Raw genomic sequence first — 72,089 nt, 5'->3', positions numbered from 1 at the left:
ATTGTTCCTATAAGACACGTCTGAACGTTATAGAACGTGTTGCAGTACAGTATGATAATTCTGCTGATATTCACCGTCATCGCGTCGATCTGCAGAGGCGATCTCTTCCTGGATATCGTTAAGAACAACATCCAGCCAGTCGGAGAAAGTCCTGAATTCACGAATATCGCCAAGTACGACTTCATCGTCGTAGGAGCTGGATCGGCAGGCTCCGCGATAGCTAATCGCCTGTCGGAGAACAAGAAATGGAGGGTCCTGCTATTGGAAGCGGGATACCCGCAAAACCTACTCAACAAAGTCCCCATATTGGTCGGCTATTACCAATTAACCGATTTTAACTGGGGATACAAGGTAGAGCCGCAGAATAACGCTTGTCTAGGGATGATCGATCATCAGTGCTCCTGGCCGCGTGGCAGAGCGTTGGGCGGTACGAGCACCTTGAACTACATGATCCACACGCGCGGGAGCAAACAAGATTACGATAACTGGGCTAGTTTGGGCAACGTGGGCTGGTCCTACGCGGACGTTTTTCCGTACTTCAAGAAAAGCGAAAGATTCAACATACCAAGTAGGTTCCTCTTTTTACCACGACAGCATATACACGGTCAACAGTGTGCATATTGCGTGTACTGTACTATTCCTTAGACGGAGAGTTACATAATTTTCAGTCTGATGCACAACATATAAGGTCGAAAATCGCAGGAGTAACTCTACAATTACAATGGCTCTTATTTCAGTAGTTTCGACCTTATGTGTACACATGAGAGATTAAAAATCGCGCAATAATAAAAAGTTTCAATCCAGGGAATGATACAGCATACATGACGCCGATTGCACCAAACGATTGCTCCTTCTAGATTTTCCTCTTCCTCGATAAGGCGAAAAATTGCACGCGCGAAAATGAGGCTCGTGACGATATATAATTCGAGTTCTCGTGCGATCAGGCATCAAGACAACAAGGCATCAAGGCAACTCCTCGTACCACGGTGAAAACGGCTACGTGTGCGTGGAATACGTGCCCTGCCATACGAAGCTGGCGGACGCGTACCTGGAAGCTGGCCGAGAACTCGGCTACGACGTCGTGGACTACAATGGCCAGAATCAGATAGGTTTCTCATACCTTCAGGTAAATATGGACCGAGGAGCGCGTTGCAGCGCGGCCAGGGCTTATCTCGATACGATCAATCGCGCGAACTTGAACATCGTCACCGGTGCTAGAGTGACGAAAGTGTTGATCGACGGCGACAAGCGCGCGTATGGTGTCGAATATATCAAGGACGGTACGCTGAAGAAAGTGCTGTGCACGAAGGAAGTCATCCTCTCGGCCGGTACGATCGATTCGGCCAAATTGCTGATGCTCTCCGGGATCGGGCCTAGGGATCACCTGGAGGAACTGGGTATCCCGGTGATACAGGACTCCAAGGTCGGCTATAACATGTACGAGCACATCGGCTTCCTCGGGCTGACTTTCCTGGTGAACCAGAGCGTCTCTCTGACACAGAGCAGGATAACTCCCAGCGTGATGCTGGAATATTTGCTATTCAGGGACGGTTTCATGACGATACCGGGTGGCGCCGAGGCACTGGCATTTGTGAGGACCAAATATGCCGTCGACGAGAAGCCGGACGTCGAGCTCCTGTTCGTGTCCGGCTCCATACACTCGGATAACGGTATGGTCATGAAGGAAGTCTTGAGAATCACGGATGAACTGTACGACGCGGTATTCAAGCCTATCGAGAATCAAGACGCCTGGTCGATCTGGCCCATCGTTCAACAACCCAGAAGCATCGGCCGGCTCACGTTGCGATCGAAGGACCCGCTCAAGCCGCCCAAGATGGACCCGAACTTCTTCAGCCATCCAGCCGATCTCGAGATCATCCTCGAGGGAGTGAAGCACGCCATCAACATATCCAAGACCGAGGCCTTCCAGGCTTACGGCAGCCGATTGCACGACCTTAAAATACCAGGTTGCCGGCAATTCGAGTTCGCTTCCGACGATTATTGGCGATGCGCCATCAAGCATCTGCCATCTATGATGAACCATGAAATAGGGACCGTGAAAATGGGGCCGCAGACGGACGCTCACGCAGTTGTGGACCCGCAACTGAGGGTGTACGGCATTCAGAGGCTGCGAGTAGCGGACGCCTCGATCATGCCCGTGATGCCCACCGGTCATGTGAACGCAGGTATTTTTATGATCGGTGAGAAAGCCGCGGATATGATCAAGGAAACTTGGTACAGTGCGGAATGACTCTGTGACCGCGCCATCTCTAAAGGAGAATTCGCACCTCGACGGAAAAGCAGAAAGAGGAAAAGCAGCGGTCGATCAGAACTCCCTCTGGTAGTAAGATAGATAAAGTAGTAGATGAAGCAAAAAGTGTCGATTACCAGCACGAGTCCTGATTGCCTGCTGCTTTTCTGCTTTTCTGTCAAGGTGTGAATTCTCCTTAACACAGAGAGAGAGAGAGAGAGAGAGAGAGAGAAAGAGTGAGAAACTTAGAGTATTTGATTGAGAATAAGTCAGAAGATGGTACAGCAATTGTGAACTGAAAATATGTCGTTCTGTTAGGAATCTCGGAATTCCGACGATTCCAGCAAACGACTTCACACCATCCTTTCGGCGCCTGGAATATATAACAGCGACGAACCATGATCGTTAATTTCCTCTTCACTGGTCATTGAAAAAAAAGGCGTGCCTAGGCGCGATATACGTCTGTCCTTATAGAACAAGTGTACCCCACCCAACATATAAAACTACTAACTTATATAATTGCCAATAAATAACCGGATAACCCTGGAATTCAGAATGTAAAAGTTTAAAGTGTTATCGAATGTCGAGCAACTTATAAGCGCGAATCACTGTTAAGCCGGAGTAATTCTTGTGCGAATTTTACTCCTGATATCATCAATGCAAGTCATTTCTGCTTAATCGCGTGGAGTTTTTCTCGTAGAAACATAATATCTTTCGTAGTATGAGTGCATCGAGTGCATCATATCGATACATATACTTATCTCTTTTTTCCTCCTTTTTTGAAACTAATATTTTCTCGTTTTCCCAAATGTACCGACAACTACGAATTAATGTCAACGCATTATAACCGCAGTCAGCAATAGGCGTTGATGCAATTAATAATGACTAATATTCAAGTTCATATTCATTATGTTTTTACACGAACGAGACCACATCGATCGTCTCGACGCTACTGACACAATTTTCTAATCGCTACAAGAATCGTACGCGTTTTCATATTATATTCTGTGTTCCGTACGACGCAATTTATAAAACGCTCGCGAATATATTGAGAATAAGAGAAGCGATTAGGAGCGGAAAAAACACGATGAATATTGTCCAATAATAGGCGACTGTTGCCTGCCAACGGTACGTTTAAGTTGTGACGTAAAAGGGGAGATGAGTCATAGCCTCTTCCCGCGTATTTTCCAGCCAAACTAGCACAAGGCGAATATTACGCTCGAGATTCTATGGAAATAATTTTATACTGCGTTTACCAAGGTTTCCTAAAAAATCGAAGAGCTCGTTTCACAAAAATCTCACGTCACCAACGACGCTGTACGATATTGTACAAAAAAAAATAGCATATACATATCTTTTATATAAATATTATTATTTCTTTTAAATCATCTTGAATACACATACGTAAAAAGTAGAGATTTTTACGCGTACTACATTCCATTATTACGTTAAAAGTTAATCATAAATTATTAGTGGGGAGAAAAGTTACAGAATATGCATTCCAAGTATATTAGCAGTATATTAGCTAAATCTAACACGATCGGTCAAATAAACGGTTTCTGTAATTTTTTCTGATAAAAATTGTTTCAACTTCTAGTGGCGCATTTCTTGAGATTTCCCGTAATTCTTGTCGCAATATGTAAGCGAATAAATATTTTTTCCTCTGCATTACATATTTCTTTCAAAAATCTTATTTAAACTGCTGCGGTGGAAAGGTATGCGTTAATCATCGATAGTTTCAGTGTTAATTTTATTTTAATGGCGGTTAACAAAACATAACTTAATCATCAATTAGTTAAAAGAAGTGTTGCATGTATAATACTTTCGTAATGTTATATTGACTATTTTTACCAACCTGTATATAATGTTATATAATTTTTAACTTTAATATACATATTTGGCAGATTTTTAAACTTGTAACATATTATTTCCGTCCATAAATAAATTATTTTTATATAATGTATTAAGAAACCCACATGGCAAACTCATGAGATTTACTCGTGAGTGCTGCGATCCAGCCAAGGGAAAAAATGAAATAATGACTGCTTCTTGGGAGGAAGTGACAATGGATAATCTCTTTGACATCAAAATAGTGATCAAAAGTGACATTTTTTATTCAACTTTGAGAGTAAGAAAGGCCATTTTGGCAAAGTAATACTCTTAAATTCCGAAGTTTATCTTTGAATAATTTAATATATAGCGAGTTCTTTTCATAGTGCAGTTTGAGACAGTACATTTTTGGAGTTTTATATGTAGTTTTATTTAGGAAAACAGAAAAAAAATATATAGAACGCCTATATTTTACAAATTTAGGGGCAACTCAGAAAAAAAAAGTCATTATAATAACCTATTTCGGATGATAGTAAATTTCTTGACGATTTGTCAGAAAAAAATAATAAGAAATGACTAAAGTGATTGGATGGCAGTGGTGGATTTATGATATGTTAAATCCTAATAAAATTGCAACCAGCGTTAGATGCACATGATGCAGTGAATGAAGATAGCACACAAATCTACAGTGTGTTATCTGAAAATGACGTCATAATTTAATTTGAATAACCAGCTCGATGTCAGCTTGTTAGCTTAATAAGCAGCTGCGATACGACAGCTATATCCTTTCGCAAGACATCTACAACTTCTAATTATTAAAATTCAATAGAAAATAATCTAACCGTATGTTCTCACATACGTAAAATATAATTTCAAGATAGCAACGATCAACAAACAAACAAACGGACGCACCCAGGTTTTATCGTTTTCCGCAAAGCTCTTATCATCACTTTCTGGAATTATGAAGTTCCAGTGAACAATTTAACGATGATTAACGATCTCTTCAGCGCTCAGCTCAATGAGTTGTTTAAATCGGAAAAGTACCAGATGCAAAAAAGCAACGAAACATCTTTCCACCTTCTTCTTTCTCATTAAATATCCGTATCTCATTGGTAGTAATTGACAGTAATTTCCTGATGGCACCAATATCACTCTCCCACCTTTCTATAGCCCTCCTTTTTCCTAAATGAAGTTTACGAATAACTCACAAACGAGCTCTCCGTTTGCGTATGCGAGAGCCCGGATTATTTACTAGGCGTCAGAAACTCTCAACCAATCAATCGATCAACCAATCAATCAAATTCGTCACTGGACAGCGAGACGATGACAGCCCGAGCGATATCTCCGATGCGTCAAGCAAAGCAGCTCCGAAATCACATGTCGCAATGCTTGAGACAGTGCGTGTGTTAATTGACGAGCGCTCGAAAATTCGGAGCACATACCTGAGACAACGAGAGCCTCGTTCGGGCCGCAGGTGTGGACGTTTCCCATCGCCGGAATTAACCTTCCTCTTCCTAACCAAAGTTGATGCGCGAACGACGAGACGGCGACAACGACGTTGACGACGACGACGGCAACGACGACGACAACTATGAGGAACCGGCGCGATCGAAAAAAACAGCGATACGGCGCGACTATTGATAACACTGAGCGTACACGAACACAGCGCGCGATGACGTAATAATATGGTAATTGTTTTAAAACGCCCGGTTAATCATTAATAACATACAACGAGCCGCGTTAATCGTCGGTCGCAAGGTTACGGTGTCAACGAAAGCCACTACCCGAAATCACTCACGACCACTGTCGAAAGTCCCTAGTCGGACATTTTTGTTCGTCGAACTAGATATCGGCTCGTGCGGCATGCTCGTGTAAAAAAAAGTCTCGCTATTCAACAGGTGCGATAACTGCAATGCTTAAATCAGTTAATAAATGCTTGTGCTAATAAGCATGTATATGTCTGTATTCTTGAGTAATACAAAAAATGTTACATTTCTTATAGTTACTAGACTATCCTAGCTTCGGCCTATCATCGTCTTGTACTGCAAAAAAAGAATGAGTCCCAGTTGAACATCATGTATGTCTTAAATGTGATCTACAATGAGCAGTAGGAATATGCTTGTATGAAGGAAAAGTAAAAAATTAACCAATCATAGTCGATTATTCTCCTTACATTCGATTGGTTAATTTCTTGTTCTTACTTCTTATGAACTCTATACTCCTACTGCTCATTGTAGACTACGCTTTAAGGTCGTCTTCAATAGCCGCAAAGCATGCAGTAAGACGTAAGCTAATGGACCAATTGAATTTATATATTTCAAAAATAAATCGACCGTGGTTAGTCAATTAGATTACTGCTTACGTCTCACTACACATTTTACGGCTATTGTAGACAGTCCTTTAATCTTGAATCTAAGAACATATAGAGAAAATTTAGGAAGCACTAGAAATTTCTCTATTCGACAGCCAATCGGCACGTCCAACAATGCTCATCATATGGCATATGTAGTTACAGCCTGAATCCCTATTAGGCTAGCATTAAGGGGTAAATTCTTGGTAACGTCAAGCATTGCATTGCTTCTGTAGTATAATCTTAGTAACATAAATTTATATCTTTTATTTAGCTCGGGAGATGAGAGGTCAAGTAACTCAAAACCGCAATTGTCTTTCTCTTTGAATTTGGGAAGCAACATCGCAAGCCTGCGTAAACAGCGAAATCAAGTAAACCCATTATTGCTGGAAAGTAGAATGAAGAGTTGAGAAAAACAAACAAGAGGTATCGATAGTAAATTGTTACTTCAGATATATCACAAAAAAAGAGTCTATTATTTATTAATATATTCTGTTGAAGTGGTACAGTAATAAATGCTAATATTCTTCATTTAGATGGGATTTGAACTTGGTAAAGGTTTGGGCAAACAATTGCAAGGAATAACGGAACCAGTGGAAGCACATGTCAAAAAGGGAAGAGGTGGAATTGATGTTTATGATCCCGAGGAAACACCTAAAATTCCAAATGTAAAGAAGGATGATGATGGAGTAGAGGCAAAAGAATCTAAGTCTGAAGCATCCCGATGGTGAAAGAGTAATAGTAACAATAAGAAGAAGACGAGAGCATATTTACAAAGTATAGGTCAGGTTTTAGAGTATGAAAGATTGAAACCAAATAGAAGGCTTCCAGTATCCAGTAAAATGAGCAAGGTCAAAGTGATCGATATGACAGGGCCAGAGCTGAGAATTCTTAGTGGGTATCATGCGATTGCCAGTAGTCAGCAGTGTCCCGACGAAACTGTTGTCCGATAAGAAGACTAAAGTAAATTTTGCCCTGTCAGAACCGCAGCATAATTTAAACTTACCAGTGAGCATGTGCAAGCAAGATATTCAAAATGTTGAGCGGATGACGTATTTATACGACAGAGTGATCGTTCTGGAGACAGAAAAGAAGAACCTGCCAAAAGTCATCGATCAAAATAGCCAATCAATCGACACGATGGAGAATATGCTAGTGATGGACAGATTAATGAATGAAATGAACGAACTGATGCTGCAAGAGACTGCGGAGGTTTACAAAAATTTTAAAGACAATTATTACGAAAAGTATAAAATGAGGTTGGTGGATTAGCTAATAGTTTCGTGGCTCCAAAAATTAAAGATTGTCTGCAGAGTTGGAACCCACTGATGGATTCGGAGAATCCACTTAAATTGTTTGAAGAATGGAAAGAAATTTTGGAAAATTGAGCCAGTACATTACAAGCACAAACTATGCATCCATACGATCAACTAATATATGGATGCCATCGATCAGAGGAGCCATACAGTAAGTAATATAGTATATGCTTCTTTTATTGGCGCTACAGCCTGTTGTAGAAACCTGAGGTTTACTTCCTTCCCACACATGTGCATGTAGTGCATGCAGATTATACACATGCATACGGGTTGTATGTTAAACCTACAATTTAACGCCGATTCCGAAAAGCAATTGGAGAAAGGTTTTCATGGCATGAATAATGCTCTCAGTGGTTCGCCAGATCACTGAAGAGGAGCCACGAAGTGCATGAAAATTTTTCTGGCTCTGCCGGGAATCGAACCTGGGACCTCTAAACATGGCAGACCGATATGCCGTCTACCATGCGACGCCCTATGCAATATAGCATACTATTAGGTGGTAAACTTAGTTCCTGCGGTTTTTTTTTTTTTAAACTCATTTCGACATCAAAAGCAAAAAATACATTAATCGAAGTATTTTCCCTCGCTAGCTATACATTTTTCCCATCTTTCGGGCAACGCGTAGATTCCGCGACGATAGAACGATTGGTCTTTTGATGCAATCCATTCGTCGATCCATTTTCGCACATCCTCGTAATTTCTGAAGTGTGTATCCACCAAGCCGTGCTGCATCGACCGGAACAAGTAATAGTCCGAAGGAGCTAAGTCTGGTGAATACGCTGTGTGCGGGAGAACTTCCCACTAGAGCTGCATCATGTTTCTTTGACGGCTTTGGCAACGTGTGATCGAGCGTTGTCGTGCAAAAGCATGACTTTACGTCGATTGCTGGCTACTGCTGGCCTTTTTTCCAACAATGCTTCATTCAGACGGTTTAATTGTGATTGATATCGATCCCCCGTGATACTTTCGTTCGGTCTCAATAGCTCATAATAAACGACGCCGTGCATATCCCACCAAATGCAAAGCATTGCTTTGTGGCCATGAATATTTCTCTTTGGTGTGGATGTCGATGGTTGGCCAGGGTCTACCCATGATTTTCTTCGTTTAGGATTATCGAAGTATATCCATTTTTCATCGCCAGTCACTATGCGCCACAAAAAACTCTTCTTTTTCTGCCTGGCGAGCAGAGAAATAGAGATGTTTAAGCGATTCGCAATGGCATTTGCGGTTAATTCGTGTGGTACCCATTTTCCCTCCTTTTGAATTTTTCCCATTGCATGTAGACGTTTGGAAACAGCCATCGGAGTAACATTTAATGCTGCAGACAATTCTTGGAGCGTTTGAATAGAGTTTTCGTCCAATAATGCCTGCAAATCGGTGTCTTCAAACTTTTTCGGTTGGCCTGAGCGTTCTTTATCATTGACATCAAAATCACCAATCTTAAATCGCTAAAACCATACTTGGCATGTTCTTTCCGATGGAGCATAATTGCCATAAGCTTCGAAAAGCAATTTATAAGCTGCAGCTGCAGTTTTTTTCAAGTCAAAGTAATAAAGCAGCACATGTCGAAAAAACAACTTATCGCGTTCCATATTCAATCAAAAGAAAAAATAGCACTGCTCGCTTAAATGAATCTCTTCGCACTGAATTTTATTGAGAAATGTCTAACCTCTAAAATGCAGCCAGTTTCAGATGTCAAAATAAATTACACCTACAACTAACGTCATCTAACTATGAGCCGCAGGAACTAAGTTTACCACCTAATATAACACTAATATATAGTACTAATATAGCATACTAGTTTACACAATAATTCCGAAGAGTGAATTTTTAATTACAACATAATCTCATATATAATTTTTAATTACAACATCATAATCTCATAATTTTTTTTTTAATTATGTGCAGGCAATGGACATGTAGGCAGCCGAAACCCCTGATCGAATTAATTGAGCACTGAATGCCTCTGTTGCCTAACTGGATTTTGGAAAATATATTGGACTTATTAGTGTTACCGAAATTAACATCGGAGGTGGAAGAATGGAATCCTCTTACTGACACTGTGCCTATACATGGATTCTTCCATCCTTGGTTGCCATTATTGCGTGAGTATACATATGCAACACGTATTAATCAGTGTGCACACGTTCGATTATAAACGAGCTAGTATTAATTGCGCATTATTTCCTTCAGAAAATCGTTTGGACACCCGAATTTATCCTATAATACGCAGAAAACTTGGATCTACTTTAGCAGGCTGAAATCCGTCGGTTAGATCCGCTAGATTATTGCTGCAACCGTGGACGCAGATATTCGCCGAGAGACATATGCAAGTATTTTTNGGAGTGCTCTGGAAAGAGTTGCGCTCTAAGCAGCCGATGCCAGATCGACCGCGCGGACCAAATACGCGAGTCGTTCCGAACGCAGTGTGTATATAATATTTGACTATGTAAAAAAAACCTTTGCACAAGAAGCGTATGCTGCTAGCACGTCAAAAACAACTTAATGGACATTAATGGCAGTTGTTGATAACAAACGAACAGCGCCTTCGTACGAAGAGAGCGGCTCCGGATGGGCGCCATCTGGCGCTGTTCGTTCACCGCGGGTAAATTTGCCTGAGCGCCGAACGGCGCTGTTCGCTGAGAATGAGCATCTATAGCTGAGCGCCTAAAGGCGCTGTTCGCCGCGAAAGGGTTAATGAAGATTATAATTCCAAAGTTGAAAATGGCCGTGTCCAAATTCGTAATAAATCCACATCGACAATGTTTGGAACAGTGAAACTGGGTCTACGCATGGGAGGATTACTCAACAAGTTCTTTCTAAAATGGCTGCAGGCCCTGGCGCTTTGGCTCAAATTTTCGCCCAATTACGACGAAGTTGCAACCTGGTATATAGGTTGGAAGGGGATGCTGAGTGACAGGTTACTAGCGGGACCGGCGGTGAAAAGTATGCTTTTGTATCACGCTATAATCTACAGACATAAATTCTCTGTTTGCCCCCTCACAACTTTATTCATTGAAATATATAACGAAATATAAATATGATTTACCAGAGCACTTCAAGAAAGCGTTAAATATGATGAACAGAGCCGTCACCGAGCCACAAAGTCATCAACCTGACGCGGTGGAACAAGTTTCGTATCTAACGAGTTTAGAGAGAACCCAACCGACGATGTCACAGATGGTACCGATTGTGCAGCCGCTAATAGAGGTATAATATTGTCAAGCGTTAAGTGTCAAACTTAAAATACACGATGTTATAATTGGTTACATATTGAATATATCGTGTTGTTCGCAGGGATTCGCGGGGGCAGTGCGAACCGCTTTGCAGATCCCGCAGAGCTTCAAGGATCTCGTGCAAAAGAAGTGCGAGGAACGTGGTATATTGTTTATACCGATCCCGAATAGATATAAAGAAGCCAAACGAGTACAAAGTGGGAAACGTCCAGGCATACATCCATAGCAACGTGTTGATTGTGTGCCACAATAGTACAAATTAGATGCCAATTGGATGCATATCTAACAACGCATTTAAATGCCTTGTTAGATATATCTGAACCGATTCTGTATGAAATTAACTGCAATTGTTCAAATTGTATAGTCACTTTGTTGTATTCATACCGTAAATATGCTGTAAGATTTCTGAATGTACATATATGTGTGTGTGTGTGTGTGTGTGTGTGTGTGTGTGCACACTGATTAATACGTGTTGCATATGTATATTCACGCAATAATAGCAACCAAGGATGAATCCATGTATAGACACAGTGTCAGTAAGAGGATTCCATTCTTCCACCTCCAATGTTAATTTCGGTAACATTAATAAGTCCAATATATTTTCCAAAATCCAGTTAAGCAACAGTGGCATTCAGTGCTCTATTAATTCGATCAGGGGTTTCGGCTGCCTACATGTCCATTGCCTGCACATAATAAAAAAAAAAAAAAAAAAAAAATATATATATATATACATACGATCGGTTCATAATGTTCTACGACGTTTTCCGATACCCAATCGCCATTTTTCCCTATCAGCCCATAGGTCTTCCTCAAATTCTCTCTCTCTCATTTCCTTTGTTATTTGCTCTCGCCAGCTTTTCCTTTGCCGTCCTCGTCTTCTCTTTCCTGGTGGAGTCCAGTTCAATACCTGCTTAGATAGTCTATCTTCGGTCATGCGTTACATATGGCCGTACCATATATCAATTGTTTTGTTCTAATATCGTCTACCATCGTTTACCATACGGTTGACGTTCATCATTTCACGGATTCTTGCATTTGTTGTATATTCTCTTCTGGATTTTCCTGTCGTCCTTCTCAAAAAGTCCATCTCAGTGGCCAGTTGTATTTTTTCTGTGTTATCTTTCAATTATTACATTTTACTGTCGTATGTTATGATGCTTCTCACGATGGTATATTATTTTTTTGTTCACCTTGGATATGCTCTGGTCCCACAGTATTCCGTTTAACATGGAAATGGCTCTTCTTCCTTGTATATTTCGTTTCCTTATTGCTACATCTAATGTTCCCTCTTGTGTGAGCTTCATTCCTAGATATTTATACCCTTTACAATGTCTGATTCGATGTCCATCCTCCAGTTTTATGTCTTGTGGTGTACCACTGATATACATGTTTTCGGAATCCACGTCACATATAGTTCTAAGCGCGCCGAAGATATCGTCACTTTTGCACCGTTGAAAAACGTTCTATATAATAGATCGATATTATTTTGCCACGTGCGCATCTTTCATTGTTATCTTATGTCAGCGTGAATACAGACACACGTCTGCATTCTTTTAACGAAATCTATATGGTAAACACAATTCCGACGAGGTAAATGTATTCGCAGCTCAAAAATGACATTATCGTGTAACGATATTCTGCATCGTTTTTCTGTTTTTTTTTTCTTTCTTTCCAAAAAGATGATTAAAACGACTGTTAAACTTACGGCGCCCAAGTTATCAGAATCTCTCTCCTATTTTGGAAACAAGAGTGAATCAAATATAGACGAAACGGCATATATGAAATTATATCGTGCATGCACTTCTGATATCGAACCTCGCCGAGTAAATCTCTTTCACGTATGCACTATCGACTTCTGTTCAAAGAGTCGCACGCGTGTAGGCGTTCCTGCTTATCCCACTACCAAAGCGTAGCTTTAAAACTTCTCGATATGGAAAGTTGCGAGCGACTCCCGCGGAGTCGTGCGTATACAGGGTGGGCCGGAAAGGAGAACGGATCGTACGCTTGATTAAATTTAGACACGAAATGCGGGACCAAATTTTCAATAGATAGATTAATAGAAAGGTAATATTCAACAGATATATAGAACAGAAAATAGATCGAGCTTGAAACAAACTAATGCACTTATTTAGACAAATATTTCAACTTCCTAATTAAAGTGCAAATCATACCGGGGATTTTAAGACGTTTTAAGATGATCTTCGATCTGGAGAATCTCTCGAATAACATTTGTCACCGTGAAGCGATGTTGCATCTATTCCTCGCCTACTTGCATCGAACTGTTTGAACGACAATGAGACAACAAGCTCGCGACGCCAATGGCAGGAGGACACCGACGCGAGCTCTTAGAAGCTCCGGAGTGGTCCTGCGAGAAAGGATGGACGTCTCTCGCCTACACGTCTAGCAGAGATCCCGTCGGGTGTCGAGAACGCATTTGCATCGGATCGGAGTGTCTCTGCCTAGTAACCGTGCGGCTGCAACTGCGTCCCGACGGTCCTTGCACTCTCTCGCGACACCGCCGGTGTGCACGCGAGTAGGCTCGCCGAAGGCGTCGCGCGATACACGCGTCCGTCGAGACGCCGATGCTCGCGTAGAAAAAAAATCCAAATATTACTTGCAGAAATGCATATGTGGCACTCGAGATATTCCGTTGCGCGTAAAATACACGATGCGCACAAAGTCACGCCAACTCCCTCTCCTCGCTACGAACTCTACGGCTGGTGATATCTGAAGTCAATGTTTTTCCTCGATAAGAGGTACCTCGGGGGGGGAATCTTGAAATTTTCGCTCAACGATTGACGCTGGTTTGTCCCTGGCGGATGGTTTTCAATGGAAAATTTTTGGACATGGAACGCGTCGTCCTCGCACTGTTGCCCGTTCGCTGCTTGAAATCTGTGCGAAGAATTCGCGTGATAAAGTAGAACGTACGCGGCGGCGCATTTATGCGACGCAACACAGCGCGCGGTCATAATTTCTTTAAATAGATCGTGGTTGCACCGGTTTATCCTTCGCATTAATGGCGCTCGACAACTTGTTTGCAATTTTTAGCGACTTCCACCGACGACGGGACAGTTCGTTTAATTATCACACGAGATAATCGCTATCCTTCCTGCACACAGGCATGCTGCTCGTGCCAAATAACGAGCTGTTCGAGCTGCATCACGATGTTAATTCCGACGGGCTGCAAATTAAATCGCGCGGGATGATACGTTCAGGATCGTAACGTCGATTTCCTTTCTCTCTCTCTCTCTCTCTCTCTCTCTCGTGGTGGCGCTTTAATTGCAAAAACTCGGGCCTAGCGAAGGAAAGTCACGGGCTAAGTAGCGCGTGTGTCATCGTGATTTGCGTAAATTATTTTTAGAGAATCGATGACGCGAAGATACCACACGCAAGGCGCGAGCATAAAACGCGATCGGGCCCCGCATACATTCCAATCCCACGCAAATCTCGCCGTCTCTCTAAGTCCGCGCGTAAAACGCCAAGTGCGCGCGAACGCATGACTCGGGCCGGCGATTCGATCACCTTTTACGACCTTCTGCCGAAATTCCTGCGGCCTAAGCATCTTCGTTCTCGTGATCTCCGACATTGTGTCACTCTCCCTTGAATACCGACGCGATAGTTTAAGATTGTTCATTGATTGGCGAATCACGATATCATATTTCGACGTGAAATATCCAAGAATTTGTCCATCGAATCGTACACTTCGTCGATTCCACAAGCACGCTCGGCGGCGCTAGATATTCGAGTTTCCAAGCAAGCCGGTATCGGTTCAATTTGCACCACTTACGCAATTTACAACTTCCATATTCCTCCGAGCAAAATGACCGATTAGGCTTGCGCAAGGCTCGACGATAAATTCGACGTGTGATTTACAGGATTAGGTATTCCAAAGAACACAGGCGTTCCTATGACTTAACCCATTGCCGGCGCGCACGTGGGCGTCGAATGGAAATTCGAGGCGCGAGACATTTACATTTGCGCCGGTATTGTGGGGAGATATAAAAGAATGTTAATGCGGCTACAGTACCGCTACGCGACGGTTTGAACAAACGATCGGTCGCGCGATACGTCATTTTTACAAACTCGCGAGTTATATCCGTCCGTTCTCTCGCTCTTGACGCGAAACGAGTTCGGGAAATCCTTCTCGTGGGAGATCGCGACGAAAAGAGTCCGAGTGAGAACGGCCAGACTCCGGGAGGATCCGAGATCGTTATCCTCGTTGGTTATCGTCACAGAGAAAACAATGGACGCGCCCCCTCGCGTGTTATTTATTCTCTACGTTCCAGCGAGAAATCCAACGCTCCAACGGCTAAAACGCGACGCACCCGGGGGCGCGATATCGAACCGCCAGGTTGCCTCCGCCGCCGATCGGTGTTACCCCGGTTCTCGTTTCGCATTATCCTCCGGGCCTCCCAGGTTGCAAATGCGGCCGTAATGCGTGGAACTATATCGCACGAGCGAGCGCGCGCGCTTACACCCGGGTCGCTCGAAATGGCTCGTCGTTTGTATCCATGGCAAAGATACGGACGTAAGTGTCCCGTGTCACGCAACTAAGAACGTTGGAGAATTAGAAATTATTAGAAATAGATTATATATATATATATATATATATATATATGTAATGATTTTCGTTCTTTATTTTCTTATATTCTTATTCTCTTATTATGTCATTCTCTTATTATTTTATACTCTTATTTTATTCTCTTATTATATTATAATATTTAGATGTAAACTCATACACTAACAGAAAAATATTCGGTATTTATAGCTGACATAGTGAAAGAAATGTAACCAGGACAACTATTTTTCTAGTAAGTGTTATTATAATAATAGTGATAATAACCTTACATGTATATTGCTACTACTACTTTTGTGGTTATCCCACACAGCACAAGTAGATTCTAAGAATGTCCCACGAATATCGTAAAAGTGTATCACGTGTATTTTTAGAATATTCGAGACACGTACCGAATATAATGAGAACATACTGAGAATATACGTAATATGCTGAGAATATCGTATTCTAAATTCCTATACCCTGAATAGGGGAGCAGATGTATAATGTGTGATAATGTGTGGCAGTTTTAGAACACATTTCTATTTTAAGCTGTCTCTCGACGTAAAACTGATACTAGTAGAATTCGTTTTCTCTTGCAAAAATTAGCCAAGATTTTACGCTACAAGAATACATAGTTATATAAACATAAAATATGTGCTGCTCAAAATAAAATAGTGAATTTAAAATCACAGTAATTGGCATTTATGTCATAATGATTGGTATACTTGTCACAGTGATTGACTCTCGTTAGAAATATGTTAATTAAAGAAATATATTACAATTTAGAGCTAGTTAATGACCGAAACTCATATCAACGCAATATTTAAGTTGCGCTGCTGAACGATTTATCAGATAAATGTCTATCCACGCACAGCAGTGTATTGGCGGCCTCTCATTGCAACCTAATGAGTTAATAAATATTATAACTTGACCGATTGCTCTTCGATAGACCACTTTCTCCCTTATCATCTACAGCTACACATTCAACGATAGTAGTTAGTTTCGCGTTTAAATATGTCGATATGGTAATCACTACACCTCTTTCCCTGTATACCATCAATATACGAGATATGATATTACACGAAAGATATTGCAGATATTCTCAATATGTTTCTCAATATATCCACAGTATATTCAGTATAAGAATAGTTCATACAAATAATCTTATGCGCTATCTAAGTATTAAAATCATTTTAAAAAATCATGAAAAAGTTGTAGTTAAGGCCGAAAATAATTATAATTTCTCTCAATATAAGTTCGTTCTGATTCGACTGTGTTTCCACACACAGAAAAAATATCGTTCTGTCGCTAAGAAAAGCAATTACTCGGTTTACTCTCTTTCCTTCTTTCAAGTAATAGTTATCTTCAACAAAGAATACTTGCTTGGTAAAAATCTTAAAAATCACAAATTTGAGAGAAGCTCATTATCATGTACCCAACAGAAGAATTGATTTTCCCTTCAAAGATATTATATGAACTTTATCGAAGAAAAATTAAATTCGGTTAAGTTTTGAATAAACAAACCGAAGTTTGTTTCAATTTAATATTCTTGATTGATATACTAAGCTCACTACATAGAAAAAAAAATGCTAGATTCAAGTGAATAATAATTCCAATAATTAATAAATTTTTATTTGAATCAAGCAACGTTTATTTGATCCAAATAAAATATTTTCCAAGTAAATTATCCAGATAAAATTCACTTAACCCAAGTAAAAATTTGCTACGATGTATTGGACTAATTATTCACTTGAATGAAATGTAACTTTTCCCTGTGTAGAATTCAGAATATATTTGGAATAAATTTGATGCTTATGATAAACTTACGAGGGTTGCTACTTATATTTCTGGCCTAATAATGAAAAAACAAATATTTATGATCAAAATTGGTTTTATTGTTTTTCAAAATATTCTCCATGATGATCAATACACTTTTGCATGCGTTTGAACCAATTTTCGAAGCACTTTTTCCACTCCGATTGAGGTAACTGCAAAACATGCGTTTTGAATGCATCAACCGCTTCTTCGGGTGTGGAAAATCGTTGACCACGTAATTTATTTTTGATGTGCGGGAACAAAAAAAGTCTTTGGGTGCCAAATCAGGGCTGTACGTCGGATGACCCATCAATTCGATGTTTTGGCCGGTCAAAAATTCCTTTGTTTGACCCGATGTGTGAGAGCTCGCATTGTCATGATGAAGAATGATTCGCCTCTTCTTCTGCTTTTCTCGAATTTCTCCGACTTCTGGCAAACAAATGGTCGTGTACCATTCAGAATTGACCGTCCTACGGTGCTCTAACGCTACTGTCGCCACGTGACCGATAATACCGAAAAAACCAGGCAACCATTTGCTTCGATGTGCTTCTTCCGCGAACAACTTTTGTTGGATTTGACTCGTCTTGGAAGACCCATACAGTCGATTGCTGTTTTGTTTCGGGCTCATATGCATAGATCCATGATTCGTCACCTGTGTAGATGTTATACACAGCCTTTAATGCACCTTGAACGTATTTTTTCAACATTTCCTTGCACCAATCCACACGAGTCTTCTTTTGAGCGTTTGTCAGATTATGCGGGATCCAACGCGAACAAATTTTTTTTACGGACAAATGTTCGTGCAATATCTTATTGATGCTTGTCATACTAATGCCCAAAGATGCCTCAATCTCATGGTATGTCACATGATGATCTTGCTTTATCAGTTCACGCAGACCATCGATATTTTCTGGCAGAACAACCGATTTTGGACGACCTTCACGGAATTCGTCCTGGAGCGAACGTCGGCCACGATTGAATTCGTTATACCAGTTTTTTACAGTGCTGTAGGATGGTGCTTTCTCGCTATATAAAGAATTAAGTTCATCGATGCACTCTTGTCTTGGTAATCAACGTCGAAAGTTACGAAAAATAATCGCACGAAAATGTTCACGAATTAATTCCATTTTTTGCCCGACGTGAATTTTTCAATTCACTGTAAACAACACAAACCGCGCTCAAATGACAATGTGTTTTTATGTTCTTATGTTCAACAATGTCAAGTTTCCAATGACAACGTCAGATGGCACCTGGCAACACTTACTGCTACCAAGGCTAGAAATATAAATAGCTACCTACGTATGATACATTTGCGGCTATATAAACCTACGAGATACTCGAAACAAGTAACATTTACATATGAATGCGGTATGTATTTTTCTGTATGCGGCGAGAAACACGCGGAGGATAGATGTTCTTTGAAAAACTCGACCGTCAACAAGCCGCGCGCGGAAAATTGTCCGAGCATGCGCTCTTGAGAAAAGCAACTTTACGGAAGTTATCCCCGTTCTCAGTGCTCGGTCGCGCAGTTCTCTTCGCGGTTGCTTCTCGAATACGTTTCCGTCGCTTTCTCTGGATCCTCTTAAGCGCCGTCAAATCATCGAACGACCGGGCGAAACGAGCTCTTCGCCCACGCCTTGCATTCTAAACCGACACGGCGTCCGTTCCAGCCGCCTTGCCGTTCGCGCGACATTCGCCCTTTTCTTTTCCCCGACGCGAATGCTGCGAGAGTAGCAGCCCTCTCGCGATCTCGGCCCGACCAGGTCGATCTTCTTGCTTCGGACGCGTGACTGCGAGAGAGGGGAAAAAGTGGCCGAAGAGTCGCTCGCTCGGCCGACGCGGACGCTCGTAGAGCGCGCAGCCGGTGCATTGGAGCGCGCAACAGGTGTGACTCGTGTACCTGCGGTACTTGTTCGAATAATCTGGCCCGCTCTCCGGCCGACAGGTGCCTGTGCACGGACGTGCGTCAGAGTGCGCGCGTTACTGCCGCTCTCGCAGCGTTATTATTTCGTTATGTGCTGCGCGCGTTCTCGATCGGCCTGCATAAACTGCGTGAACTTTCATAGATTTCACCGGGAGATATCGCGCAGCGCGCGTTTAAATGCGGAAAACCACTCGTTGCCTCGATCTCGGGCCGAAGGAAACACGCGATACGACGATACGTACCGCCTACTAAGCAATCGCTTACTTACTGTCGAGTGACGTCAGTGGGATCGATTCTCGCAGTGGATACACCTAGGATGGTATTTATAGTCGGATCTTATCTTTAAGATCGTTTTAAGTTCATCTACTGATGCTTTGCGGATCGTTTCCATTGATTACGAAGTATCTGAAGAACTCTGGTAGAAATTTCATACAATTTTTCAGCAATTACTGGACAGTTTGTTAACTTTTGTCTAGTAACTGAGGAGTAAAATCATTTCCCGATCAAGATGTAACGCTTTTCCCGCGGCGGTTACTGCGCGCAAAAGATGCACGAAATCTGAATCCATTTATTGAATAAAGACAGAACATTAAATGGACAAAATCTAATCAATTAATTAATAAGCAAGCCTGCTGCTCGTGAAATGAGCAATTTTGGTCTGGAAGTAACTTTGATTAAAACTCTATCAAGTTTTTGCCCATTTTCTACATAGTATTGTTACAACTAATGAGAATGCATTAATACCAGACAATAACTGGACCTGTTTAGGAAAACTGTTACATTTCTTATCAGGTAACTTGAAACGATCTTAAATGTAAATAAGATCTAACCATAAATACCTACTTCAAAGTTCCTTAAATAAGAGTCTGGACATCTCCGACTTTTTTTTTTATCAGAAATAGTATCTGATTTGTCACTAGAACATCTCTATCTATAAAGGGTATCTGCAATACATCGAATTTCGGTCGTATTTTTATGAGAATATGTATATATATATAGCTAACTCGCTGATGTTTATATTATATGAAAATAATATTCGTAACGCGAGAGTCCCTCTGAGAAGCTATCTTTTAAATCATTTTCAGAGACGGTAAAAAAATCATCGTTCAGTCGCGACGTCAAAGTCGTCGGAATCACGCTGTTACTTATCACGCTTCAGTCAAATGTTCGGACCTTTCTAAGTAAGAATTCACTTTCGACCGAGGACATTCCGTTATTTCCATAATTTTCTCTCAAAGTATTCTGAAAGAGAGAGTGAGAGAGAGAGAGGGGAAGAGAGAAAGAGAGAGAGAGAGAGAGAGAGGGAAAAAGAAGGGAGTGGGGAGAAATAGAGAGAATCTAGAATCAAATGCACAAACCAACTCCATCAAGTCCAAAGTTACATTCGCTTTTCTATTTCAACATTTCAACAACGGTCGGTATTTTCAGCAAGTCGGCCGGAGTTAGACGAGTTCGTTCGTTTCTTTTTTAAGCGTTCCCTCGTATCACGGTGCAGTGAAAAATCGCCATCCTGCCGGAGAAGAGGAGGGCGAGGGGGGGAGGGAGGGAAGAGGGAGGAATGCGAGATCCGGAGTCGTACGGCCGCGAACGATTTTCTACGGCCCTTTAATCGAGAAGGAGGAACGCATAACGACGCAACGGCGCAACGTAATGAATAATGACATCTAGCCGGCAAAGGGCGGAGCCAACAACAGGTCCCACGCCGTCTCCCGCGTGGTTGTGCGTGCTCGGCTGCACCGGACTGCACGCACAAGTCGCTCTCCGACCGCGGACTATCGGCTCGTTTCTGCACGCTTAAGCATGCACGTACACCCGATTTAAATGATCAGCTAGCCGAGCTTTGCTTCTTGCGAGCGAGCCCCGATGTCTCGGCGATTCATGAATATTCGCATACTGAAAACGGCGATGCCGTGCGCACGAGGATACGCGCACAGGACGTCGCTCCTCCGGACGAGAGCCTCTTCTCCTCCGAGAGCGCAGAAACGCACGATGGCAGTCGTCGGGGATCGATTGCGCAACGCGACGAAAGAGCTGGCGTGGGGAAAAAAGTGGACCGTGTAATAAACTAAAATTGAGTGATTAAATCATAACGTAGCCCGTTCGTCGCGGTTACGGACGATACGCGATCGCATCGCGCCGAATATGGCATAAGCGTGTCTCACAATCATAGCGAGCGAGCGCGCGTTTTGTCATTGACGTCTGGATCGTAATTACACACGAAATGTTATGGCATGCGCGATTTCCTCGGGCGAAAGTGCGCCTTTCGGGGTGGGAGGGGACTGATAGATATTCCATCCCGCATTAGGATGTCCAACATCGTTTGCCCGCTGAAATGAAACCGTTGCGTAACGTGGTTTAACAGCGGTTCCCGAATCGCACTTCGCGAACGGCGAATGAAGGAGCACACACGGCCGAGCCGACTCACCGCGGTGATTTGAAAGTGTAAATTTCTAGCCGAAACTCGGAGTCGCGGTGAGAATTATATTTTACATGCGGAAAATGTCTTTGAAGAAGAAGAATGACTATCTTGTGATTCAATATTTTTATCTTACTTTTTTTTTTGGGGGGGGGGGTAATACAAAGCAACTTCACTTCCTTATGAATAGTATTTTTTTTCCGAAGGGAGCGACGTTTCTTCTTTTACGATATTCCTGAATAACACAGGAATTCGCATCGTTTCGGGAAGGATTTTACACATCACTTAGAGGAATATTTTTATTTTTTGTTTGAAAGATCATGTAGGATCCGACAGAACACGATATACGGATTTAAAACTTGGTCTACAATGTACTCTTTACATCTTGTATCTTGCTCTCTATCCTTCTTCTGTAAGAACTTCTGTTTACTTGTGGAAAGGACATAGAGAGAGAATAATACGCAAAGAGCACATTGTAGACCAAGCTTTAAGAAGGTCAATTATTTTCAAAAGGCGCAAAAAAACGCAAAACGAATATAATAGGTTTCTGTAGTGTTGACGATTATTACACGATTGTAGTTTTTCTTCCAAAATTTGTTCAGTAACTCTTGAAACATTTCCTGAATTATTGGCAATGAAACACTTTCTCATTACGAGGTTACGCTTATTTCAACCATAAATCTAGTTATCTCATTTCAAAAATAAAAGAAACCGCAACAAAATGTGAAATTACTTCGTAATATGTTCTTTTACTATATTAAATATATAGAATGTTACCATCACACACACTATTTAAAATATGTAGCACAATTTTGAGTGCGACAGATATGAGTATAAAAGTTAGCTTTGAGATAACAATATATTTAGTATCATATTTACCAATATGATAAAAGCGATAAAAGAATCATAAATGATAACAATTAATGTTTATTTGACTATAGGACATCATGAAACTGCAGTTATATCGACTTGAAACTTTAGAAAATGTGTTTTGGCCAAGAAATATCTATCTTAGACCGGCGGTGGGCAGAAAGGCACTTTTTGTCAAAAATATCAAAATTTGCGACGATAATTATTCTCATTGTATTTCCGATTATCAATCTGTCATTTCAAATTTTAAAGATCTCATCGTAAATTCGCTATTCAGCGATTCCAAGAATCTATAGTACATACATACTTTAATAGCAAATACATTCAATATCGTAGAATTCCAATATTTTTGATAACCATATTACCGTATACCCGTGATTTTGAATGTCAGCTTTATCTTAAAGATCTTCATAAGTTGTTTTATATTTCTATGCTGTTGGAAAATTGATAACGAGTGAATAAAAAAAAAATAGAGACTGGCTAAATATTAGACAGGCGGCTGACTTTTGTCCAAAAATAGTGCCTTGCTTTTCACTGTGTGAAACAGTCAGCACGATCGAAATCGTTTCTTAATTCTCGCGGTTTCTTAAATCTCTCTCGATTGCTGTCGCGTGACCATCTCCTATGCGGGAAAGATTGCAAATTGCACTGTACGAATATCGGCTGTTACAACGTACGTATGTACGTACCTCGGAGCGACTCGCGGTCGGACTTCGCTTGTCTTTGTTTCCGCGTTAACTGTTCGCGCATAAGGTATTCCATATCGCGACTGCGCGATTAGTTGCAGTATCCGTTTGTTTTACAATTTCCCCCGCCGGGTATTAAACACCCGAGGAGCTCTAATGTTTCGCACGCGCGAGCACTGGACAAATCTGTGCTTCGTGGTCGTGGCCTTCTTTGGCGCGACGACGTGGGCGCATTTACTTCGAGCGGAATTGCAGTCCGCACTTACTCTATCTTACGTTGATCGTTTCGACGTAAACGACCGCTGTCGTGAACCGTGACCGCCGGCCAGGCCATCTGGTTTACGTAATTACGCGCACGTCGACTCATCCCAAGGCCCGATGTAACGCGCCCGGAAGTGCTCCGAAGGTTACTCCAACACCGGACGAGCCTGCAATCGAGAACACGCGGAATTGCTGTTCCCCAGAGTATCATCCGAAACGGCGATTCACGATGTACGAAGTCGACGATCTGTATTTCCGGTCGACTTTTCGAGTCAAACCGTGCCTGACGAATCTTACAACTTCCCAACTGAACGCGGCCACAAAATATATTGTAAACATACATAATAAAACTTCCCAACTAATCACGGCCTGGTCTCGCGCGCACTTCATTCTCTTGAATTGAGTCAGCCAGTTGCTAGAAAAAGTTTCCTTAATTATAATTCCTTTTACTACGCTGAGACAAAGATTTCCTCAAATTTAATAAATTTTATTGCATTCAAACAAATCTCGTCATTGGCATGCCCCAAAGAAACTAATTAATTCAATTAATAAGTACAATTGTTGGACTTTTCAACGAATATGTATATTTATCTTAAATAAAAAATTCGTTTGAAAAGAAAAATAATTTTCTTATAAAGAAATAATTAGTTTCATTTTAAATATTTATTGTAACCAAATCATATTTTATTTGGTTAAAAGATATTATTTCAGGTAACAGCGTTCTTTATGTTAAATAATCGAGTTTTCTTGAATGAGACGATAAAATTTTTATTCAAACAAATAATATTTCGCATATGTTATTTCTATGAAACGAAATTTTAGTCAAATAAATAGAAATACTAAAACTAAAGAAAACTTTCTCTCTATGTATGGTGTGTATAGTTACGGCATTATAGTTACAAATATCAAATATTTTTTCTCGGTATAATTTCTCATAAGCCTCACCGTTTTTTTTATCATCTTTCCTTCATTCTTAAACGCTAATAACGCGGGACAGCGGTGTGGGGCGAAGAACGGGTGAATAGTTTCGCGACTGGAGTAGACGCGGTGCAGTAACATTTTCGCAATCAATCATACATTTGACTATATTATCCATAAATCGAAAGTAGGCTGTACGCGTCTCAGGAAGCCGCGGTGTTCAACCGTTGTACTCGAGCGGATAATCGCAGCTTTGCTACGATATGTCGCACGTAGAGCGACCCATGGGCGACCGGTGACAACCAGCGCACGTCGATTAACTCATTATCGACCAGCTCTGCGAAACGAGTCCACAGAACCGGACGAATGCAGCGGCCGCTAATGGCCCGCAAGGTTGCGCAAAGTGTATGCGCTACTGTTTATGATCTTACTACTCAAATCTACATTTAGCGGATCTTCGTCCCGATTTATTTGAGAAACAATTAACCCTACTATATAGGAATAGTCACCAGGGGGTCATTTCATACACCAGCGATCAGAAAATGAAGCTCATGTCGCGGTGGATTTTTCTTACCGATTGGGTATCAATATGTACCTTTCATTTGGACATTTAGAGACCTAACCTGTGCAATAAGAATAGTCTGTGATCCATTTTATCTATAGTATAAGTTTGTAAAAACACTTGGAGGTACAAAAGTTGGGGTACAAAACGACCCCAGGTAATCGTTTACGTTATAAAATTAGTCAAGTATAGTAAGAGTTCGTATTATGAAGACTAGATGATAACAAGTTTGAATGAAGTTATATGTATCCATATATTTAGTAAACATTAAGCAATATTTATATTACATCTGATACTGACCGATAAAAATGTCCGGATAATAGCGGTTTTTAATAGAGTACATCTAAATGACCCCGAGTGGTCGTATACAAAAAAAATATAAGGTGACTATTCCCGGATTAACCCTTTGAGTAGTGAATTATTTTAAGATTTTTATGCCCATGGGACGGATTTAATTTGTCGCTATATGGATTAATATGTAAAAGTAATACATTTTATGCTCAAGTAAACAGATGACGAGTCTCACTCGTCAAATGTATCGAAAGAGTTAAGGGACTTATTTCTCCCTTGTGCGCAAACTCAGTTCTACAGCAGATTATCCTCGGAGTGTCCGTTAAATTAGAAGCAAGCTTCCAATAAGCTGAGCCCGAAGTCGTTCCGTGAAACGTTCCGCTAAATATCGAGAGTACCATCGATACCCGGCAATAACGATAGCCGGCCGGCTGTGAATGGCCGGGAGTATCGTTCGCGTCCGGCGGCTAACGAGCGTCATAGACGCGCGCCAAGGTGCAGGATCGAATGCATAGAGCGTCAATTGTGTGTCGCGCGCTGCACAGAAAGAGAGAGAGAAAGAAAGACGGGCTCTCTCGGTGCGAGAACGCCTACCCCCCATCCGAGGTTGAGCGCGTCCGCCCGCGCACTGGACCGAGCGAGATGCGGCGCGCCGAGCGGGCCCGAAAGCCGGCGGAGGCGCACGAGTAGTCGGCTCGTACCGCGCTCGCGCGACGCATCGGCCGCGCGCGCTCAACCGTTCTCCCGGTGCTCGTGCACGCGCACCGAGATTACGCCTCTCCTCGCCGTCGACGTTCCCGTCGAATTTCACGCCGCCGCCGCCGCGTCGCCGAGCGCGTCCTCGGATCGCAAATACGCGTCTGCGTGATCGCCGTCGTCGTTCCGGTCGCGACGACGCGCAGTCGAGAGCGAGTTTTCAAAAATACGCGCCCGACGCGCCGGGAAGCCGCGAGATCAAGAGGGCGCGTTTTTAAAAATACGCGCGCTGTCGCGCCCGTCGCAGTGAGAATCGCCGGGGAATATCGTGCCGAGAGGAGAGACACCGCTCGCGAAGGGGGCCCGGAGATGTTTGCGCGAGAGTCACGCGAGAACAAGTGCGAGGTGTATGCAGTTTGAAGGGCCATCGGATCGACGTCGACATCCGGCGGAAGCCGGCGGCCGAATACGCGACCCGTCGTCCGTTCGAGAAGAGACACGGATCCTCGTTGAGCGGAGCTCGTCGCGGATGGACCGAACGCGAGGAAGCGCGCACCATCCCTCGGAAGAGCGCGCGTCGCGAGTTCGCGCGACGCGGCGCGCCGTCGAGCCTTCCACGCGTTGAGAACGACGAGACGGAGGAGCGGCCTCCGTTCGCGCACGACAGGTACCTTGACGAGGCTCGTTATGGATCTCCGCCCGATGGTGAGCAACCTAAACCTCGCCGGTGTCCCCCGGCTTTTTAACATTTACCCCCGGTTATTAATCGAGCGCGCCTTCCGAGAATCGCGGCTTCTCCGCATAAGGAAATATTACTTGGATCGCGCGTATTAGCGTGCAGCCTCGCGGCGGCGAGCCGTTGAAATCACTGAGTCACGTATCTATCGCGCGTTCCGCGAAACTCGCATCCGGGAGCGGTGTGTGTGCAAGTGTGTGTCGCGTAAAAATGTCTCGCTTTCAGACCGCGGGACCGTGTTTCACACTCGGTCCGTACGACATCCGACTCGGAATAAATTATTCTCACTTGGCACTCGGCCGGAACAACGTAACGGAGCAACCGCCACTCCGCGGTGTCGTTATTAACGCAGTGCGATTCAACGATCATCTAACGATCCGGTTGTAACGCGTATTAATTCAGGCGGAAAGTACGAATTTCGCGCCGGCCCGCGTGTAAACCGCGCGCAACGGCGTCGCGAGCGAGCGAGCGATGAAGACATTTGTCATTATCGCGCTGCGAGAATTCGATCGAGCCTGCAGACGCTATTATGTCATCAAGACTAATACGCACAATGGACGCGTAAGTATCGGGCGGCGCGCGTACTCACCGGCTCGTACTCTCATAACCGCGAACGGAATGATAATGGCCGCTCGTAATTTACGATCCCTGGAAAAGGGATCATTACGATCGGGCGCTGACGCGGTCGCCCGTTTCCTCGCCGATCGATCGACGTTACGCAAAAACGAGACTCGGCTCTCGAAAATTGCCTACCGGCGGCCTAATCAGCGCCGAGCGCGCCTACGTTCGTTAATTGTCGCGTGTGATCGGGGAGACGCGAGGAGACAACCGCGGAATAAAGCCATCAATCGGTATCCTGACAAACCGCCTCTCGCCTGTCTTTTCTGTAACTAGTCTCTTGACTTCGTGTCTCTCGGTAATATTTGCGAGGGGAAATATCAGACTGGAAGAAAAAAAAGAAGAGAGAGAGAGAGAGAGAGACGGGGGAGAAAGAGACAGAAATGTTCGATCGCAGATATGAATTCGATCACACACACGTGTATATGCACACACATTAGCGCGGCATGTACGGATTATTCCACGTACGTTCACTTCGCGACGACAGAGCGCAGCTTAACAAAGGAACAGTCGTTCGGCACGGGTGGAAGGTCAAGATCGGGCTTATTCGAAAATGGAAACTCGCGGAACGGCGCAATTAATCGCCGGGGGCCATCGTAACGTGGGATGAGCGAGCGCGCGCTCATAACCGCGCGCAGAAATAACCGGCAGGAATGTAACCGCTCGCGCGCGGCTCCTGCGCGACTGCAGCCGCGAGGTCGACGATGAGGTCTTTGGGTTAAGTACGCGGGGATAGTGATCTCGAGCGCCGGGTATTAGCGTGATCTTTTAACGCGTCTTCGCGGCTACTCTCTGTGAAGAATCCTCCGTCTCGGACACACGTCGTGGAAATCCGGATTGTGCGAACGCGCGTTCGCGTTAACGGGCATCGTCGTCGTCGCCGAGTGCCGACTATTATTTCGACCTTACACCGCGCATTCCTCTCCGCGATTACTACCTGCTTTTTGCTTCCTCCTCCTGCCCCGAGTCCTTGGAACCGCGGATGAAGTCATTCCGAAGAGGAGAAAAGTGGCACCGGCGAAATCGCGCGCGCGCGCTTCTTCTTTTTTTTCCCCGGCCGATACGCGCCGCTGCCCGCTGCGAGTCGGCTTTACGCGTTGCCGATCGCGTTACCGATTTTTGACGTGTCCGGTGACACGGCCGATAACGATCGGTCCGATCTGCAATTTGGGTAGACACGCCGGGTATCTTTTCTCTGCTGCACGTCTCTCTCTCTCTCTCTCTCTCTCTCGAGCAAGACGCTTAATAATAACGACGCGCTTAAACGACGCGTGCATAAATCCTCCATAAATTACCGTAAATACATTCTAATTTCCGCGCGTGGGCAGACGGTTATTATTGCGTCCTCGCGACGTGTCGCGCAGCCTCCTCTCTCTCTCTCTCTCTCTCTCTCTGTATCTCGAAAGCGTGCTTCGTTTCTCCGAGCGCTCGTGTCCGGACTTGCAACTTACGCCATACGGGACACGTCCGAGAGTACGGGATAATTTATGATAGCTTTCTTAAAACGATGGCACCGAATGCTGAAGTGTGCGTATAAGTGAGAATTGATTATGGTCGCGCGCGCGCGCGCGCGCGTAAGCATTCGCGCATAAGCACACCTGAGAGAGGAACGACGAGGTTGTTTAAGTCGGAGCGCCGTTGATTGCCGGTTCCGATCACGCCCTGCGCGACGTTCCCTACAGATTATATAAATACGAACGCGACGCGATACAACGTCGCGGAGATTTACAACGATCAAAATGACAAGTGGACACGGCCGGTGTAATGAGGCTTAAAGTGTCGTTTGATGTTGCCTGCCTCTGTAATGGCTCGAACGACGGCGCACTTGAGACGTGGAAAGACGCCGGGCGTACGGCGATAATAAAGGTTTCACGGTTAATATCGGCTCGGCCGAGAGAATTGGCGCGGTATCGAAGATAAATTCATAAAGTTTCCTTGCAGAAAAAGAGAGAGGCAGAGAGAGAGAGAGAGAGAGACTGTTGTTTATTTGCGTCCGGGACAAGTCCACTCAAACCAGAGAGAAGGAGAGTGAATGAGAGTGAGTGAGTGTGTGTATGCGTACGTGCGTGCTGTTTATTTGCGCCCTGAAATAAGTCCCCTCGAGCGAGAGAGAGAAAGAGAGAGAGAGGGGGGGGGGGAGAGGGAGAAAAGCGAGTGTCATAAATGAATTCATTTCTTCGCGCTGTATAAGAGAAAACGCGGACTCTCCCGAATCTTTCGCTCGACTTCCATCGAGAGATTGCGAATCTTGACGTCGGGCGATCTCGCGGCATCAATTAGGCGTGCCGCGGATAAATGTGAGCTAACGAAACCGTCGGCGCGATGTAACGCGCGGCGTAATCTGCGAATCGCGCGATCTTCCCGAACGTGCGGATCGAATATTGATCGCTTTAGAAAGTGCAGTGTTTCAAAAGCGACGTAGGGAACAGTGCGGGATAATTGGCGTTGATAAATCAGGACCGACCCGCGATTACTCGTTCGCGATCGTGAGCGAACCTGTTAATTTACGAACTTTAACACCGGGAGGAGCGTATGAAGCGCGCACTTAATTAAGCCGCGAATCATAACGCGCGTTTCAGAAGGCGTAAAAGTGTCGCCGCGTAACGAGCGCGCTGTTTTTATTCTTGATCTCTGGACATCGCGAACGCTACGATCGCGCACCATTAATTCCTATAAATGTTTTTTTTTTTTTTACGTTAATCTTGAACTATAAAAATGGACAACCTCCACACACGGTGGCTAGTATTTATTAAAAGTTGTTCATTGTTTTTATTAATTGTTCTATTAAATTAAAAAAATTATCATCCGATCTGTCATTTATTACTATCTCTCGCGGCTCAGCTCGGATATTCGTGATAAACTTATCTGTTATTTTATAACAAATTGAACACCAATAATAAATTTCTACTGTTATATACACGTTATCTGACTCGAGACTAAGTCTGATTTGAGTTCTAATCAGTTCTAATTCAGCTCTAGAATACGCCGTCGAAATGCGTCTTTCGGTTCGGATACAAAATCAGCTTAACGTCTTCGCAGTTTTGAGTAATGGTACCGTTTTTATGTATTCTCGTCGAAAATCAATGCGATTTACGTCTAAACATGAACTACGTAGTACGACGTTTTGTAAGCGTTTGAACTGGTCACTCACCAATACTGCATAATCTGCATCTAATGACGTCGGGACGTCCAGCCGTCTATCGATGAAGCCCACCGTCCAACGTCCACCTTCCTCAGCCTGCTTAACGTCCAGCTGTCGTTTCACGTTGATCGCTCTTCATTCACTTTACTACCCTGCACTCGCGGCCACGATCATTTTAATGACGTTTAACGATTTAACGCGAAGTACTCGGTATAATCCAATACTGCGAGGATATATTCGTACGTCGAGAATTAGTAATGTAGAAAAATTGCGGACCGAAGATCACCGTATTCACGACCACGATTATTTTAACGACGCTCGACGATTTAGCACGAAATACGCGATATAGCCCGGTGCTGCGAGGATATATTCGTGAGTTGCGAATTACGTGTAAAAAAGTATGAATCGAAGGTCACCGTGTTCTGATTATTGTAACGAAATATATCGTAAGGAATCATGAACTCTCTCATATAGTGATATAATTATGATACTCTGTGTGCGCCTTATGCAATTATACGCACCTTGGACATTGTGTACTGTTCGGAAAACAATTACATGACCTCATTGGATGAATAGTTCCGTCTAATATTTTTTTTGTATCTTTAATTAAATATAATAAAAACTGGAAATTCGATATAAATAAGATTACTGATAATTTTAAGAAATGAGAAGATTGTAGGAAATATTAAGAATAAGTATCTTTACAAGAGAAGAAGAATATTCAATAGTTTAAATGTCCATTGATCGATGCGAGTATTTAAGGAAGTGATTCCTTGATTAAAATTCTTTGATTGTTTCAAACAGTATACTTTCGTAGACAGCACCAACACGTACGTGCGAAATCCAACATGCGAAAATTCTACAAATACTAAATAAATCGCATTGATTTCAATGAGAGCTATAAATATCCGTCACCAATAAACTCACCACCTTAAACTATTTTTTATTCATTTTCTAACTCACCGAAACATTGAAAACTCAAAGCCGGTCACGTTCTGCCACAGATCTAGAATAATAAGATTGTCTTGATTATAAGCACGATAATCAACGACTGCACAAGAAAATCGTGCACAGATATGAATACGATTTATGATGAAAATGTTAAACACAATAAAGGTACGGGAAATTTGTAAATTTACCTTCGAGCCGACTCTGCTTGGCCCGAACCGAATCCTCCAGTACAGCATCCGAGTCCATCAAAACTGCATTCGCAGGAACAGGATCCATCGTGTGGTCGCAATTTCCAACAAGCCCGAAATAAAATATAAATTTCCTGGTTAGTTATATCGATAGATGTCAACGTATCAAGGATAAGGAGGCTTGAGACTCCTATATTTCTTTTTTAAACTAACTAAAATAAGAGATGATAGTCACACTTTCAAGATGCTGCCACTGCTCGAAACGACCTTAGCAAGACGATCGCGCCGCGTGCGAAGTAACGCGACGGGTCTCACTCTAATTAACCGGCAAAAAACCGGAATTACGCGCGCGACGTCTCCCGCTTTGTTTACCCTCGAGTCAAGGACCGTTGTAATGGCTGTGTGTGGGTCCTTGCCCTAACCATGATATCTTCCTGATATAGTTCCGAAATCACATAATCCACAGCCGGCAGAACCGATCAGAAAGATCTAATTAATATCGCTGATTATTCGAAGTCTCTATAATATCGAAACTATTTCGAGACTACTGAGTTTCGACTGAACTCGTGCTTTCTTTTCATGAGTGTATCATTAATATTCATTCTGTGTCCTCTGTCTCGCTTAACAATTTATTACTCATTCATTACGAATATCATTGCTAATTTATCGCTAATGCTATTTAACAACGGAAGAGATGGTATTATGACTCCTTATTTACATTTTGTACAATAACTTTGTAATTAATATTTAATATATTTATTAATATATTTCAAATTGAAAACTGAACGATTACATTCGTCAAAGTGTTGTTCAATCGATTCTAGACCCAAAGTTATGAAATGTTTATTGCTTAGGACGTTATTTATAAAAATATGGCGACATTGCATATGGGTTAGAGAGAAACAGAGGTGGTAATATAGTCCCCAATTAAAATAATTTTAAAAATTAGATTTGTTTGAATTATCACAGAATGATTTTTGTGTTACAAAATTATATATGTATCCAAAATAAAGTCTTGGAAGGAATAACAATAAATATGACTGTCACTTTTTAATGTAGATATTAACTTGTTGAGAAGATACAATCTGTCAGAAGGACGGCGATGCTATAAATTAGAAGCGACTTATCGAATAACTACTTTGATACGAAAACCTCGAAAACGAGGTCGCATTATCAGCACTTTTAGACAGCTACGTTAGCAAAATGCTACATGCTACTGTTTAACTTTGCATTATTCGAAATGTATAGCCAAATGAAATGTTAAATAACACAAACAAACACTCAAAAGTATATATATTCATGTGATAATAGTAGCTCAAGTTTAAGAAGAACGTGGAAGCATGTATTATTAGATAATTAAATAAAAGTAATTAAATAAAAGTACATAATTAAATGCTAAAACGTGCTTTGAAAATGTCTCGAAATACTCGAAAGTAAAAGTACGTTATAACAAATGCCGGCTCTTGTATATTGACATATTAACGTCACTACGTAACGGCGGGCTACTAAATAAATGATTCCACAGATAATTTCTAGAATTCGCCATTTAACCCTTTGCGCTCGAGGCCTTTTTCGCTCGGGACTTTTTTCGCTCGAGAGGAGTTAGCTGCTCCCGCTTATTTCATGAGTTTTTTACAGTTAACTTAAAATGATTTCTGACACAATATAACACTTTAAACCTGTATATTTTAACCATTTTACATATCTTCATAGTTCAAAGAAAGACATTTGTTAAATATTACATTCTATATTTTTGCTTCGTATGGTATTTTATTGAACTCGTCCTCACTTGAACTAATTTCTTCCTCGTATTCCATGCTTATTGGGCTCAGTAACTTTGAGAGAAATATTCTGATTGCCAAGAAAGCTGAGTTCGAACTAACGTCGAAGACAGAGTCTGACCCGCGGTCGCAAGCGTTTTTGAGATAAGACATCTCTGTAGCCATTACCTCATAAGATTACACACAAAGTGTAGGAGAGGCACCGCTCGAGTTGTCGCATCATATCCAGTGGTGCCTAAGAGGCACCTCTCGAGCGCAAAGGGTTAATAATGGAGATGTATTAAGAGGGTCTATAATACCTACGAGGGTCATCATAATACTACTTCCTCCTCTACTAATTATTATGCGATAATCGCGTATATTCGCGTATCACGCAGTTTTCCGAACCTACATGTGATAGAAGAACACGCAAAGATAATGGATGTTCCCCTCAGAGAACGCAATAATTAGCGAACATGAACGACTCTAACAGCGAATCGCTGTAGAACGGACAGTTGCGGCAACGCGACGCAGCCTGATTTAAAACGGCGCCACTTCGCTGGCGCTATTCTTCCTGGGGATGAGAAGAAGAAGCGAGACTTCTTCTATTTCCCGTTGCTATCCCTTTCCGACTAGCTTCTTGCGGCGTTTGAGATTCTCCGACGATCCTAGACCTATGTTGCGCGTGACGAGACTGCAGGCGGAAGGTCAGTGAGACTTTTTTCCCCGACTGTTCGTCGCGCTTTCTAATTGGAACGTCGGACCGGCATTATCCCCCGGATGCGTTTCGATCGAAATAAAATTCACGGAAAGGTCTCTCTGGAAAATGCTTTTTCCCACAATGTTCTAAGAGCGCTCACACAAAGCTCCGTGTATCGACTCGTGACGAGCGATCCAATAAACGCAGCCCTTAAGGCTTCCGCATACAAACTGTAACTGCGAACGTAAGACGAACGTAAGACGTAAACCTTGACTGGCGAACCAGCGAGGATTTTATTGTGAATTTATATACTCAAGAAGAAGATGTAATCAACGGTAAATCTGATCGTAAGCAGTAAATAGAATTTGACTGCTTGAAAGCTGAGTCCTGGTTAAACCGCCGCTTCCATCTTCTTCTAGTGTACACGAACCTAAACGAACCTCCTGATTAGTTCTTCCGTCCAAATTCAAATCTTATCCCGGATAGAAATTAATCGGGGGCGCGCCCCTCCTCAGCGGCCCTAAACAGATACGTCCCAAGTAGGTCCGCTTTCGTTGGGCCCGGATATGGCCCGGAGAAGCGAATCCCAAATAGAAAGAATAAACTCTGAACAGACACTGAGGTGGATGCTCCTAACAAGACCCGCGACTCATGCGGCCTAGTTACATACAGACTTGCAAAACCCCGGATTGCGCAAGCAACTACACTTCCGCATAGGGCCTGGATAGAAGCGGGGAAAAATTCTTCACAGCCCTTGGAACGTTCGTTTGGAATTTCCACCCGGGATGTTTATGGTTACGGCGATTCGTGTGCGAAGGCCCTTAGAGCCACGGTGGAGCCGATGAATGAGAGTAACTCGCGCGCGCGTGGCGCGCGCGTACCGGGCTTCCCGGGATCAACCGGTACCGCGAGAGCACGACCGGCCAGCGAGTCGAGCGACCGGTCGACGCCACCGATCTGGCGCAAAAAGGCAGCCGAGGCAGCGAAACGCGGCGGAACGGCTGACGAGAGACGCATCTTCGCGGCGATTGACAATGACGATCACGTGTGCGGCGGCGCTTCGGCAGCGCGGGGCTTGTTGTGCGCGTAACTGCGTGCGTGCGTGCGCGCACGTCGCGCATAGTCTTGTCGCTCGTGCTCCGAGCGGATCTCGTAGACTTCGGCGCGAGAGGCACGAAGAGAAAGAGAGAGAGAGAGAGAGAAGGCTCGTATGAATGGAAGCTTCATTCACGTGGCCGCTCTGCGACGTGACCGCGCGACGCGCATCTCGTATCTCTCCGCCTGTCTTTGTCCCCGTCGTTCTATCCTACGCGTATCTCCCACGAGGGAACAATGGATCGGGCTTTATATAAAGGGCCCAGGACGCGTCTACGAGGCGGGCGAACGATTGGCCTGGGATTTATAGCGTTTGCGCGCGATGCCGAAGATGCACGCGGCAAAACCGCGAGATACAGCATAAATACTCGCGATCGCGGGGCCTCGATACTCCGCCGTATCGGATCTCGATCCGTCCGTCCGGCCGTTCCTTCCCGGGGAGCGGCGGACTCGAAGGCGCGTCTTTATAAGGAAGAAGGGCCGCTTGCGCTCCGGCACGCAGCCCGTAGGTATTCATATCGGCTCGTTCTCTCTACGGACGTTTATCTCGGCCCTCCGAAGCGCCGGATCGGCTTGATGAATAGCTCGCGCGACGGACGCGGGCACGTGGGTGGGAATTACCGGCGATTTGCCGGTCGGTTTCTCGATTCCCGTACGCGCGACACACCGTCGGGAAAACGCGATCTACATTTTACGATCCCGCGCCGCTCGCGCGGATAGAGTTACGCACGGTCGGAGTGAAACGAAGGCCGTTTACGAGACCCGAATCGGATCCGGGAATCGGTCGTTCGGGCCGGCCGATCGATCGCGAGACGCGCGCCGCTCGTAAATAAATCCGGCCGATAAATATTCGCCCGGGGGGCGTCACGTGGCGGATAAGGGAAGCTTTATTTCGCTCTTCATTTCATAACTGCTTTCCTTATCCGCGCGAAGATTTGTCGGTTCGACCGGGCAACTTATTTCTCTCGCGGCCGACACGTGCCGCCTCGAGGGGACATCGTGTACGAGAGAGAGAGAGAGAGAGAGGTGTGCGCGTGTGTTTGTGCGTGAAGTGAAGAAATCGCGCGAGGAGAATTACGGCTGGTTCCGTCGAGTTTAACATAAAGAGGAGAAAGTCACGGATCCGATGCGGATTACACGGCGGCGTTTCCTTCGATGATCGCCCGTCCGTCTGTCGCGTCTGGTTCCACTTACGTCGCTCCGCCGGGTCTACCCATTGAGGAAGCCGTTAACGAACCCGTTAACGGTCGTCGCCGCCGCCTAAACATCGATCTCGGCGTGCTTTGTTTAATTATTAAATCGCCCGAAGTTTTCGACGCATTCGACGCGCGCGCGCGCGCGCGCGCCTCAATGCCTGATGAATGAACGCGAAAAAGAAACGGGGAGGCGACGGCGAGGCAGGACGAGAGAGAAGTGGCTCCCCCTCAATGGGACCAGTTCATCCAGTGTCTTACGAAGGCGGGTCTCGTATCGGCTTGGGTAATTCATTTTAGCACTCTGATCCGTATATGGACTAGCAACAGGCTCGACCACTCGTATCAATTCGTTCTTCTCCACCGTCCGAGTGTAATTCCGCCACTAGCGCTCTGTAATCTGTCGGGAACGGCAAATATCGAAAACGAGCCGTTCCCTCGCGGAACGCGGCGCAACGTAATAATTAGAATATGACACTTAAGCGCGTTGCACGAGAGGAGGAAGAATGATGGGGGAATATATTGTGCGGAGAGCCGAGAAGTACTTTGCAGACATGCTGAAACGCGATATCAAGAATCAGGAATGTCCTGCGCGTTTCTGGACGCTTCGAATGTTTCGCGCAGCCCGACGTTTCTTCATGTCCGTGTGTGCGTGCGCGCAGACTGATGTTTCTTTGTAAAATTCGAACACCCGAATCGCACGCATCAACATCTGCGCATGCGTGAAAATTCTCTCGATGGAACGTCGAAGGACAGCAGCGCAAAAGTGGTCCCTCACTTTGGAGACGCAACGACATCTTGTTGCGTCTACGCGATCGAGGCAACTCGAAGACTTCCGAAAATAAAGCTAAAACAGGTGTAGTCAACGTGGAAATAGAATAGGCAAGTTCGCGGATTGGCGTGAGACAACGCTCGATTTCGTCACGTCCCGACAGTTTTCATGGAAAACGCTTCGAGCCAAGCGGAGGGACAGTGAGAGAGAGAGAGAGAGAGAGCGCTCTTAACATGTAATTTCGTCGGACTCCGGCGATGGACAGAGATCGATTTATAAAGATCGCGTATCCGATACCTTATGTAGATCCTGAAAGCCGACACCTCCGAATCGAAACGACGTTGCAGTGCGTATGAGTTTTACAGCTTGAAAATAGCGACACGCGTGTCCGAAGTGTATCATTGGAAAGTACGTTATTACGATGGCGCGAGACGATGGTACGATTCGAAAAATCGAACGTCGACGGTGTATCGACTGAGAGGGGCACGTGGGCGAACACGTTACGTCGACTCATTAGTCATTGCGGGGAGAAAAATCCGTTGGTCGCTGTCGAATCGGGAATCGGGAGAGGCCACGTCTTTCTCAATGTCTCGACGGAACAGAGAAAGAGAGAAAGAGAGAGAGCACGCCGTAAGTCGCTCCGTTTTGCGATTACGTAAAGGCGTTCGTTCGCAAATAAACGATCAATTTGACAGGAAATAGCGGCACTGAAAAAAATATCCGATCATATCTGATCGGGTAATCCAATTAAAAATTAACAAACAGATGTATCCGGTCGCATAATTATAATACGATCTATAAATCTTCGGGACTGCCATCTCTTAAAGATAGGAGGATTTTAAGTGACCTGATTTTCCTTTATGAAAGGAATTACTAAGGGAATTAATATACTATTCTTTACTGTTGCGACTGATCTCGTTTAATATTCGCCCTCGAACCCTAAGAAATTATCCACTCTGTCGTTGGATTGCGTCGCGTTATTTACGGTAAATTCAAACCTTTAAATAGATTATAGCGATTCACGCGAATGATTTACGTAACAACATCGACATCAGTTTGATGTCTTCGGCTACGTTCAAATCTTCTGTTATAAAATCCTTGCATGTGTAAATTCCTTGTACTCCCGAAATTTCACTATGTATCTTCTTACCAAAGGGATGTAATTTCCGTGAGTAAATCTAAATGAAATGAAACGGAATCATATGCAATGTCCGATCATTTCGTTATTTCATCCGATCGCGCCTTTATCCGACGAAAATTATAACGGATACGAAGAGCAATTTTCTAATTTCCCGATTAGATTTCATCGGTAATTTTATCGGACACTTCATCGAATAAAGGTACCTGTTACTCGATCGGACAGTGAAAACAACAATCGGATGCTCATCATTTAATCGGTTTATTCGGCGGAAATTTTTCTCAGCCGGAAAATTCACCGACGGACCTAATAATACGTCTCATCGTTCCCGCCGATCAGCCGCCACATTGGGACGTCCGCGGGGTGCTAATCGATCCCGGTTTCTCGCGGGCACGACACGATGATGGGCAATAATGCGGATAATAATTCGGATAATAATTCGGTAAGCGCTCGGTGGCCTACCTCGAATTGTTTCTACCTCGTTTTGATTAATGGCACGGCGCGATTCCTCCGCAATACCGTCGCTAATTGCGATCGTTCTTCCCGAGCGAGCTCGTCTCGCTCGGAAGGGTATATACGAAATAATGAGATACGGCGAGAGCGTCGAAAGTCGTTTACAGATCCGATGATCGATGACATCGGTGCACGCTTATACGCACGCTTGTCTTTAAAGCTTCGCTCCATCATTTTTAATTAAGAGAGTTGAGCTTATTTGCTTATCGGCGAGGCGTCTCACCGGGACATGGAATTCGTAATTACATTGGCGGGTCATTAATCTCTCTTCCTCTTCCCTCCCATTAAACTTCTCTCTTCTTCTCTGTGCTTCTTACTCTACACGATGTTGGATGACGTTTGCGCTTTGTAAAACGATGCTCGAGATTTTGAATCGAGATTTCCGAATGAATAGATTTTAGACGGTTATTTCTTCTTTCCTCATGCGCGATGAAACTACCATCAATGAACAATAACGGAGCACCACCACCATCGTGGTTTTTCCTCAATCCTTTTTAGCAATAATTATTTTCGACTTTCATGGTCATTAAGAGACATATATGTACGCGTGCAAAGGGAAGATATGCGACGACGTCGTTTCTTATGTAACGCGGCTCGCCGTCGCGAATGCAAAGACGCGCGAGAATACGGTAATAAATAAATACATAAACGCGGAGAGAGACCGTGGGGAAAGCGTCATCGGCGTGGGTGTATGGATATTTTCGTTCTAACCTAATTCAGTAGTTCTAGAGTTACATGGTGCCATCCTAAATATAAAATCTAGCGCATGCTTGCGGCTGCAATATTGTTAACGCCTCGCTTAACTGATTACGCGGCACGACGCGCAACCGCCGATAATCGACTAATTATTCAGGCAATTATCGACGGAGTCGATACTTTAATTGAACATACGTTTCTCGCCGAGATCTTTTGTCCGCCCGGCAAAATTAATTAAATCCAATCTCCCCCCTCGCCCCTCTCGCGCCGCAGGCGTAATCGATTGAGAGATCGCTATCGTTACATCAGACAGAGCGCGGTAGCCATGATCGAACCGGCTAACGATCCGGACTGCCATATTTTCTCTCGAATTAACGGATATGGCAATAGAGGAGGAGGGTTTTACTCGATCTCGAACGATCGGCAGGTTGGCACGAGGGAGGAGGGAGATGGTCGCACGCGAGGAAACTAAAGGGAGGAGCGCACCGTCACCGTCGAGTGGGAGAATTTTCACGTCGGTACGACTGCCAATCGCGATCACCGGCCGTTACCTGCGAACGCCGATTACTCGGCCGATTAAATCGCGACACGGAGCAGGGCATCGGTCTGGGAGGGGAGTTTATATAGGATGGATAATATTTTTAATGCGACAGGAAGAACGACGGTAATGTTGTGTACTAAAATACGCGTCGGTCTGTATCTGTAAAGCGGGATCTCGTTCTACCTGACGGAAGCCCAGTAAGCAAGAAATCATTAACCCAACGTTGCTACAATGATATTTTACAACATGTAACGTTTTCAAACGTGTAGTTCTTAATGTTGTACACAACGTCATAGTTAACAATATCGGGCCCGAATGTTAAAAGTAATATTTATGCGATATCATTGTAACATTCAAGAATATTATCTTATCAAGTAACAGTTGAGAAACATTTGTAAAATATTACGTCGGTATGCTTCGGAAATCCGCGTGAAATCGATGTTTCAAGAGATCAAGTTTCTTGCTTACCGGGAGATTTATTTCTCGTAACTTTGCGTGAAACGAGAAGGAAGAATCTCCACGTCTTAGCGCGCTGATAGCCACCGCTACGGACGATGGTGTAACGAATGACGTAGCGAAGCCAAAGAGATAAGCGGGTAATAACGGGCAAACGTTCTCCGGTTGCGCCGAAGCGCGACATTTCGCATTCGGACGCACTGGGCTGAGAAAAGCTTTACGACTGGTCGACCCTCGATCGGCCAATCAAAGTTCCAGAGAGGCGATCGGCGAGCGGGACGTGCGCGTTTCGCCGCGAACCGCTTCTTGTCGATTATTCCTCCGGGCGAGATTGTTATCGGCGCCGCGGCGATCCGGTAATTCGCTTCAATTAACAATTTTTTTTCTTCCCACCCGCTCGCCTCGGCTCCGCAAACTAGGTAAATGTACCGCGCGCGGCCGAAGGCGCCACATTCTCGAGGCGACGTTCGCGATCATAAATGCATGCTGGTAGTTGCGTAGTAGGTACGTTTTACTCGCAGCGCCGGCGGAATTTCTTCCGCTCGTTTGTGCGCTCCTTGCACCGCAGGTGCGGTTGCGAAACGATCGCGCGCGCGCGATCGTAGAAAATTCGAATTTAGNTCGATCACGGCTTCTACGGGGGGGGGGGGGCGGCATTGGGTAACCGCTTTCCTCGGCTGAGAGAAATGTCGAGGAAAGTAGTCGTTTCTCTTCCCGATTGTTTCCCCCCTCCGGAGGGCCGCCCTTCATCAGTCCTTGCATCTCGAGCGAGCAATTACCGGAAGATGCGACTCGAGAATGCGGCCGTCAAACCTTTCCTAATGAGAAACGCCTACGAAGGGGCGCTCGCGAGTTGCGTCATTGCCAAATTAAAGGCGACGTGTCGGATAATTCGTGGTGGGAAAGACAAGCCGGACGATTTAACGGCATCGGGCCGGCTGCTTTATATTCCTTTCGGATTTCTACCCGCGTGGGCGATCCAATTGGACTAGCCGCAAGGTGGCCCATCGTCGCCTCGGGAGACCTTTCTCGTTTTCTCCTCTCTCTCTCCAGGTGCTACACGAGAGAGAAAGAGAGAGGAGTGCACTAATCCACGCTTTTAGCTGAATCACATTACACTTCGCGTCGCATTTCGAAAGCGAACAGGCGCGAGAAGTCTCGCGCAGGTGTCCGACGACGCCGCATGACCGAATTGCGCGGCTCGAAATTATTCATCGTCTATCACGGCTAACGACAATGATTAACGAGCCCATAAAAGCGCAACAATGTTGCGTCTACGCGAGGCCCGAAGTGGATGAAATCCGGGATATGCCTGGAGTGAATTATCGCCCGGTGTTGCCGCGACGGTGGTGCGCGCTAAATGATACAAAACCGAGCAACGCTTGCCGAAACGTTGGGCAAGATCGCGAGTTCTGATCCTCCCTCAATCTCGCTCGCGCGAAGGCGATAATTAAAAATCGATCGGCGGCGGCGGAGCGTCGCCGTGTTGCTGATTTCGTCCCCGTCGGGCAGGCCTCGCATTTGCATACGATCGTCGAGCGTCAAGGATTAATCGGCATACCCGTTATGTATTCGCGAGGATACGTACGCGCCTTCGCTTCTTGCGCCGCTTCTGCACCGTCCGGTGGCCGTAGAGCGGCCTTCGATTTCGCTACGGGGCCTCGGGAACCGGTAATAAAGCTCGCTCGCTCGCTCGACGACGTTGTCTATGGCAACTAATCCTCAGCACCAAAATTGTCACCCACGCGGCGCGGTTTCGTCAGCGTCCGTCCGAGCGAACTTCCGCTCGCACGTCGTTCGGATGGCCGTGTATGTACGCGTGTTCGAGACAAATCTGGGTCGCATTGCGTAAGAACCGAGGGAGCGTTTTTCCCGTTGCATTCACACCGTTGATAATCATCGGCCGGCGATGTGAGATGCGCGAATACGCGCGAACACGCGCGTCTCCGCTTCTAAATAACAAACAAAGTCGGCCAGCGAACGCGCATTGTGCGCCGCGCTCGATTCTCGCGCGAGACGCGAGTTGATATTTTATGCGGCTCTGTCGTCTCTCTCTCTCTCTCTCTCTTTATCTCTCTCGTGGAGGCGTATATTATATCCCGTATAGGTTAAACCACCCCGCCTACTTACGCGACGTGTCCCAATACCTGGCAGCGATATGTCAACAACTACTTTCAACTCCGTGCCCCGCCGTCAGGTATACGTTTTATCCGTTTGCAGAACGCAGGCGGCTTAATCCCGGCGATCGGACAATACGCGTTGTATTTACGATACTCTACCGTTGGAAAGGTGAAACGCTCCGTATAATTGTTCAACCGGGCGATTTTTCAATTCGTATCTTCTCAAAGAGCGGAGATCCGCGGGGCTGAGAAGCTCGTATTCGTTGCTGTTGAAAAATCATCAGGTAGGAATCCGTGTAAGGAATCCACGCGGAATCCCACGGTTCACCCCTGGGGATTCGGACCGAAAATCCAGGTCCTATGTGGAAAGAAAAGAAGCGGCTTTCACAGTTGAAAACCAGCTCCCACAGGTAAAAATTAGCGTCCCATATGATACAATTGAAATTTAATTAATTCAGCTAACTCCTTTCGCCCTTGAACTTGGTTTTCAGCTCCAACAGCTGGAAACTGAACCTGGTAACTAAATTTCCGTTGCATCACACGGACAGCTGATTCCTTTCTTCCGCGTAGGGAAACAACCCATGTGGATTCCTACATGGGTTTTGAATATCCTCTATGGATTCACGCGCGAGCTCGCTTGGATTTCCGTGGGAATCCATCCGAGCATTTTCAACGGGGATAATTGCAGAGCCTCTCTCGCATAATGTCTATTTCTGAAAAACATGGATCCCACAGACAGCTCGCAAATGAGCCGCTCGCGTGACGCTTGTCGGCTTGAGCACGCTCGTCCGTCTCGCGAAATGATTGCGTATTCAAAGGCGTTTCTGAAAGCGTAAGAGCACCGTCCGAGGTGTAAACAGCCTCGAGAAAGTGCAAATAGCCTCGTATCAACTTCTCGCTCAATTTTTTATAATCTCATTAATTAAGTTCGCGCGCGCACACACACACACGGACGTTTCCAGGCTCCGCTCCGGGTATGTCGGTTCGCGTCCGCCTCGCTTAATCCCAATTCAGTGCCTTCTTTCTCGCGCGGTGCGTTGCATCGCGCGCGGCATTATCAGGCGCGAGCGCGCGGCCGAAATACGTTTTTGCCACTTTGTGCAACGAAGGCGCGCAATAAATTGCGTACATTACGAGATGGACGGCGCGCCAGGAGACTCGCGTACGGAGGAGCCCCGTGGGTATTACATGTCATCCGGTGTGCCACTGTGGGAAACCCCAAGTACCTTCTCTCTCTGTCTCTCTCTCTCTCTCTCTTTCTCTCCTCCGCTCCGGCAGAGGAGCCTTCAAGGCTCATTAACCCGAGAGATAGCGCGTTATGCCGGATTACGCTGTCTCTTCGTTAGCGCACTTATCGGCCCGCTGGTGTGCGATGCCGACGGCTACGTGGATGTTGCTCCTCGTCGGTATATCGTCGCCGGCTGTTATTCGAAATGCATGCACGCAAAATGAGAGAGAGACTCGATGTAGTCGGCCGATATTGCGCCGCCTCTCAGAACGATTTTCTCCGGATCTGTATCCGCGTCGGTTTAATGGAGTCGTTTATTTCGGTCCCGTTAAGAAGAACCTGTCGAATGAGCCTGCGACAATGACGCGCCCCGAAAAATACAAATGACATTGCGCACCACTCAGGATCGCGACGCTACGGTGAATCTCCGATTTCTCACTTTGTCACTGACTTCGTGACATTTAACGGCCTCATCTGCACCAGCCGTTCGCACGGCCTCCGGGAAAAGGCGTCATCCTCGGGACGCTCCGATCGAAGCTTTCCCGTTTCATCGGAAACTGAACTATTCGCCGAGCTTTTCCTCGCCGCGTTATGTCGGCTTTCGATTCATCGATCACCCGGAAGAGAAAAACAAATAAGTGTCAAACGGTGAGAAAAGTCTGATTCGCTGTTCTACGACGGGTAGTCGTGATGTCACGAGCGACGAGTCGGGGAATAAGAAGAAGACCAAGTACACCAAGTGGCTTGCGCGCGCGCGGCTCGATTTCTCGTTGGTGGTTCGCGGGGTTAAATATACCCTCGTTGGTCGCATCATACACATCGAGAGTCGGCGGGTTGAAGGAGGGGAAAGGGGAGAGAAGAGAGAGAGAGAGAGAGAGAGAGAAAAGAAGAGCGAGAGAGACGGGGAGAGAGAGAGAGAGAGAGAAAGCGAAAATAGCGCGAGAAAGATAGGAATTAGTCGCACACACGCGTACGCACGCACCCGAGTGGGAACGGGACGGGGCGAAGGAATACGAAAGAGGGAGAAGAAGAAGAAGTAAGTAGAAGAAGGAAAGGAAGAAGAAGAAGAGAGAGACGGGGAGAAGGGGGGAGGGGAGGAGGGACGGGAAAGAGAGGGAAGAAGTCGAGCTCTGCTATTACAGAGCACCTCCGTGGCCGCGGCGCACAGCCCGATATGGAGCAATCTCAGATTTCCATCCGCCCAAATCGAGAATATACGCCCGCGCCTCCGCTCGCTCTTCTTGGCCCGCGGAGGGCTGCTCGTCGTCGTCGTCGTTTCTCTCGTCCCTCGGCGGAGGTGGAGACGCCGCTCCGTCGGGGTTGTCGCTTGTCCACTCTCGCTCGTAACAGTGCCAAAAGTACCTTAAAACGCTCTGCTCCCGTCGCTCCCGTTTTTTCCCCTCTCCTCTCCTCTCTCTCTCTCTCTCTCCTTCTCTCCCTCCTCTTTCATCTATTTACCATCTTCCCACCTTCCTCGTGCGATTGATCCAGTCTCATCCACGGGGAAATCCAACCACGTGCCCAGTGTCTCTCTCGCACTCCTCCGCATCCACGATCCTCCGCCGGGAGTGACTCTCTCGATATATTCCTCGATATACGTCCGTCGGGAGATCGCGGGAGTCGATCGGGCGCGTGGGCGACCGCGGGACGTCGGACAGCGCGCGGCATCAATCGAGCGAGAGTGATTGATCGGGGCTTGTGCTCGGATTTGTGCGACCGGATCGTGCGGCTCTCTCTCGACGTTGCGGACGACGATCGCCGCCGTGTGATCCGGCACGAAAACCGGGAATCGATCGCGCGCGAAGATCGCCTGAGCCGTGACATCGACGTAGGAACGTAGCGGCGCGCGCCGGACGTTCGGTCGCCGAACCCGCGGGTCTTCTCCTCAGAAGGTGGATTCGCCGAGAACAATACGTTCATGTTGCCGGAAAGCAATTTTCCCGTTACAGGTAATCGAGAGTGGGCACGCTGATCGCCGAGTGCGTAAGGAAGAACGAACGAGCGAGCGACGTCGCTTCGACGCTTTTCGAAATGACGCGACGAGTGTATTTTCGGGGCCGATCTTTCTCGGAATCGATTCGTCACTTCCATACGCGCTCTACGATGAAATAATAAGGGGTCTGTTAATAGTTCGTATCCGCGATCGAACGTCTTTCCGAACGGTCTTTCTACACCTGGTAGATCACCTGGCTACACCACGTGGGACGCGCGTCGTGCGCTGGTTTACGCATAATTACGGATCTATAGCGACATCATAATCGGGCCAGTGGATCACGGCCCGTCGCGGTATGTCGCCGTAATATATAGCGGAATCGATCTACAGGGCGCGATTACGCGTGAGACGTGTTGGGCGAAACGGGCTCGGGAATATTCCGACCAGGCAGCGGTAACGTCACGAGAGGATCTTCTCCAAAGAGTTTTTCCTCGGCCGTTTGCATCACCTTGACACATTCCCGTGCATCGCTCGTCTGACTTTCCGTTTTTAACCTAGTTGCGCCTCTGCCAATAGAAGCGCGAGAGCACATGCTCTCCTGCGGAACAAACCTTCGCTCTACGAATCGTCCACTTGTTGCCCGCGTGAATGTGTGAAATTCGGGGGTTCGGCGCAATAATGTTGAGGGGAAAAACGTCGTGAAGAGGGAAGGAACGACGGTCGTTCGAGTCGAAAGCGTCGCGAGTATTACTCCTCGACCCGTCACGCGAGTGTAAAATTGCGAAACGGGAAATGTGTCTCTTGTAAGCGGCGCGTTGGATCTCCCGATTTCTTCCCTTTTGTTTTTTTCTTGAAAAGAGAAACCGTCGATTTTACCGGACGATCCTTTTAATGCGGCTAATATTTAACACGCGAAAGCCGCGCGTGATGCGATTGTGCATGCGTGCGCACGACGAGTGCGCTTCAACGATCATAAAGGCATAGCGCGGGGCGCGATGCCATCAGCCATAATCCTAAATATGGAGTGAGAAATTTGAGAGAACCGAAAATAGTGGCGCTACGCCAACCGCTAAAAATAACCAAAAAATAAATTGTAGTTACGCGCCCGCCTGCATCATTCTATAACTGGTCTTCAATGAAAACGAGCTGTCTCCCGCGTATGCCGGTTTTAATTTAAACACCCTACGCCGCCCTTACTTTTTACCGTGCATTTACGTACAGCTTTTCTCACATTACGAGACCATCGACGGTTCGATTTCTTTTCTTTTTTTTTGTTTTTTTGGAACTGTGAGGTTTCAAGAACTTGAATTCCCCGCATACGCTCGCGATTCTGGAACTTGAACGTGGTCGATTGCACGAGATTCGGAACTCTTGGATATTCGGAATGGTAAAATTGGAATCTTACGACTCGAGAATCCCATTTTTGGAACGCTCGTACATTTCTGTATCGAATCTGCGAGATCCCCCCGAATGAGATCGAATGCTTTGGTTTTCGCTTCGGTGTCCCGAAGTAACCGAGCGACAACCGATACATAGGCGTCTCAAGGCGTGAAACTCGATCGACTAAGGCCAACTATGGCCCAGGAATTGCGGGTGTTGGGTGGGCTGTACGGGAGTGTGTCCGGTTCTATTTTCGTGCGGGAATATTTTTATCCGTCGGTGCTGCAAAGTCGCAGTATGTATAATACGTTTCTTCGTCTCCTCCGCGTCTCCTTCTTTCTCCCTTTCAGCCTCTTTCGTGCGCGCCGTTTCCTGACATCGCCGCGCCGGTCGCCGACGTCTCCGCATCGTTAACCCTTGACTGCGCGAATCCTCACGTACGGTGCGTTAGTGAAATTATATAATGCACGAAACGATCGGCTGCGGAAATATTGGGAAAAAGTTCTGTTGTTTTTATATCCGACCGAGCGCGTCAGAATTGCGAAAACGCGCGAAGCGTATCATATTTCATGAAGGGTTGTTATAAATGTCACACGAGGTGGATTATCATGAATACGGCATAAAAAAAGTACCTAATAAATATAAATATAAATATATATATATATATATATATATATATAAAGTTCCGTACAACGCAATAAAATCTCATACTCGTGCAAATCAAACGCGTTATAACCGTAAATGTCACACGAGAAGGATTATAATGGAACGGTATAGAAGCACCATATAAATAAATAAATATATATACAGGGTGTCCCAGAATCAATATACGTCTTTAACGTGACAGATTTTTCGGGACATTCTAAAAAAAGTTCAAATACGAAAATGTCAATAGAGGTCCCCGTATTCGTAGCAACTTTCCAATTTCCAATTTTCAACATAATACATCTTTATAATTCAAGCCTAAAGTGGACTTCTATAAAAGTAAAGTCCACTTGAAATTGGTCGAGGAACATAATTTTGTTATCCCTTCAGTCGCTCGAACTTTAGTTTGCGAAGAGTCCTGCTTTCTCGATTGCTTGTATCTTGGAAACTATTGATGCCTCGATATTTTCGTGCTGAAACTTTCGTCTTAGAACGTGCCAAAGAATCTGTTAAGGACATATGTTGCTTTTGGAACACCCTACATATATATATATATATATATACACACACATATATAGGGTGCCCAAGTATAAGAAGAACATCTAAATACCTCCTTTATGTTTAACATGACATGAAAAATGTGTTTAGAGCACAATTCGAGTGGCTTCGAAGGAGGCATGCGCGGAAAGAAAATTTTTTCCGATTTTTTCTCCGATCGCTTCTAAAGTTTCCATATTTAAATGTTCTTTTTATGCTGGGACACCCTGTACATATAAAACTCCGTACAACGCGATGAAATATCATACGCGTGCAAATCAAACGCGATATAACCGTAAATAGCCGACCCGCCGAGGATGACGTCGTCGTCGTGCTCGCGAAAGCGCAAGCACAACACGGTGAGCTCCGCGAATTCGACTGACGAATTACTCGAGTGCGACAGGTGCGGCCCGTCGAGCGAGTCTCTCTCGCCTAAGCGGATCTTCCGTCGCGTTACGGATCCGCGATCCCCATTGCGGATCGCCATTGTGCGATTTTGAAGCCTTGAACGGACACGCGGCGCATTCGCCCACGCCGCCACGCTGTGTTTTCTCGCGCCGATGGTGCAACGACGGCGACCGGCGCGAGCGTTGCTTTATCGTTTATCCATTTGCATGCGGGCATTTGTTTAGTTTCTGCCATTTCTCACGCCCGTCAAATCTACGCAACGCAATTCTCCGCTGCACGCGGCATTAATCCGACGCTCATTAATACGACGGTTATTCCGCAAGCCGCGCGCTCTCGCGCACACCGGCGCAGATCTCCGGCATCGACGTCGACCCACGCGCAACCTTTCCCGAGGAGATCCGCATTGCCCTGGCGGTTCGCACGCCGAAAAAAAGAAAGTGGAAGCCGTTCGCACGACGAGTTCGCGAGACCTTCACCGCTCCGCTTCCGGTCTCGTTTTTCTTTTTTTTTTCCTCTTCCCCAGCAGCCCGGGAGACGAAATCGAGAGCGGTACAGCGTTACCAGCTGTCTAACGGCAAATGAGCGCTCGAGATTCGGTGGAGATAGATTTTCTCGTTCTTCTCTCCTTTACGAAACCGGATGTCAAATGATATCAGATAACAAGTCCTCGCAAGTCGATCGTAATCGCGCGAGCCGACTTGGACGACGGCTCTCTCACGTGCGACGTTCGAATTTCCAGGCGGCACTATGCAGACCGAGGAAGTCGTGCCGCGCGCACAGTCCATTGGCATAGACAGTGGTCTCACCGACGGTCTGCAGCACCATTTGCATCATTCAGTACACTTACGCTGCCCGTTACCACCTTTAATCCACATGGCCGTCAAGCAGGAGCCGCAGGAGGAAGAAGAGCCGCGAAGTCGCGACGCGAACACGTTGAGGTGAGTCTCGCCGGTTCTTCGCGCGCTATTCGAGAGTCCGCTCGCCCTGTCGGCAGCGCTGCTAAACGGCAAATCGAATGAAATGACGCGTCAAACTCTGCCGATGGACCGGCCGATTGTTCGAGCGGCGCGTCACGTCGTAACTCGATTTTCCGTCGGCAATCGACGACGGTTTACCTCGCGTGCGAACGTTCGGTGAACGAAGGTTCTCTTCTGCTTTCGGCAGCTCGCAAGTGGACGCAGGCAACGCCGCGAGCTCGGTGGACAGCAAGCACGGACAGCAGGTGGCTCATCATCAAATCCCCGGACTGGGGGAGAATTCGACGCTGACCGTTCCGGACCCCGCCAACCGAGGGCGGCCCAGGTGATTCATCTGTCCCTCTTCTTTGCGCGTACAACTAAACCGTAATTAAATAGAGCAATGAAAGCGAGAACGCGCGCGTAACGAGCGTGTTTCGCAACGTCTTACATTGTCACGTAGCGCGATTCGCGTCAACGGTCGCGGGTTCTCTCCCTTTCTTTCTCTCTCTTTCTCTCTCTTGTATTTTTTCCCCGACTTCTTCTCGTCGCGTCACTAACGACGTCTTTAACGTAAAACCGGCAGTGCTCCAGGAAAGTGCTTTAAATGGCCGTCGGGCAAGAAAGACAGGCGCCGGGAAACTGGTTCGTGCCGAGCGAGTCTTCTAAAGTCTTGGACGCGCGCGCGCGGAAAAAGTATTCGCGGATGTAGCGTCAGTGAAACGCGCCGCAGGAGAGTCGATCACCGTTATTATTGAATTTCATTAAACGGGCCGGCCGACTAGAAATGTGAAGAAGAAGAAGAAGCGCGCGCGCGCGAGACACGCTCTCTGCATACGTGCGAAGGCGTCGCTATAAAGCACCGTTAAGGTGTGGTTTGGAATGCAGTTGAAGCAAACGGCGTTAATGAAGGAGCGATATCAATTGCTCTACGAACGCATGCCACTTTGAATGCCTCTCTTTTCGCGAGATGTTAATCGCTCCGCGCTCGGAAGATGACACTTCGCGTCGACTTTCGTTCTGAGACACACCGACGCGACATGAAGTAAGAACAAGAAATGGCGGTTATCCTTCTTCGTGTCTTTTCTCACGTAAAGTGTAATAATTATACAGCCCGATGTCTTGCTCCGCGATTTTCCTCAAGTCTCATTCGCCTTCGGCTCTCGTCATTGTTAGTCGGAATTTCGACTCGACGTTAATGCAAATATGATTAACACGTGATTAATATTATGCTTTTCGAAATCCAGAACTAAAACTTAATTAATTAATTCCTGACACGGATAGGCTATTGGGGTAATCGCACGGAGGAAAATCATTTGCCGGCGCACAGCAAATTTAATACTGTCGCAGCGAAATCCGCCAGTTACTATCCGGCCGGCGAAACGACTTGTTAAGAGTACCGCTATTGCTATTCGCTGGATTATTTTGCTGCATCTGCAAGTTACTTTGCCGTAAGAACAAATTAGTTAACATAGAAAAACGCTATTTTTGCCCCAAGGACAAATTCACTCAGCAGAATTTGCCTGTTCAACGAAACTGTTTCTTCTCTAATTACGAATAATTCGCTAATTCAGTTATTCCAACTACCATTATTACAGCTAAATTTGATCACTAATGCAACGAATATGCAATGATAGTTTCGCTACGGCAGCTACAAAATTATTTTTCACCGTGCCAATATTATAAATATAATTCTTAAACAAATCCTTCTTTAACCCTCTCCCACCTCCTCTCTCTTTCAACAAAACGCGGCAAATGACCATTCGTAGCCTCGGAAGACAATAGCCTGTGCAAAGTTACACCTCGAGATTCTCCGCTGGTCCTTCGAAAGTTAGACGGAATGCGCGTGGGCGTTGACATAGAAGGAAAATTTCGACCCGATCAGTCGCACTACACCACGGTCTTCGTGTATTCCAGCCGTGGCCGCAGGAAATCGCGATGGAAGCTCAAGTTCCACCACCAGGCGCTGCCGCCGGAATACCTGGACCACTACGAGGCGTCGCTCGCCCAGGAGAACCTGAACTCGTCGTCGTCGCCGCCGCGCGTAATCGAGCCAACAGCGCCGAGTCCGGCGCCGACGAGCTCGACGTCCACCCCGAGCCCCATCGCCGCCGACGTGCACGGCTGGCTGCAGCGGATCGCGGCGATGCAGCAGGAGCTCTGTCCCCAGCTGGCGTCGCCGCAATGCCCGGCGACCTTCGGCCACCAGGTCCCACAGACGGGCACCAGGCGGTCCGTCATCACCTCCGCCTCCTCGCAGGCCTACAACCCGCCTTACCCCAATCACCACGCTCAGCAGACGCAGCCGTCCAGCCGGCCACCGATGAAGTATTCCGATCTACCGTACATGGGCGAGATCACATTGGACAACAGCAAGCCGAGACGCGGGCGTAAGCCGAAGAAAGCCGACATCTGTCACCTGATCTACAAGAACTACGGCACGATACTGCCGGGCACGCCCGGTCACGAGGAGAAGAGGCTGTCGCCGCGGGGGGACAAGCAAGACCCGCGCGAGCGCGTCTCGCCTCACGTGCCCTTCCAGAGGACCGACGTGCAGAACCGTATCAGCAGTCTGTTGGAGAAGCGGCTGACTCAGGAGACCAGACGGAGCTTCGCGCTGTCGGAGAGCGCGAGGGAGCAGGACGAGCCGCTGAATCTCTGCATCCGAGACCTGAACCAACTGAAGATACGGCTGCTGAGGAAACACGGGAACGTGTACGAGCCGGGGCAGGTGAAGAGCGAGACGTCCAGCGACGGTGAGGAGGTCGAGTGCCTGAGCGCCGGTGGCTTCACCTCGGAACCGATCGCCAACTACTCGGAGCCGGCTCACCGGCCGGGCAACCTGGTCAATCACAACAACAACGTAATCGACCCGATGATCGGCCCCAACTCCGGCTTCGTCTACTGGCCGAACGCCGGCGTGTTCATCCACCCGATGGCACTGCAGTCGCAACTGCTCTACTACCAGAAGGTAGCGCAGGGTGACAGGTGTCCCTCCCGAGCGGTGCCGGCGGATCAGCCGCCGAGGGAGCAGAAGATCGTGCCGAAGTCGATCTACTCGATGATGGAGACGAAGGGCGCGGCGGCCCCGTTGCTCTCCCAGCCGGCGACTAACGCGCCGCCGTCGCCGAGGCCGAAGCGGAACGCGCCCTTGAGTCAGCATCAAGGTCAGCAGCCGACGAAGCGGAAGCGCTCGGCCATATTCATACCGCCCATGCCGACCGAGAACAACAACCCGGCGACGGAGGTGAGCATATGCAAGTTCAAGTTCACCGGCGGCGCCAAGCCCAGCCTGCAGGAGAAGAAGAGCCTCTCCGTGGACTCGGGCGGTAACTTCCGCTACTACAGCGGCACCGGCGACAAGAGTATGCGGGGCTACGAATTCTTCCCGCGGGAAGCCCTGCAGCAGCCGGCCGGCCAGCCCGGAGCCTCCTCGGCCGCTGGCGCTTTCCTCAGCGCCGCCGGCGAGAGGATCCAGCCGGCGGCGGCGTGCCAGCGGAACGCCGGCCAGGACGACGGCAGGCGCAAGAGGAAGACCCGGAAGTCCCTGCAGCGCGAGAAACTGGAGCAGACCTTCAAGGAGAAGGGCTTCCTCATCCAGACGCAGCAGCTCGAGTCCGCGGAGGGCGCCACCTACTGCAAGTTCCGGCAGCTGAGGAAGTTCACCAGGTACCTGTTCAGGAGTTGGAAGGACTATCTGCCCGGCAACGTGCGCGAGCTGAGCGGGGGTGGCGGCGGTGCTCCCGGCGGCGAAGGAGCCGGCACCGCGACGGACGGCGACGTGACCGACGTCGACGTCGACAACGGCGCCGTTCTCGTTCACTCCCCGGTCCCTCACGGCAATCTGCTGGATGTGCCCAACAGCTTCGTCGAGGATCACCGGACACTCACGTGAGGTCGCCCCCCGACGGTGGTCACAGCGCGACGCGTTTCCTCGAATCCCGATTTGATTCCCGGGGGAACTCCGAGGACTTTTCGACTTCATCGTGCACGAAGCGGCCGAATGTCGACGGTCAAACGGTAATCCGACATACCGCACTCGACGGCGAACCTCGCGCGCGTTCGTTGTCGCGTGCGTTCCGCTAAGAAAAAAGTAAAGAGAACAAAGCGCAAACCTGGTCGTCAGCATCGCGCCATGACGCGCGCGTCACGACGACGCGATGCGAACTCGACCGTAGCTCAGTGCCAAAGATGAGAGACTGGAATGTACATAAAGTCGCGATAGGGAATGGATCAACCAAAGAGGTGGTTTCGCCCTCGCCGAGCTGCTGGGAGATGTCCGAAGGAGGAGGGGGGGATTCTTCGCTCGCCGATTAACCGGGACTGTGTGTAATTGCATTTCGCGGGTGGTGTCAGAGAGTGAGACTCGCGCGCGACGGTCGTCAGCTACCGTCGCTACCGTCGTATTTCTCTAAGCGAATCGTGTTTGACAAAAGCATCGTCTAACGAAATCTAGTCTTATTTATACTCTTGTTAAATCGTAAACACGTTTTTCTTTTCCCTCTTGTTTTTACACGGATATTTATATCGTTGCGTTGTGCGTGCAGCAGCGGCAACAACAACAACAGCAGCGGCGACAATATCGCGGATACAGCGAAGAGACGTGAGAACTGATGCGCGACAATCGAGATAACCCGTCCCTCGGATCGCGATCACGCGATTTGTTTCTCGGTTGGACCGCGCACCGTTGGGCCAAATGTTTGAACAGCTGGCCGATATCGACGATACTCGCGTTCAAAAACGCGAGCGACGAGATAATGCGACGTCGAGCGGCCATTATCTGTATCGTCCCGTCTGCACCCCGAGTTGTCCAAGCGCGATTTGAAACCGGCGTGACGTCAACGAGCTGGATTCGTCGCACACGCGGGAGAATGGCGGATAATCCGCGACGATTTTAACGAACTTCGTCCGTCCTCGCAAGTCCAAACGTAGCGATGACTCCCCCGCCTCTCGCAGACCGGAAGTCAGATTTCATCGGGACATCATCGCACACCGCTTTCGATCGCCGGCCCGTAGCGCGGAAAGACGCGATTTCCTTCGTCGACCCGAATTTCTCGCTCACGCCGGAAGTTCCGCCGGAGCGGAGCGAACGCAAGTGCGGAACCGTCCTGTGAACCGTCGTGCCCAACCTGTCCCCTTCCGTGCGACGACATGTAAAATTATTTTATACATAATGTGCTCACTGTAATCGAGGTAAATCCCTATAGTCTGTAATAATAAAATCAAATTGTTATCGATGTGACGCGCAATGTTGTTTCATCCGATAATCCCTCGCTCGTGAAGCGAACGCTCGATTTCGGCACACACCTCGAGGCTTCGAGCGTGCAGCGCGCGTCATCGCAACGCGCGTCTCTCACGGGAGATTCTTCACAGACACGTAAAAATTCGAACGTCGCACAAGAGAGGTCCTGTAATAACTCGGGATCTCACGGGATCCCCGCGTGCTATTAAAGCGATGTCCTGTTCTGATTAATGCGCTCTGCGCGGAGGGTCGTCGTTCGATTCGCGCGATTATATAAAAGGTTCGCGCGCGTCGATCGCTTTGAAGAAAGGACGCGCCGTCGAGATGAAATTCAGCACGCGCAAAGATGAATTTATGAGCGATCTCTCTCTCTCTCTCTCTCTTTCGGCCGCGAGCCCGGCGTCCATTAACGAGTTCCACGCTCGTGAATATTGCATATCCGCGGCTTTTTTGCCGAAATCGCGCCCCGTTTAAAAAGCCGCTTTAGCGAGGAATCTTGATTAAACCCTTTAAGGCTCCTCCTCTCGCATTGGTTTCATTGATGCGACTCTAGCGACGTTGCGATCGCGGATCACGTCCGTGAGTTCGCCGCACACTCACGCGGAGAGGAGTGCGCGCGCGCGGCAGTGCACACGGTGTCCCACGATTCGTGCGCGATCTTCAAGTCGACAACGGATTTTCAGACCGCCCTGAGGTGGGTTTCCCTTTCGAAAGGGACGTTGAAGGATGTCGTCGTCGTCGATTTCGTGCTCGACAGTACGAATCTTCGTGACTCGAAGTTCCGAAACGCGAGTGAAATCCCTCGAATAAGGCCATTTCTGACTTTCTGATCAAAAATGGCGTCTGATTTGTCACTGGGATCTGCTTCCATCCACGGCCGGTACTCATAGTCAAATCTTCTATCTAAGACCGTTTTAAATTCATCTTTAGGTGCTGTACAGCTCATTTCATTCGCCACGAAGCATCTGATGAACTTGAGACGGTCTCAAATATAAAATCCGACTATGAATATCAGCCTATGAGAAGTTTCTACGATATATCAAACACATTTTTCCGAGGACGCATCTGATTACATATGATGACGCTATTCAAAAGAAAAGGTTTTATAATTTCTTGAAAGTTAATTTTCTCATTATTTCGCAATCATCTCCCGTATTTTAGAACAACATTTAGTTGCAGAGTCAATTTATTTAACAATCCCTCAATTCCGCCGATTCTGATCGAATCAGGAGCCGGATCGATCAGTGAGAAGTCGAAGATGGCCAGACTCTTATTCGAAGTGCTTCAGCCGCGACTTACCGGACACCCCGTATACACGAGGCACCCAGCCACACACACGAGTATTTGCTCGGGTCGCGACGTGCGTGCACAGCTCCACCAGTCGGTCTCTCCGGAGTGCGTACAGCCACCCATTCATGCATACGGCCATTCATATGTCGGGCCCGGCTTACCTTGAAGGCTTTTTATCATCGGCCGCTGTGTGTCCGTGTGCACGTACACACGCAATACGCACGTAGGCGTGCGCGCGCCCGCGCGTGCACTCGCGAAAACGGAAAATTATTCGCGTCCTTCGCGGAACACGATTGTCACGTGTGGCTGGCGAGTGATGACACAAAAAAAAAAAAGAAAAGAAATCACCGCCGGTAAGATTGTTTGTCTTTCAGGCCTACTCCCGGAGACACTTCCTCGTCGGCGTCCAACGCGTCCAAGAGCCGTGTTCCCGCGCCGTCCCAGTGTGTGCTTCAGACCTCGTTATAAGGGAGCGCGTTTCACGTTGCAAAATAAGAAAGAAGAAGAAGAGGAGGAGGAGGAATATATATTCGCCGAGGGAGATTCGCGCGCGCGCGACCGAGTTCTCCTATCGTTACTCGCGATCCCCGCGAACGCTTTACAATCGTCACCGGGGAAGTTGAGGAGGAACGAGGGGGGGGGGGGGGGGGTCCGATCGTCGTTGTCCTCGTCGTCATCGCCGTTCGTCGCTCGTCGTTTGGAGGAGCCCGGCACAATGGCTGCAGGTTTCCTAATACGGTCAGGTCGGCGCGATGCGCGCCGGAAAAAAGAGGAATTTTGGCAAGCACGGAGGGAGACCCGGGAAGGAGCCGACGCGCGCGCGGTTTAGACGTGTTCGGTGTAAAAATTTAATAACCGCACCTACGGGAGCCGCACGTCGCCCCGCGTCGTCACGCGTCCGAGAAGGAAGGGTTCTCTCTTCCTCGTCGGCGAGGTAGGAGGAGCACGTCGCCCGCCTCGCAGCCTCGCGCGAGCACCGTGTGTGTAACCTGTTCGCATTTATGAAAATATAGAGAAACCGTTGCGGCTGAACTCTCGCGTTTCGCTCCGCGAGACATCGTTTTTACGTTCTCCTCGAAAACGCGAGCGAGAGAGAGAGAGAGAGAGAGAGAGAAGCAGGGAGACGCGAATATATGCGCGGCGTCATTGCGGCGCGCACAGCGGCTAGATTCTCCGGACAGCGGAGGAGGTTTTCTCTCTCGGCCGAGCCAGCGAATATTTTCGACTCGATAAATTTCACGGAGCTATCCGCTCGTGCGTGTCTAATGTCGCTACAATTTTAATCGAGAGGCTCGCATCGAATTTCCGATTTTTTGCCCCTGCGTGGTGCCTACGCGTTATCTCCTCTACACGTGACTGCAAGTTTCCTAATATAGGCTCGGCATATGCTTCGGATGAAAAAAGACGATGTTGTTAACCACCGAGCAGCGCCCGGCAAACTGGTTGCCATCTCGAATCCGGAAAAGACAGCCCGGACTACGGTGTGTAATGCTAAAATCGCGAATCGGACACTGACAGCCCGCGGGGAAGAGGTTAATAATCATAATAACGAGGAAAGTAAATCCGCTCGTACCACGTAGCCGCCACTTGTAAATCGTTCGTCTCAATCTGGCACACGAAACGTACCCGAATCACTCCGAGCAAGTGGAATTTCACGGATACGAAACAACAAAGCCGATCGATTCTTTTTCGAGAACCTTGGTAGAAATTCAATCTCGTGAGTATCCGATTGCGAGGTAAACAGTAAATTTATGTCTGACGTCTCTACCAGCCAATAATGCAGCGCTCATTTCTCCCAGTAATTAGACAATGCACGGAGAAGACAAATTTTTGCTAGGACAGCAAGTGTTTGTCAATCTAGTGACAGAAAAACAAAATTTGTTTCCTCCGTGTGCCTGGATAAATAAAGTTGACTGATGGCGAAACGAAAGAAGCAGCAGTTATAAGATGGAAAAATCACAACCCACAACATAAGTCGTCAGCCAGTAATACAACGCTCATTTCTGCTTTCAACAGATTTTCACGGAATAACTCTACACCCCCCACCCCCCCACACTCAATTCTCATTTGCCAGCTCATTTTTAAATCCTAGTAGCGGATATACGGCAGCTAGATTATATGTTTTAGAATAGAGATTGCCGCCTACTTGGTCATATTTTATGTGTAAAAGCCAGATAACGACTAGATCGCAAAACCGATTCTACATTTCAATGAATAATCGGGCAATAAGGAAAGAGCTGGAACATTCAATCTGTATCAGCTAGCTAATAATTATTGATTCAGGCTGACTAGATATATGTTTCTGCACGGGAACACGGGAACATTAACGTTGTTGACAAGATTTCAAAGGCAGAGATTTGTCGTGATAATTATATAGCTGGAGAGAGCGAGAAAGAGAGAGGCGATCGGCGAGTTTTTCATTATTAATCTCAGACAGCCCGAGTCTCCGTCGTGCGACAAATCGAACGGCGCTCGCTGGCTGCGAAGTGCAAAATGAGCGAATAGAATCGAATCTTCGCCGGCTTCGGAGAGGCCGGTTGAAGCTAGGGAAGACGACGAGATGATCGCGGCGGTCTACGGACAGGTTCGTTCGCGAAAAACTTCAATTTGTCTCGCGCCTCGGACTTTATCGCGGCCGGGATCGCGCGAAAATTACATCACGCGCCGGGGAAAACGAGTCGAGCCGATGATCTTGAATTACACGAGCTTTTCGCGAAAAAATACGGGCCGATTGCGAGTAATCCGCAAAAGTACGGATTGGATTACGACGAGTAACGCGCAAGGATAATTAAGCCCTGTAACGGCATTCCCGCTCGTTCATTGCCTCCTCTGACAGAGAGCGGACAGAGAGCGGTCCGTTCGTTCATGGGCTCGAGATTTTGCGCAAGAACGACTTCATGAATGAACGCGCGACGCGCTTCTCGACAAAACGCTCTCCTTCCTCCTCTCGTCCCGTCCGTTGCCCGTCCACCTCGCGCGCGGCTACAATGCAGACGGAATACCCGATTGTTTCTAGGCAGCCCGCGACCGTTCTAGCGTCCGAGATAAGAAAGGGACGCCACCGGAAATCATCATTCTCGGCGGGAGTTCTAATCAAAAGAAAACCGGAATATACACCGCGCCGTCGTCCGCTGCGCGCGGACTAACAATGAGAGAAACTGGACGCCTGCTGGCGGCGCACGTCAGGTTCCCCGGTACGCTTAATTACACGGGCAAAAGGTGTTTCCAAAATCGGACGTTCTTTCTGCACACCTGAGATCGAAATTTGCAATTCACTCGATGAATATATCGGGTATATAAAATATATCCGTGAAATGAATCCGTGAGATGTCTTAAAGGGCATCTTAAAGACGTCCTAAAGATGCCTCAAAGACGTATTATGTCCCGGCTTTAGGTTTTAGCTGTTTGGATATGCAACTGGTCTGTAACGGCTTACATAATGTTATGACGAGCAATCTATCTTTAACAATAAGCAAGGTGATTCAAGAAATTAAGGTTACGATAGGGAAAAATGAGGAAGTAGATTTGACATAAGAAAAAATTGGAAAATCATCCGAGGAGAGGCATATTGGGGAGGAAGAAGAAAGGAGGAAAGACGCGCGATGTAATCGAAGGACAATAGGCCTCCGCCGAACGAGACTCGAAAACATCCGGTGTAAGGATATCGCGAGTCTCGCCGTTCGATACGACGTTTGTCGTAGCGTCGTCGCTGTCGCGCTCGGCACGTACACCAGCTGGTCCAGCTTCTTGTCCATCGTCGACAGCTGCGACGAAAACGAAAAATCCGAATCGGAATGGGCGAGAGCAAGAACCTCGCGGGAGGCAGGAGGACGACGCGGGACGGAAGGACGAAGGAGAGGGAATCGCGGAGATCGCGAGTCGCCGGCCGACTAACCGGATGTTAGAAGGCGCAAGAAACGCATAACTATCTTTCGCTCTAAGAAATGGACGACGATTAGAAGAAAAAAAGCGCCCGACCTTCTGAGTGTAAGCTTATAAATAATATGTCCGCTCGCCGAATAATATCTTAAGGATGATCGCGGTATAACAGCGATATAACAGGCTACTTCCGAATCTTTCCTCGCGGCTATCTCTAACTTAAGTATCTAATAGATTATTATTCAGCTGCGCTTACGCTTTACGTTGAAATCGCGCCTCCTTGAAGAATGAAGGTTCACTCGTCTGCCCCTGACTCGCGTTATAATCTCGATCCTCGATTTGAATTGGTAACAACGGTAGCTCGTAGCAGGGATTTTGGAACTACACTTTGTACTTTGAAACAATAACCGAACCTCACTCTGAACCCGTTCAATGGCGACTAACGGACTGCCTGGCGTTACCTAGCGGCGCAGATGGGAAAAAACTGAGTCTCTGAAACGTGGCTGGCGGACTGCCTGGCGCCACTTAGCGGTGTCTTGAAGAGACTCGTTACGACTGGCGGGTTTGAATCTCGGCTAAGTAGGGTTGGAATCTTGGTTAATGTTTTTCTTCAATGAATATATCCAGCTTAAAAGGGCGATCTGCACCGACCCGTTACAATCAGATTCACTAGTTTTCGCAATTCTAAAATTTCCGTTACGAGCTGTCGCTGATTTTAATAAAAAAATCGAAATCGTAGAACGACTAAACGATAAGTAAGATGGGCTTTTTACTGTCAAATGCTACGTCTTTAAGATGTAAATATAAAAGTGACAGAATAATCTTCATCTTACTCATCTTTTCATATCATTAAAACATCTGGAATATACATATTATGTATAGAGATATGTATGTAAGATGTAATTATAATTATAACTATTATATATAATTATAATTATATCATATTACTATACCGTGAGATGAAAATTATTCAAGTAAAACAGAAAATTACAATACGTCACGACGATCACCTCAAAATGACGTCAAAATAACGAGAAAATAACTACAAAACTCACTTTTCGATCATTTTTCATCATTTCATTTTCACTTTATCATCATTTTTTATTATTATATTCTATCTGGATATGTATATGCAAATATATGATATTACATCAAAAATAAAAGATAAATTTATACCGAAATTAAATATATATATATATATTCTTGCATTTTGTACTCTACTGTTTATTTCATTTAATAACTATTTTAATTTTATTTTCGCTTTGTCCTTTAAGTTGTCCGTTTCACATATAAATGATCGTCTCTAACATGGCTTTATTTATCATCACTTTAAAGATAACTGCAAATTATCAAAATACACATGTATGATTTGTATACACTATTCACGACTGTGTGCATTTGCCACTTTCGTTGTATATCGCTAAATAAATTATTACACAAACCGGTATTCATAACCAGATTTTATATTTAAGATCTTAAGTTCATCTTCAGATGTTTCGTAGCCAATGAAACGAGCTGTACAACATCTGAAGATGAACTTAAGATGGTCTTATATTTGATTATGAATACCGGATTTAGACATGTTTTCGCAAGTGTACTGCAACAGTTTAAATACAACGTTCCTTTTATTCAATACATTGAAAAAAGAAGTTTTTCTTATTTTGAAATCGTAAAAGAAACGAAAACGATGTCTCTTTTCGTCAAAGTTCCGGCTATGTAATTAAAAGAAGGTACAAACAAACAACGAAATCTTAATACTTCATATGCAATGGAAAATGCACTATTTATTATTTCCCTTGTTTGTTCAATTCTTTCTTCTTCTCTTCGTCATCGTATTTGCTAACATTAAATATTGAACGAGACGAATATTGTTCAACAAAATATTTTCACAAATGTAAAACTGGGTTTATAAGCCATCGTCTTTCGACATGCCGCATGTTTCAATCTGCAGTCTCCGACCGTAGAACAGAGTAGAAAACTGATTTGAAACATTCACATAAAAAATGAGGATACTCCTTATCTTCGCCCTCGTAGTAGCCCTTCTGGGCTGCGTGTCCTGCCGTCCAGAACCCCTTTTGGTGAGTGAAAACTTCCATTTCACCCTTAAAAGCTCGCGTGAAAAAGAGAACATACTTGCTGTTTTCGATTCATTTGCTCTATGATTTTGGTGATTTCTGCCTTATACTTTTAACGTAATCCAATTTTGCTAATTTCAAACTCGCAATTTTCTTAGTTTTCCTAGTCATTAATTCGGATATGAGCGGCAGTGTGGTCTAGTGGTAGAGCGCCAGACTTGTAGCGGAGAACCCGCGTTTCAAGTCCACCACCTGGTCACCGGAATTTTATTCCAAGCTGCCGTCCTTCATATACTGAATAAAAAGAGTGGGAATTCATATATAATAAGTTAAAACTGTTGGTCCACATACAGTCGGTAATCACTGTGTGAAAAACCTTCACGTTTAAAAAAACACTCGCCAATACGCAATGGCAGGCGTCTTAATGTCAAAATCCTTTCGAGACAATGGAAAGAGGCCTAGGAGTGGACGATGTTAAAAGCTGAAGGTGATGATGAATTCGGATGTTCAAACGATTCACTTCTTTTTATTTTAACTTTCAGCCTGTACTATCTGGCCTCACAGGAAAAAAAGGCTTGGTGGTAAGTAAAAACTTTGATTGCTCCGCTTGAAATCTCGCATGAGAAAAAGAATTTACTTCGCTGCTGTCAATTAATTCGCTCCATAATTTCGATTACAACTTTATACATTTTCAACGTGATCCGATTTTACTGATTGCAGACTCATGGCATTCTCAATAATTAACTCGAATGTTGAGTGATTAGTTTCTTTTCTTTAATTTTTAGGGTGGGTTATTAAAAGGTTTGACCGGCGGACATCATGGCGGACACAACGGCGGAGATGATTGTTTAGGCGGTGTAAAGTAATATATAAGCAGGTAGATGGTTTATTCCTTTTAACTGAACTGACTGCACTAGTTCAGGAAATATACATATACTGAAGCGTGAGAATCTCGTATATTCGCTTAATACGCTTCGATGTATGTGTAAATTTCTTAAACTAATGCATCCAGTTCAGCTAAAAAGAAAAGGCCAATAGTCATCCTTTGTTCGCACCATTATCCATGATACATTGCGAATCAGCGCGCGAACTTCAAACGGCGGTTAATATGTGAATTTCTTTAATTAATAACTCAACAATTTTCCTGCCATTTGCAAAACGGCAAAGAATTTTTCTATTCAGAACAGCATAATCTATAAGTATATGACAGCTGTTATACCTAGCAACAGATATCAGTTTATTGAACCTTCAACCTCGAATACTGAACTTTGAGCCTTGAACCTGTCGCTGGATACAACAGCTGCCCTATACTTGTAGCTTAAGCCACTCTGAAGAAAAAATCCTTTACCATTTTACAAATAACACACATTTTTGAGTAATTAATTAGATCAATTCGTATATTAACCAGCGTTTGAAGTTTGCGCGCCGTTTTGCAATGCATCATGGATAACGGTGGGAACAAAGGATCTGTTTTCTATTGCTACACTGGCTGCAACTAGCTTGTACTAGTTCTCTTTTCCTCTCTTTCCCAAGTCTCAAGAAAGAGAGAAAAGGAAAACGCTAGAGCTAGTGCTGCCAGTGCAGCAATAGAAAATAGACACAAAGAATGACTATACCTTCTCATTCTTTAGTAACGGCGGTAACGGTGGCGGCGGCGGCAGTAGCGGTGGCGGCGGCGGCGGTGGTGGCGGAGATGGTGGCGGCGGTGGTGGCGGCAGTGGCAGCGGTGGTGGCAGCGGCAGTGGTTGGAGCGGCGGCAACGGCGGCGGCAACGGCGGCGGCAACGGCGGCGGTAACGGTGGCGGTAACGGCGGCGGCAACGGCGGCGGTAACGGCGGCGGTAACGGCGGCGGTAACGGCGGCGGCAACGGCGGCGGTAACGGCGGCGGCCTCCTCGGTGGCGGCCTTATCGGCGGCCTCCTTGGCACCGGCCAAGGCAAAGGAAAAAATTGTGATGGTGGATTAGTGGATTTGTGTCTGAGTGTTTTTTAAAGTAATTTCGTCATCCAATACAAAGACAATAAGAATTTGTCGGCTTGCGTCGAAATTCAGAGCGACGCATAGATCTATTCAAAGGCAAAATCTTTTATTATTATCAGAATGATCTTTTCACTCAATAAACACATACGCGTTGTCAAACAGTTGTGATACTCTATGCTTGCTTGTAAAAATTGCACTTATCGTATCTTCAGTCTCAAACGATATTGGTTTGTAACGATGCATCCCCCCCGGCGAACACCACGGCCGACCGACCATCCGTCGGCCGTCAAACGGCGCATAGCGCCACATAAACGATCCACACGCGAAGCACGCAACCGACACGTGCACACGTAAGCAACAACGTTTGTTGTTGTTGCCAAACACACGTGTCGGAAAAACCGCGGTATAAAGGACCGCTCCGCCGTGGTATCGAGGCCAGATTCCGCCGGAGTCAGCCGAGATCGCAAGATCACCAGCTGCTCCGGATCCCATCCCCAGGTCGAGGGACCGCGACGCTGCGGATTACGCAGTCGCTGCTGTGATTACGCAGCCGAATCGACATCCTGTCATCTGGAAAGTCTGAGGTCGTACGTACGCGGTCTCTCCCGTGGATGTCGCGGGCACCGGATTCTTAACAACGTCCACTTGGGGACGGTGTGTTCGCCGTCTCCACCGGGAGCTCCTGGCCCTCTTGCCCGTGGCAGACCCCGAGATCGGCACGAGTCGGGGTGGTGTGTTCTCAACCTCGGCTACTCCACTCTAGCTATTGGGCTCTGCGTCTCCGGGGCATGCGAACGCCCCGGAATACCGTTCCGCGTACCGCGCCGCGTAGTTAGAGACAACGCGTGTCTCTCCGTCCGCACCTCGCCGGAGGTACCACCGAGCGCGCCGCGCAACCGCGAATCTACCGCCGCCGGCTGCACGTTGGCCAGGCTCGCCCGGCCGACTCCACCGTTCCTGTAAGGAGGCACGATACCGCGTGCCCTGCGCTCCGGGAGTCGACCGACGCGGGCACCCCGCATACCGCGAACAACCACCGCGACCCGCGTACCGTGACGCCGAGTTTAGCAGGTGCATTCCGTCTTGCATTCCGATGCGAAACCGAAAAATTTAAACACCGCGAACCATCAACAGACCGCGCTGGAAAGTAAATACCGCGCCCGCTCACCGCTGACACCGCGAGCTCCACGGGCCGAGCGTCACGGCTGTTCCCACGAAGTTCCGAGCAAACGAAAACAACGAGCCGACGTCACCACGTCAACACGGGATTCCGTCGCCAGTATTGTCATCCAATTCTTACTTGCGATTCAGAGCACGGCCCGTCAGAATGTTATCTTGTAACCAGCCGCGGAAGATAATTGAATAAACATCTATTTTGCCAGACATTCGCTCACTCACTCGCTCACTCGCTCACTCGCTCCTATACCAACACTCGCGCATATAAGAACGCCTGGACATCCGGCGAGCTACGCCAGGGCAAACACCGCTACCGAACACGGTCATCCGGTGTTACCGAAACAACCACCCCGCCGGCCTGGGCGGGACGAACGTCGACCGACGGGGCACGGGTCACAGGTTTCCTATAATTCGATTTACCGAATATCTATAAATGAAAAAAATAAATAAATAAATTATAACATAGCGAATTATTGTTGCAATTTTACATGCAAAGCATTTAAAGTAGGATATTAATATTAAAATAATAAAAACACTGCTACTATGAATTCGTCAATAATCATTTCATTTTGCTTTATATCCCTTTATATCCCTTCTTAACTTCTATTTCTCGTTATTACATGGACTGAACGTTAGATACTTGTAAAGGGATGAGAAATAGGGTGTAAAATGATAACGAAACGATTTCAAGAGAATAGTAGATATAGTATATTCAACTTTAACTAATGTTCGATAATAATAATAATAATAATTATTATTATATATGTATATATATTCTTATTATATTTATATAATTATATTTATATATATATAGAATTGCATAGATAATGTCGCCGCAAATGTACAATATTTGACAGGGTTTGGTTATTACGCATGATTTTTTAAAATATATTACTAGTATTTATCTGTTTGTGTATGTGTGTGTGTGTCTATCATAAATATATACATATACATACAGTCGTATAAATCTCCATACGCTTATGTATGTATATGCACATACACGTGCACATTGTATATCACACGTTTGATCCATCCGTATACGTTCGCGTTGTATTCATTTCGCCTCGTCCTAAATACGCGCCTACTCCAGTACATTTCTAATGCATGTTTCCCTCGCATCAATCGCGCCCATTGACGTTACAGCTCATGGATGGACCATCGGAATGTACAGTTGCAAGCTCGTCTAAATCTAAAGATGTCGTAGACCCTTGAGAGCACACTACTCACGTTTATAATTGGAAGGACACTTGCAAAACATCTTTGCCACGAAAAGTCGCATGCGTGTATCGTCAGAACAATTATCATCGTCCGTCGTTGCGTTGCGCGTCGGCGTTTCGCACTGTCATCGTCTCGAAACGCATGATTTTTCCATCGCCTCGTTAGAAAAACGAAAGCATATGTGGCTTCGTGAATAAAACCGCGTTACGAAGAAGGAGAAAACGACTATGTAAATGAAACGATAAAGAACGATATCTTTTTTTTCTGCACACATTTCCTTTCGCATGATTCATTATCAGAGAAATAAGAAGCAGAAGCGATAGCAAGCGACGCGCATTTGCGGTCGACGGATTTCAGAAAATATACGCCGAGCCGGAAACGAAATATGCGAGAACATATTCCTTCGTTCGTGTTATGATTGAGCGACGTTGTTTCTGCAGGATAATGTTCGTTTCATGCTCGTTTCACATTCGCACGAGCGTGGTAGCGTGGTATGGCAATCATAAACCTAGATTAATCTGTATTGTACGCATTTAGTACGTTAAGTCGTATATACAAAGAGAAAAAGAGAGAAAGAGGAGAGAGAAAAAAGAGCGGGGAAGGAAAGAGAGGAGAGGAAAGAAAGATGAGCGTATGGTCGTAGGAAGTAATCTAATAGTTATGATATCAATTTCATTCGCATACTCCTCGCGCACATTCAGCGTTAAACGCGAACCTCTGTCCTCACTTTGACTATTTTACAACGTATTCTAATCCGCAATCGGCTTAAAGTCGGCTTGAAGTCTCAGAAATAGACCGATATGGCCATATATATATATATATGCAGTTAAAAATATGCAGTGGGAATAATTCTCTCACATAGCTCTTCGATCCTACGAAACGCAGTAATTACAGCGATTACGTCACAGTGTGTGTATGTGTGTTCGCGCTCTTATTTACAAAGGTTCAACCACTGCCCCCGAATAAACAAAAACGACGGTATTATTATCATCGCCTGTCAAGAATATCCGCGATCCGATTAATTATCCTACGTGGCGTGACAAAATGATTATCCTCGCCGTCGTGCGTTATTTCCTTCGACGTTAATAGAGAGTCGATTCTGACTGAGTAGAAAGAGAGAGGTCATGATAAGGCGACCGATCTCGCAAGCTCGCCTACCTCGGAGAGGCTTTCCAAGACCGAGAAAACGTCTCTTGAAGTGATTATTTTTTTTTTCTTTTGTTTTTATCAATAGAAACATAGAGTATAGGCAACTACGGTGATAAGGATCGAATTACGATACGCGTTATGTCCCTCGTCGAGGGCGGTCGCGCCGAGGCGACGTCCTCCCCCGGAGCTTCCTTTGCCCGCGTTTTCTTCATTGCTTTTTGTAAATTGCGTTCGTTAAGTGTAGAGAAGAAAGAGGCATACATTGAGCGATCTCTCCGACTCGCAAGTGCAAGGAATATGAATCGGAATCGGCGAGAGAGAGAGAGATTCCTTCCGCCATCAGCGTATTGCAAGAGAGACCGAGAGGACAACTCTCGTACGGTATATTAACGTGTATTAACAAACGGTTACGCCCTAGATCGTTCGTCGGTAGAAACCTTCGGCAAAATCTCATACCCGTAATTCGCGAAAATGCGTGTAGAAAACGTCATTACGCGCCCGTAATGTGAAACCCGCGGCTAAATATGAGACAAAATGTAACCCCGTGAGGTGTTTTACCCAGATCCCCCGTGTCTTCGCCTAAGACACGACTTGGTCTTATTCCGCGTGAAAGAGTTAATTCGACCGAGAGAGAGACCGAGGGAAACAGAGATCATCCAAAAATATCGATCGCAAAACTTGGTTCGTCTTCTTCGTTTACAAACTAAGAATTGATTGTTGCGTACAGGATGGTTGTCACTTTGGTCTGTCTTTTTGTTTGTTTTTTTTTTCCCGTAAATTTGGTCGTGCCTGCACGAGAAGTGGCGGCGGCGAAAGAGACGCGCGCAAGAGTGATTAGCGTAAGCGCGTTCTCATTGGTTCGATAGCGAAACTTGAGGATAATCGCGTTATCCTCGAAAGAGAAAGAAAATGACAATCGGGGATGCCCTTCGCGAACGAGGCGCCACGCAAATCTCGCAATATCTTATCGCCTCGCGCGATTTGCCCGACGAAGTATCGCAAAGTATTTTGTATTCCATGTTTCGAACATTAGCGTATCTTACGCGTACATGCTAAGAGTTTCTTGTAATATTAATAATAATAATAATAATAATAATATCTTACAGTACTCGAATTGTCCGCTATCACTATCTATATCTGTATGTCGTCATGCATTTGAATCACAGAAAGGTAAAATGAAATTTCCATCCCGATAAGTCTGCGGCAAGTGTTGTCTAACGGCGCGTCGTGCAGACGGGATCGCCGTTCTACGCTGACAGGACTACTCGACTATCCGATTTAATTCCGCTAGTTCTCGCTTAGTCGCTAAGAATCTACATACGGCTGACACACGAAACTGCAAACCTCTAGCTGCCGAAAGCATGACCGCGCGCTACCGAGCTACGAATGATTATCATCGTTATTCATTTCTGCCTTATTCCTAGTATCGACGTGATCGCGACAAATTTAGCCTTAATCGGAGCTAGTAGAAAACTGCTCGCGGTAGATAACTCGAAGGCGGAAACGAACTTTGCATATACACGCTCCCGTTTCTTACACGTTCGCATGGACTCCGGATTTAGCGTAACGACACAAATGAGAGGAATCTACGAGAGGGTCTCGTTAAGAAATAAAACGAAAACAGGGAAATATTGTAAACTTACGTATTCCCAACGTCATCTTTGTCCTGAGCACGTACTGTGATATATAGGCACATGATGCGTGAAGACGCGCGAGCGTCCAGAAGAAAGGATTCCGCGCTTGTCGGAGTTTCTAATCCACCGCGAGACACGTCGGGAGCTAGACGAGATTTATAAGAATTAGCGATATACCCTACCGTTATCGTTATTGCGCTGTATCGATTAAATTAGATTAGTCCGTCGGATGTCGGCGATAAGAGAGTATATCGATGCCGTGCCGGCCTAAATTAGAACGGAGGTATTTGAAGTCTCGCGAGAGAGAGAAAGAGAGAGAGAGAGATAGAAGGAGGAAAGAGAGGACGAAAGAGAGGTGACCGTGTGCGACCTCATGGATGTGGTTTCCTAATGTCCTCGGTTAAAGTAGATTGCGTGCTATCACATTTTTTAAGCTGTGAATAGCGAACTTCTCGTCCGATTTGATTCCAGCTTCGTCATTAGCCACTCGATGCTGATACGCGCTTAATTAAATTAATTATTATATCTGTAGAGAAAGAGAAAGAGAGAGAAAGAGAGAGAGAGAGAGAGCTATCGTCGTATATGTATAATAATTCTAAATTTTCGTCTTAAATGTGTGGTATGTATGTGTATGTATATATATGTGTGTATGTATGTGTGTAATCTTTAAGTATGTATATAATACCTTCAATAATCCGATTGCATGCGTGCACGTTTTGCATATATATATGTATATTATAATGTAATGTATATGCGCGTTTAATGATAAAAATTATATTACATACTTTTTCGGCCGATTCACGAACACTACTTGCATTTGAGATCTGTTACAAGAGTATTTTCTGTGGTCTTTATATAGTATTAGAGATATTTTTTTACCGTGTCTATATTTATATACTCTTCCTACACGCGATATTCCCGCTTTTCAACGCTCAACAAGATCTCCTTCGAAGAAAAAGAAAAAGACACACGAAAACAATTCTTGTGCTTTTAATCGCCGTTGCAATTCGATCGTATTTAAATAAGTCGCCAACAGTTCCAAAATAGCGGAATATACAATCAAACGTATAACTTATGCAAATTAAATCTAATACCTTTGGTAGAATAAAAAAATAAATCACCTCTTTGATTATACATACGTAACATTGTTCGTATCTCTTGAACGAAAATACACTCTATGCAATAATTCATAATGGAATAACGTTGCGCTTAGCGCGAGGCCATTAAATATCACCGATCTACATACCTACGAACGGAATTCGCTAATTTTTTACTTCAATTATTATTTCGTTGATAACTCGTTTACATCGAAGATGTCACTCAATAAGTCACGAAAAGGAAATTTGATTTTTACACAGCGCCACGTTAACAATGAAGTTTATTGATTGTCTCTACGTGTATCACCCTATACGATAAGACCACCCCGCACCTATCTAGTCGTAATTTCCAAACCTTCATTATTATAATAATATTTAAATTTTATCTCCATCTCGATGCGTGATGATGATTCATCCCCTCCCGCCAAATGCTCGAGATCTGTGTATCTTATTGGTGCACGCGCCGCGCAAAGAACTTCCCATTCATCGGGTTATTTTAGGAAACCAATTTCGACGGAGGATGAGAATACGAATTAGAAAATTCAACATTTTCGAATAGACGAGAAATAAAATATACCCGCGAAGACATAACGTTAGATGAGTGAAAATTTCTTCGCGCCGTGCCGTGCCTTTGATTGCAGGAGAACTACGTTATAGTCGTAATCTATAATAGTATCATTTATGCGTTACCGTAAGTTCTATCAATTAATCATGTTAAAGTGGAGTAAGTTGAGTGAGAGGCACCATAGAGTGTGCTGGTACGCACGTACAGGCTAAAGCGTGTTTCATAGAGTATTTTTCTTACGTTTTCCTGTGCACTTTCTTCATATATTTCGATGAAATGCACACTTATAATAAAGTGATAGTCAAAGATTTATGAAATTCGATCGTACAAAATCGATCAGGCTACAAAGAGCGTCGTGTATAAAATCGTCGAAAGTATATATGTGTACGCGCGCGCGTGTGTGTATGTGTGTGTGTGTGTGTGTGTACACATGTGTTCAACGACGACATTTGATTACGACATTATCAAAAATCGACAGGGATCCTTGAAGAGGAAAGTGAACATTACGCTCGTTAAAAACTATAAATCGACAATGCATTTCTTGTCAACAACAACAGAAAGGTAAATTCGGTTTTAACGATGTTTATTAATTAATTTAATTTTCAAGAGAGACAAGTTTTCGCACCCGAGTGCGAGCATTCGATTATTAAATTCCGTTCCTTCCGAAAATCTCCGCTTGACTACCACTTTATTATAACTGACAGAGGTTGTGCTTGATTCACGAACAATTGAGCATTCGAAGCGAAGAATAAATTACATCACTTATAATTAAAACAAAGCTCGGAAGTTACCGTCTCTCGTGGCCAGCCTCCGGTCGATAATATCCGAGTTTCGCGGGTGACCTTCGCATTTAATATCGGAAACAACGAGAAACGACACGTAAAATATTGCGGTATAAAAACGCGAAACGAACGGTCACTCATGAGAACGAAGTAGAAGATGCGATGTATAATTATATCGGATATGCGCTCGCAATCGGCGATATAATTACGGTTCCGCCGACGTGACGAATTGATCGTCCCGAATCAAGCACTACGTCCATTGCAGCAGTAAAGCGTGGTGTTTTGGTTCACGAGAAAGTCTTGTAAAATATGTATA

At 45.8% G+C, this 72,089-nt stretch overlaps 3 protein-coding genes and 1 pseudogene across 4 annotated transcripts in view; all 4 read left to right on the top strand.

Moving 5' to 3' along the window:
* The window catches only part of LOC106745571 (glucose dehydrogenase [FAD, quinone]-like), a 3,785-nt gene extending 1,534 nt beyond the window's left edge, over nt 1–2,251 (top strand). Inside the window, exons 2-3 of the mRNA XM_014621271.1 lie at nt 34–568; nt 945–2,251. Coding sequence (XP_014476757.1) covers nt 34–568; nt 945–2,251 — 1,842 coding nt within the window. The remainder of the gene's footprint in view (nt 1–33; nt 569–944) is intronic.
* A 4,356-nt stretch (nt 2,252–6,607) lies between these two features.
* On the top strand, nt 6,608–10,445 carry LOC106745570 (annotated as a pseudogene).
* Nucleotides 10,375–11,652, top strand: LOC106745626 (tuftelin-interacting protein 11-like). Its single transcript, XM_014621409.1, has 3 exons — nt 10,375–10,693; nt 10,800–10,957; nt 11,045–11,652. The coding sequence occupies exons 1-3, from the start codon at nt 10,510–10,512 to the stop codon at nt 11,207–11,209; spliced, it is 507 nt and encodes a 168-aa protein (XP_014476895.1). The 5' UTR covers nt 10,375–10,509; the 3' UTR covers nt 11,210–11,652.
* A 14,360-nt stretch (nt 11,653–26,012) lies between these two features.
* On the top strand, nt 26,013–54,928 carry LOC106745606. Of its 2 annotated transcripts, none has more exons than XM_014621364.1 (4): nt 26,013–26,685; nt 49,470–49,668; nt 49,895–50,032; nt 51,604–54,928. In XM_014621364.1, the coding sequence occupies exons 2-4, from the start codon at nt 49,478–49,480 to the stop codon at nt 53,579–53,581; spliced, it is 2,307 nt and encodes a 768-aa protein (XP_014476850.1). In that variant the 5' UTR covers nt 26,013–26,685; nt 49,470–49,477; the 3' UTR covers nt 53,582–54,928. The 2 variants fall into 2 exon arrangements, with proteins under 2 accessions (XP_014476850.1, XP_014476849.1); XM_014621363.1 differs by lacking the exon at nt 26,013–26,685 and adding an exon at nt 45,073–45,776.
* Nucleotides 54,929–72,089: the final 17,161 nt, after the last annotated feature.

This window comes from Dinoponera quadriceps, unplaced genomic scaffold, assembly GCF_001313825.1.
Source record: "Dinoponera quadriceps isolate SergipeBrazil2010 unplaced genomic scaffold, ASM131382v1 scaffold1476, whole genome shotgun sequence".
In the NCBI taxonomy this organism is placed as follows: Eukaryota; Metazoa; Arthropoda; class Insecta; order Hymenoptera; family Formicidae; genus Dinoponera; species Dinoponera quadriceps.
This window is presented reverse-complemented; position numbering and strand designations above follow the sequence as displayed.

Bases quoted from the DNA above. Each gene is read 5' to 3' on its own strand.
- LOC106745626 (XM_014621409.1), top strand. From the start codon at position 10,510: ATGTTTGGAACAGTGAAACTGGGTCTACGCATGGGAGGATTACTCAAC. The intron at 10,694-10,799 runs GTATGCTTTTGT...ATGATTTACCAG, and splicing joins AGCGGGACCGGCGGTGAAAA to AGCACTTCAAGAAAGCGTTA. The intron at 10,958-11,044 runs GTATAATATTGT...TGTTGTTCGCAG, and splicing joins TTGTGCAGCCGCTAATAGAG to GGATTCGCGGGGGCAGTGCG.
- LOC106745606 (XM_014621363.1), top strand. From the start codon at position 45,746: ATGTTGCCGGAAAGCAATTTTCCCGTTACAG. The intron at 45,777-49,469 runs GTAATCGAGAGT...TCGAATTTCCAG, and splicing joins AAGCAATTTTCCCGTTACAG to GCGGCACTATGCAGACCGAG. The intron at 50,033-51,603 runs GTGATTCATCTG...CGTGTATTCCAG, and splicing joins GCCAACCGAGGGCGGCCCAG to CCGTGGCCGCAGGAAATCGC.